Here is a 61,068-nt window from a genome sequence, read left to right as displayed (position 1 = left end):
CGATTTACAAAAATATCATTGTACAGGTTTAAATTCAAATTTTACGGCGTCAAAAGTTTTTAAAAATGAGTTAAAGTTTAATTTTGAGATAAACGCTTGTTTGGATAGCCTTTATGATTCACGAGAATGGTAATTCTTTTATTCAAGCATCTTTAATCATTTAAAAAATCTTCTTTTTTAATTAGTTTTGGACCTGTTAATGATTCAAATGCTCCCATAAGTGAGATATATGATTTAAGTCAGGACTTTGAAATGACCATTCAATAACAACTATATTTTAAGCTAATAAACTCTTTTACTAATGCTGTCTTTTTAGGGTCATTTTCCTGGAAGATCCATCATCTTGGGAATTTTTTCTCGAATGGGCATTTTTCATGATCTGTCATGATCACGAACCTAAGACCGTGATTGCGACAGATGTTGAAGAGTTACATCTAAATATAACTCTACACTGGTTCCTATTAAACAAAGTATAATTATTATCCATTTGCCATGGATTTACGATATTTTTGAAAGTGTTTTCATTAATCATCTGAGTATTCTGATTATCAAAAAGGATTAATTTCTATTTGTTTTGTTTTGAAAGGTTTTATTGGGAAAAAATTTTTTATACATTTATCTCTTGTTAAATATTTTCGTTTTCTAAGTGAGTAAACTACTTAGAGTATGAAAATCATAAAGGTTTATAAAAATTATGAGATCATAAGGTGGTTACACTTTGGTCACTCATAGTTGTTATGTAATGAGTTAAGAAACAGGTCTAACAATGAAACAGCTATAGCAGAATCTTAGAACTGACGTTTTTAGGTTACTGAGCTATATAATATGTCTCTTAAACTTTTGAAGGACATTTTGTTTTGCAAAAAAAGTGCATTGTGTAAATATTCTGTTAAGAAGTTTAATTTTCGGGGTTACGGGATAAATCATAGTTGAACTTGGGTTGTTATGTATTTTGACCGGTGTGTAACAACGTTCAAGGAATAATTTTGGATACCACACGAGAGCAGAAGTGAATCATACCTAACGAGAGCCAAAGTGAATCATACCTAACGAGCCATGCGGCTCTTTAGCTATGATTCCTTTTGTAAAAAAATCATTACCTACAAATATCTACTTAAGACATTAACAAACTGCGTAATTTTATAAAAATTTTGCTATTACTCAGCCAGCTTAACTATTCATTTATTTTTTAATGTGAAATATGGTTCATTGTTGTAAAAAGTCGTGAAATTTTGTAAATGTTTGTTGAGAATAATTTAAAAGAGTTGATTCACATAAAATATTGAAATATCACAACTCTTCATGATTCACTTTGATTATAAGATTGTAAATCAGTATCCTATGAAAGAACGTATTTCAAAAAGTAATGCAAGGCATACAATTAGTGTATCATATCCTGAGTCTGGCCCTTTGGACTTTCTGCCTGGTATCTTGAAAATTAAAAGCACAAGGGAATTAACAATGATTTTCTCATTTCCGCCGTTGTTATTTAGAGTATCCTAGAGTACTACAAGCTGTCTGATAAAATGATCAAGGTGTGTGCCAACACTACAGCTAGTACCACAGGGAAGAAAAAAGTAGGGAGGCCTGTTCTCTGGCTGATGCGTAGACACCACATATGTATAAGTGATATGTGGCTCATATCATGAAAGCCATTCTGGGATCAATAAAAAGTCCCAGTAAGCACCTGAACATCAAGCTTGGTTTTGGGCACAAATAAATCACAAAGTCAACAAACCTGAGAAAATAGTCAGCACTAAATTCTTCAGAGATATACTTTCCGGACAGGAGATTGTAAGTAACTCTGCTAGCTTCTGTCTTATATCTTGGATACAGAGCTTACTAGTTTCTCTTTTTTAAGCAGCGAAGAGCTCACCATAAGGTTAGATTTAAAAGTGATTGCCTGTAAATGCTAATCTTGCACATGAAACAGAAATATAACCCTGGCTATGCAGAGACAGTCTGCCAGACACTTCAAAGAACCTCAGCACTGACACCAACTTCATTGTACTTTTCCATGGGCTCCTTTTTCTCAAAATTCCAACGGCATCTCAGGCTCATCTCAAATGACCTGAGGGATAGTCTTTCATCTCCAGATAACTAATGACCAAAAAGTCTATGCAGAAATTGAAAGGGGCTCTTAACAAGAACTTCCTCTGCCACATATGGTGTTTGATTACTCAGCCAGTAGTTCTGGCTCTTGCTAACAGAGATCTGGAAACAACATGTTGTAATTTCAGTTTTTGTCAATAAATAGCTTTGTTAATTTTTTTATTATTATAACGTTTTGTATAATGATACTAATTGTCGACAGGAGTTGCAAGTTGTATTTTTTAAGAATATATATAGGGAACTATTTTCTTTTTTTTGTGTGTGTGTGATGATGACACTGATGAGAAAAAAGAATTAAAAACAAAAATGGCTTTTAAATGCGTTGAACAATAAGCAAACCGGGCGTGTTTACTATCTCCGCAATATGAAGATGGACAGCCAAAGTGATTTATTCGACAGATGACCTCTTTCTTCGTAATAAACAATAAAACCTTAGACCAACCCGAAGCGTATTTGTTTTTTACTCTGCTATTGAAGACTTACAAGACCATGGAAGAATTGATAGCACCAGAAGCTCCAGAGGACGTTTCGTACGAGAACTGGTGACGAAATAATTTCCAATTATTAGAAACGCTGGAAATGAGAAAATCATTGTTAATCTCACGGTATGAATTTGGTAAAACCTATCGTGGCAATGAAGAATCAAAACAGACTTTCGCGCTTCGAGTGATTCGAGCAGCTAAAGTTCTTTCCCTCAGAAAGAGACGGCCGATTTCGTGACCGTATATAAAAGCCTCTAAAAGGGATGCAGATATTATCAATGATGCAATGAGGTATTTGAGACTAATGAGTATAATTGTTGTTAGTAAAGTAAGGAAAAGAGTAGCCTGCGATGTTAATCATGTAGATTCGGGACAATATCTCATCTGTATTGACTGTGGCCCAAGCAGATACACGCTATGGACACCAGCGACGAAAGTGCAATAATGGTTGTTCAATCTTTAGAAATAATATGATCATCACTTGGACCTCCTTCTGGAGTTCTCCTAGATAATTCTAAGTCATTTAAATCTCAGACTATGCAAACTATGACGTCGAAGTAGGAAATAAGAAATCGAGCTGTTGAAAAACCATAGGGAAATGGAATTGTTGAAAAAAATTCACCGGATGGTAAAAAGAACAAATGTAAAAGTAAAATGTGGTATACCCATGTCTGTATTCTTAGTCAATACCATTCCATCAAAACAGAACACACATTTTGAAATCTTTTGCCAATATTAAAAACGCGTTCGAATTCCTGGAATCGATAAAGTCGAATCAACACAAAAGTCTGACAGAGTTTAGGGGATGGAAGGTTGGCGATAAAGTGTAGATAAAACCCAACCATTTGACGCTGTGTACACAACAGTGGTTGAAAGGAAGTATAGTGGCTCTGCATAATGGATTAACAACTGACGCTGAAGTCAACGGACATACGTTACCACGACATTTTTCTCATCTGCAGCATCGTCGGGTAAACAAAAAAGAAGAAAATATTATCACAGATGACGATTACAATTACGATTACGATTTCGATTACGATTTCATACTATTTAAACGTCCCGAAACAAATTTAAAACACGCCATCATTGAAGCTTCGAACTTTTAAATAAGTTCTCTGGATGATGGCAAAGCTGACAATAGTATGGGCAGCGCTAATCAAAACTATCCAACTGATTGTGAGACAGAGTTACAGCCTGTTCGATTCACTCGCTATGGAAGAAGAGTGCTTCCTAACCGGAAGTATCACGATTATGTATAAGCTCTTGTTGAGCTAGGGTAGATGTTGTGATTTCAATGTGCATCATTAATTAATTTTACTAATTATGGACAAAAGTTATACGTTGTATTTTTTTTATTATTATAACGTTTTGTATAATGATTATTAATTGTTGACAAGAGTCGAAAGTTGTATTTTTAAAGAATGTATATATCGAACGATTTTTTTTTTTTTTTTTTTTGGTTCAAGATTTTATAGGAAGTGCACACCATGAAGGCATATTTATAAACCATATTTATCTAAAACTTGATAAAAATTTTTCAAATAATCTGTGTAGCATATTATATATCTGAAATTCTTTTTTTTTTTTTTAGTATGCCACTAAAAATGATCAGATGAAGATTTATAAAGTATGTTCAGATATTTTACAATGTTTTGAAGTTCAAGAAAAATAGAGAAATCCGACAAAAGTTTAATTTTTGTTTTAACAAATTTGCAACAAATAACCTGATTCTTGCTCTATTCTATTATTAAACAGGTTAATATAGTTTTAAGTTGATTGAATTTACGAATATATACCATATTGCTAGCGCGTTGCCACCCTTACTTTAAAAGAGTGTTACGTGAGCCCTGTTTTATATTTAACTCTCTAAGAGCAAATTTCATTATACGCTGAACCTCAAAAATATACCTTATCTAATTTAGAGTTGAGTTAAAAAACTTAAAATTTTACTCTTTTTATACATTTTGATTTAATATATATACGTGTATTCATTTTTTTTTTGAGACTAAAAAATAATTGCCTAAACCTAAAAACCTCATGGAAAATTAGCTTTCAAGGTCATATATCAAAACAACGTAATGGTTTTTTGCTGAATCATTAAGCAAAATATCGCGTACAACTCACAAAATAAACTCTTCGACAAAAAAAATAAAAGAACCCTATCTGTAAAACTCTAACTTAAATGAAAAGTTGTCAAATAATTTTAAAAACATATAGCAGAGTACTTTTTTAATTTTAAAAATGGTGTTAGAATCTACTATTGTATGGTAAGAACTGTCTTAATAATTATGATGTATATAAAATTATGTGATCAATGTTCGCTGTACTAGACATATACATACATTGTAAGCACCGACAGTTTTATATAAATTAAGGTGCCTGTGTACAAATTTTTAATTTTTGAACAACTATTACAAATATCCTAGCATCAAATAATTGATGTAGAGGTAACTATCTACACTATTTATCAATATATACCTGGTGGAAGATTTCTTACTTCATGACCCACTAAATAAATGAGAGGTTTTTTCTGTTTCGTTATAATTGTGCATTTCTATCATCAGGTTAAAAAGATATTATGAAAATTAAATTGTGTAATTTGTTTTTAATTTGTTATAGTGTCGATAACAGTGAATACATGAGAAATGGTGATTTTATGCCTACACGTATTCAAGCTCAACAAGATGCTGTAAGTTTGTTGTGTCATGCAAAGACTAGACAAAATCCAGAAAACAATGTTGCACTCATGACATCAGCTAGGTATATAATTTATTCTGTAAATTTATACACAATTACATTCAGACAAGTTGTGCAAATGATGTTTTTAAAAAAAATTTACATGTTGTGGACATAAATTTAAATTTTTGGCTGTATTTTGTGACATTTGTTCTCAGCTTGGAAGTTCTTGTAACATTGACAACTGATGTCAACAGAGTTTTATCAAAGCTTCACCAAGTAAATCCATCTGGAAAAGCACAGTTTTCTACCGGCATCAAAATTGCACATGTATGATTAAACTTTTTATAATTTATTAAAGAATAAAGTGTAGTTTATTCAAACATTCTGTTGCAGCTGTTAGTTTTTTTCCTAATTGTTTTTTTTTTTTTTGTTATTTTTTTTTCTTTGAAATCTTAGCTTGCTTTAAAGCATCGGCAAGGCAAGAATCATCGAATGCGAATAATTGCATTTGTAGGAAGCCCTGTTGATAGCTCAGATAAAGATGTATGTTTCTTTTTTTTTTTTTTTTTTTTTTGTAATTTTTTAAGTTTTTCTCTTGTAATTTTTAAATTTATTTCTGTAATTGTAATTAGTTGTATGGTTATTAAATTTTTTATTTAGCTAGTGCGCCTTGCAAAGAAATTAAAGAAAGAAAAAGTGAATGTAGATGTGATTGCTCTTGGAGAGGATGTATATTGTTTATCACACTTTTTTAGTTTATTGCACCTGATTTTACTTTTTTTATATCAGCATTTGTGTTTGTGTTTTAAGAAAAAAAACAAAAAAACCTGTTTCTAATTCAATATAGCATTTTATCTCTCATCAAAAATTTACATTTACAAAACACAACAACATCTATTTTCATGGATTTCCGTTCAAGTGTCTATTAATGCAAATGGTCATAACAAATTTTAAAAACAATGTGAGGTTTACACCTCACATTGTTTGTAAAAACAAATATTTATTTTTATTACCAAGTTGTTAAACAAGAGTTTAACAACTTGGTAATTTTATTAAAATCAAGAAAGTTGATTTTTTCTGTCTTTAGGCTTTAGATAAGAGAACAGATTTGAAATTATTGATATATGCAATTCACATATAATTATAAGTATTTTCTTTTTCAAACATTTACAAAATTATCTTTTTCAGTCTGTATCAGTGGACAAACTTTCTCAATTTGTTGATGCATTGAATGGCAAAGAAGGAACATCGTATGTATTTATTTTAGCAAAATTGTATTGTAGAGTTATTTTGTGTTTATGTATTTTTCTAATATTAATTTTTTTTTTAGAAGCCACTTAGTTGTTATTCCTCCTGGGCCTAGTCTTTCTGATGCTTTGCGAACTTCAGCCATCTTGCAGGGTGAAGATGGTTACATGCCAGCTGGAGATTTCTCTTCTGGCGGGTTTGATGTTGATGCAAATCTTGACCCTGAGTTGGCTTTAGTAAGATGAGATAATTGCTTGATAATGTGCTTGTTTTTTAGTGACATACTATTAAAATAAGTTGATGTCAGAAAAAATTTTTTAGCTGTGTCTGTGTTTTCTCTTTTCTATTCTGATGCTTGAATTATTTCTTATTTACAAAAAATCAATTTTAAATTTTTCTTTAATTTTTGTTATTGATAGGCCCTTCGTGTTTCAATGGAAGAACAGAGAGCACGCCAAGAAGAAGAAAATAAATCATCTACCAATGAAGCAGCAACAGCTGTATCTTCTTCAAAGGAAGATTCACTCCTAATGAATGCTATCTATTCTATGGGGGTAGGTTAATTTTTACTCTTAACAGTTTATTAAAGCTACTGAAAATATATAATTTTTGTTTTACTTATTATCAGAGTGACCAACCTGTTGACTATAATGCTATGACTGAGGAAGAGCAGATAGCAATGGCTATACAAATGTCAATGAGTGATGTTACATCTACAGCTGAGCCATCAGACACACCAATATCAATGGATCTTGAGGTAATTTAGTTTTTGTTGTCATATAACTTCATATGTATTAGCAATCTCTTTTTTTTACATTTTTATAATTACTATGTTTTATAGTTGCCATAATCTTTTATAGTTACCATAATGTTGTTACTTTAATTTTCATCAAACTTCTTTTTAGCCTGATAACACGGATCCTATGGACCAAGATTATAGTGCAGTTATGAATGATCCTGCATTTCTTCAACATCTGGTTAGCAGCCTTCCTGGTGTCGATCCAAATAGTGAAGCTATTCAGAATGCACTCCATGCTCTCACAGGTGGTTCTGAAGGGGGAAAAGATGGTAGTTCAAAAGACGAAAAGAAGAATGAAAAATAAGTATCTAACTAAAAAATGTTGTACAAAAGTTAATTATAAGTATCTTAACATTGCACATGTCATAAAATGCTCGTGATGTTTTGGGTTGTTGCTCTTATTTTTTCTATTATCTTTGATGTAAATAAATTACTACTTATGGGATTAACTTCCTAGTTTTTCGTGGACATTATTTTTTTTGCCAAACATGGCCTTTATCAAAAACTCAAGTTAAATGGGAAATTAATGTCAATACAAGTTTGCAAAATTAAATTCAGTTGATGTATTGTTGGATGTCAACTATTTTTGTTTAAAAAGAGTAGTTTAACGCAAAAGTGTGCGACTCGCGCATTATAGTGTAATTCGAACAACGGAAATTTTGGGATGCCTAATACAGCAAGGTTTATAAAAAATATTCTTACAAATTTATTGTTTATAAATCTTGCTGTATTAGGCATCTAGGTTCTTCTAGTACTAGTTTCTTATAAACACGTTTTTTATTATAAAAAAACGTGTAATTTAACTAATTCTTTTTTCCTCTACTTAATTCAACCATTTTGTAATTAGTTTGGAAATATTTTGTATTTCGATATCACACTACAGAGTCAAAATATAAATAACATTAAAACATATTAATACAAGAAGGAATGTCTAAGTCGCTCTATACTGACAGAGTATGTATAAAACAACTTAGACATTCTCAACTTAGACTCAGGGTGCTAGGGCTGGAACTTGGTTCCAGCCATAAGCACCCTGAGCATGGATTCCGGGGTAGTCCAAACGTGATCTAAAGCCTTCCCTGGGAAAAATTAGATCTGTGTGCAAAATTTGGAGATGATCAGATCAATACTGGATTTGAACAAAGAACACACCCACATACACACATACAATCTTTGGGCTTTATATGTAAGATTAACTAATAAAAAAAAATATTAAATTAAAACATATCATTACATTTCAATACGAACGAAGGAACGTCTAAACTATTTTGCACTTACAGCGCTCAGTTAATCCATAAAATAGTTGTAAAATTTTAAGCCAAAAAAGGCCCAAAGTTGTCTACCATACAGTAATGTTATTAACCTAACTGCTAGATACAGAGTGCGGCAGCGATTCGCAAACTTTTTAGAACATTTTTCGAAATGAGTTTTGAAGGTACTTAAAAATTACATTCATGGAATACTAATGAAAGAATAGTTGAAAAAAAATGTTTTTCCTACATTAACATTTAACTAGGTCTCCTTTTTTTTTTCGATCACTACCTCAAGCCTAGGATGGAAGGACTGGTAGGTGCTAATTACATAGTCCCTTGATATTGAATTCTAAGCACAAATAATGAATGGCTTTAGTGACGTGACCTTTGAGTAGCCCTTTTTGCAAGCCTTGTTTTCAAATACACTCCATACTTTGTAGTCAGGGATGGATGGTGGCAAAGAGTATTTGGGCCAGAAACTAGCCATACTGTCTTAAAGATGTTGTTGGGTTTTTCTAGGCCCAGAAAAGGGTGAATTGTCCTGTTGAAAGATGTAATTGTCTTCTGGGAATGTCTTCTTTAGCTATGGCACCACAATGTTTTAGTAGGCTGATATACACATCAGAGCTAACTTTTTTTTCTCTTAGATGCAGGTTAGTGGACATTTCTCTCCAAAAGAAGCAATAATTCCTAGCACCATGATGGACTGAGGGTGTTTGGTGTTTTACACAGGTGGTACCCTGTTACACTTTTGCACTATGAATCTGTCATTTCGCCTTTTGGTAACAGCTAATACTAAAAAGTTTTTCATCTGAGCTAATCTTGACTGTTGACGAAGCATCGCTTTTTAGATCTTAACATTATTATATTGCTCTTTGAGCTAGACAGAGTGAGCAAGGAGGAGAGATGGGTACTCATTCTCGTTATGAGGCAGCACTGTTTTGAGGCTTCTGCATGAGCTGTAGATAAAGAGCCGCTACTCATTACGATTGAGAGCAATCTCAATTGCCTCAAACAGACAGATCACATTGTAGAAAACGTAAAGCTCATTTTGACAAGTAAAAATACTTAAAAAAACGCTGGTAACAACTTCTCTAACCTGATATGTATAGCTTTCTCGCAGAGAACACAACGTTGCATTTTTAGATCTTCTTTACTCATTAAAAAACTGTCTTTACAAAAATTTTGCATTCAGTTTATACTTTACAGATCACTTCGGTTTCCTAGACCTCTTCGCCAGTCTCCAGATGATTCACGTCCTAGCTTGCCGGCGTGGTTTCCATTTTTTCGCCACACCTTGCACTATTATTGTCCACCTCTATATCCACATCTGTCACATTGTTTATTCGAGTTTGCTGCGTTCCGCTTCTCGGTCTGATGTGCTTTACACGGCGCAGCATCCTGTCCACCTCGATACAGCCGAGTAATGGTACCTGGAAGCCCATTTGTTGCATACCGTGCCTCAGGTGGTTTCAGCCACACACTCTTGCCAACTCGTGAGTTTTCAGGTACGTTCATTAACAACTCAGGCTTTCCGTCCAATCTTTTGCCCCTTTTGGCATAGCTGTGCAATTTAGTCATCGGACTCGCTCCTTCTTTGTCAATTGAGACATTGTACCAATATATAGCCTCCGATATGGAGATATTTGATCGCTTCGCCACTCTCTTGACAGTTTGGTCGTTTCTTTCAATGATGCCATTCCCCGAAGGACAATAATCAGCCCTAAGCTTCAAACGCACCCCCCCACCCTAGCTTTTAAGAAGTTTCTAGTTTATTCACTTTTAAATGCAGTGTCATTGTACCTCAATATTTCTTCTGGTGCTCCTCTTTCGCAAAATATGGACTGCAAGTATCGAATTACTGCGATGCTTCCCTGCGACTGTGGCAGCTGTCACCACAGTCGATCAAGCTCAAATAACTTTTCCCTTAGTAATGAGTGATATCCATGCCTAATCTTTTCTAGTTTTTGTTGACTTCTAATTTCCCGTGCATCCATGCAACGGGTGTTGGACCTTTACCCACGCAACGGGTGCCGGATCTTTCAATTGGCATAGATCGCATTCCGGAATTATTTTTTGTACATATTCCTTTGTTGCAATTGGGAACTTTTTCCAACCAAAGTGCAAAGTTCTTTTGACTCCAAAGTGTCCAGTTCAATTTTGTATTTCCAAAAATGATTCTCTATCCATCAACGCAATTCTGGCACAACTCGCAATGTCGTTAATGAGTCGGCCAAGTTGTCCTTCGAAGATATCAGATTTACGTTGACCTCCAAGTTATAGTCGTCAACCAACTCCCGGAACAAGTTCACTCTTCGCCGTATAAGCCGTTCAGCTGACACTTTTAATCTCAGTCTGGACTTTCCGGTTACAGCATCAGAAATCCAGTGAAAAACCGTCACGGAGTCTGTGAAAAAATGGAGTATGTTGAGCTTCCATTCCAAAGCCATGTTAACACTGCGTAGTACGGCATCCAGATCTGCCGTGTTTAAGTGAACTTCAGATGTATCTTTACGCAGCCATGTTGCATCTTCAACGATGACTCCTCCAATTTGGAACAGAGCTCCTAATGCCGAAGAGTTAGCATCAACCTATACTTTACCCTCATCACTACGCTCTTCCCATTCTCCACGAGCAGGGTCATTTTCTCCCACCCTTCATCATCCCACCCATTCGTCAAAGAAACTACCTTCCGCTTTATAATGCTGCAAAAAAAACGCAACCAACTGCACACCGGCAAGTAACTCAAGAGTGATAAATGTTTTTTGTTTCATTTTTGTAGTTGAACAACATACTTAAGTTATGATTGATTACATGGGCAAGTATTCACAAAATATCTAATGTAAATTCGTAACTTTTTGTGTAAGTTTGCGGTTTGAATCTTCTATTTTATTCTTCAAATGTTAGTAATACTAGGTAAATACAATGTCCAAACAAATATCTTTCAACTGAATACTTTAAAAGCACTATAGATTAACAGAGCCCAAAGTTACGACAAGCTAACTTAGGGAATGTCTTAACCTACATAAAAACTTTTTCAGTTGGAATTGGTGCTAATGCCGAGCCGAAAGCATCTGAGAATCTATTGAAATAAGTTCGAATCTTTTAGAAAAAAAGAAAAAAAATTATAATAACGAGCAGCAAAACTTTTACAATCCACCGACATAAAAAAAATCCTAAGTGGCTTAGGTACGCACTCTGCCTTATTTTTTTAAATGCATTAGAAAATACAAATTTTGCAGTACATCTCAATTTATATGGTACTATGACAAAATCCACTCCCCATCAAAGTTCTATTACAAAACTAATATTGCAGATAATGGGTTAATTGGCTGCTTGAGCTTGGGGTTTTATAATATCATTTGCTTGGTAGTAGGAGATGGATTTAGAGCATTATCAAGACACATAAGCAACAACTTATAAGGTTGGATCAAGTTATTTGTCTTAGAAAATTAGAACGTAACTTGTCCAGCGCACGACATGTAATAGTTACTTTTTTTAAACATTAATCAAAGAACAGGAGAACAGGAGCAACCATTTTGATTTAAATTCAACGTTTTTGATAAGATATATCTCCATCCAAAATCAGCAAGGAAACACTTAGTAAGATTGTCACATCACTTGGTTAATTTTCAGATGCATCACAAATTATTTCAAAAAACTCAATGCAAATGAGGAATAATAATTACCAATATGATGTTTCTATTGTTAATGTAATTAGAAAAGTATTCCGCGTGCAACTTTTCATTCTAAACATTTACATTATACATTATGAATAGCAGTTGTTTATATGCATCTTTCCTAACAGTTTTTAGAAACTTGGGTAAAATCCGTAAATTTAGGCATTTAATTCTTATGTTTTCTTTCTCAAAAGTAGCTCATACTGAGTATACATGGTTTCCTTACAATTTTCTTTTAGTGAGGCATTATGTATCCAAGTAAAAAACCTGTTCATCTGTTGAAAATGTCTTAACTCCAAAGTGTGCAAGTGGCAACCAAACACATGTGCATACGCAAATAATAATGCCAGAGTAAGCTTAGATACTTCTAGTTCATTCATCACATTAGGCCGATATGAAAAAAAATATCAACATGAATTTCCGAAAAAACCGTCCGGAGGGATTATTATATCCACCTCCTAATTCAAAAAATGTAAAAGTTGAAATCAAAACTATTTTGTCCTAGAAAAAAAATTTCTTTGAAAATCTTCTTCAGTTGGCACAAAATTTTGAAATGCTAACATGCAAAATTTTTACATTTTTACAGCATAAGTAATGTTTTTCTACATTAAATCATCACCCTAAACTAAATCCAAGTTAAAATTTCCAATCTTTTTTTATTTCAAAGAATAAAATGTTTTGTTAGTTACAGCACAATGTTTAAAGCCTCGAATTCTTAAAAAAGCATTCAGAGACAAAGAAAATATAAATATAAAAGTTAAAAATAAGAAAAAATGTTCTGGTTGAAGGATAAATTGATGTCGTTTTCTTTCACAAAACCAAAAAGTAAAAACCAATTTTTCTTGTGTATTATAAAAATGTTTGCTACTGAAATCCACCAAGCATGATTCCAATTTCTCTCCGTATTCTGGGTGGTTGGTTGGCCTTTTTTTTCGTTGCTGAAGAAATAAAGTAAGGACTCAGTAGCTTGCTCACTGTATTAACCCAATGGCTCTTTTCGAGAAGCAACAAAATTCTAAATAAGATGAAACAAACCATGTGTTTTTAAAGTCACACTGACCCTTTGTAACTGAAGGAATGATCTCTGAAAGCCCAAAATCTTTTCAGCATAGACATCATCAAGGTGATTCACAAAAGGTTCAAACTTTCTCAGCGTGTCAATGATTGGAAACACTTCAAAAGCATAGTGGTTGTCAGCTGGCCTTTGCAAAACATTAATTTTTTTTAGGAGCTTATAATACTCATTGCTAGCAAACTGACCACCATGGAATGGATGGCACTTGATCTAAAGGGAGACTGGCCATTCATCAGCTTTTGTCCTCAGTTCTTTTAGAGCTTAGAAAAGGTGGTTCACAACACCAAGGAGAAGATGGAGCACCATTGGGGGAATCACATCCAAAACAAGTGTTGAGTCAGAAACTGTTAGCAGAGGCTCATGAACAACATTTTTGAACAGTTTGGCTTTTTTCAAATTTTCACCTTCATTCTAAATGCTGAAAAGCACTTCTGGAGGTCACCAAGTGTTTGAAAACTGCCTTTCTTGGACAGATTTTGAGAGTCAATGTCGTACCATGTCCAAGGATGGGTGCTTCCATGGGACTGCAGACCACTTAGGATGTTGGCAAGTTTCATGTTACAGGAGACAATGAAACCTACATTGTCCGTTTGAATCACTTTGAATAGTGTTTTGATATTTTCATAGTTTTCAGGAATATCTTCAGCAATAGAAACCAGAAGTTGACGCTTTACACTACTGTCTTTTGCTGATTGTGTTGTTAAGAGCTTTTCTTGGAGGACTTTTGCTTTTGGTCTTCCTGAATTTCAAGACTGTTCTTTAGGAAACGACCTCCACCATCGATGCGCAGCTTCACAATGTGATCGTTGTAAACTTGTCTTCTCAACAAGATTTGATTTTCAATTGCTTCAAGATCATCGCAATGAACTACAATCTGTTTCTTTTGCATTTGCTGTAAACCTTTTTAGTTGTTTGCGTAAAGTGATCCGAGAGTTGCTTTCCAAGTTGCAGTAACCTTTCACGGAAATTTATTCTTTATAATTTTGACATTTGAAACTTGATTCAGAGTGGTAGAAAGCTTCCTGAATACCTGTGTTGGATAGTCCTGTGTTGGATTGGACATGATATAAGTCTTGTGCAGTCAACTTAGGTTTTCCACTGGAAGCCTTCTTGGAACGAGCAGCACCTGTTTAAAAGAAGTGTTAAAAGAATTTAAGTTGTCTGAATTTTTTTTTTTTACAGTAAACAGCATAAAATTGTTAACTTACACAAAAATGCATTCAATTAGGAGAAAAAGATAAGTACTTAAAATTTTACCAGGAGTAATTGGAATTGGTCTTTCAGCAGGCTGTGTGACCCTAATAGTTCCATGAGGAGAAGCCTCTTTTGAACCAATCACAGAAGAAGCAATTTGTTCTCTGACCTCAGTAAAAACAAGTTTCCTCCTATTTTCTTGGAAGGTTGCTGCACATATGTAGTATTCCTTTTCCATTGATTGAAAAGCTAACAGTACATGTATTACAACGTTGGTTTGCTCATCAGCAGTAGATGGTTAATGTGCTGATATGATGTTGTTTGCAGTAGATAGTTGAGGTGCTGATAAGGGGTATGTTTTATTTAGCTTCAGATGGCTAAATTTGCAGAGAAGACAATCACACCCCTGACCTCTAGTTGGAGGGCGAATTTTGATGGAATCAAAGTTGAACAGTAAAGCAGAGATATAATTTCTTCATTGTGCTTTTTTTTGAAGGCGAACTCGGTGATGATAACACACTCCAACCGGTACTCTTTATAATTATTAGAAAAGCATTAGATTTGAAAAAAAAACTTCAATAAAGTACACTTAAAAAAAACTTCAATAAATTGCACGTAAAGCTAGCAAACAAAACAAAAAAAAAAAAGAAAAAAGGAAAATGAAGAAAAGTAAGTTTAAGGTAAAAGGTCCATAGGACATGTCTTAAAAAAAAAATTTTTTTTTAATAAAAAATTTTGTGTGATGTCATCAACTGGGAAATTGAACTACTACAAAATGAAAGCAGAATTAAGTAAAGCTGCCCCCGTTTCTGTTAGATTTGTGCCGCAAAAATTTTCGTTTGGGCCGCTATGGTTTTCAAAATACTAATAAGTTTTCTAGAGGACAAAAGGCTAATAATTCCTATAATTCATATAAAGAAGAGTGATAGAAACAAAAAGTTAAAAGACCATCTCATCTGCCCTATTCCACTATGAATGTAATGGCATTGAATGTTGCTTTGTTTTGGAATGTAAAAAGTAATTTTTAAAAATGTTTTTTTTTTCCTAATTTTGCAGCAATTTCTGAAGTTACGGAAAATAAATATCCATTTTTAAATAGATAGTGGTCTCAAGACAAGATAGTGGTGTGTAAATGTGTACATTGTGTGTACAATGTGTAAAACATTCAAGCTTAAATTAAGGTGTTCTTTGGTGTGACTAATCATTTTTGAATAAAATGCTGCTCATATTCAATAGGATAAAAAAAATGATTAATGAATTCTCTCATCAAACTGTTGTGAGAAAAGTGAAAAAAAGTTGTGCTCTCAGTTTAAAACACAAAAAAGAACATTTTCTAAGGCTCGTTCATGTAGTTTTTATAACACCGTGCTTAATTTTGCTTTTGTGTCCAGAATAATAGTATTTATAAAATTTACCTATTATCAAAGGAAAAAAGTGGCGAATTTAAAGTCTAACTCCATATCAAGAGTTCTGCCGAACTGCTTCATAATTTTTTTTTTTATCAAATTAGTGTAGTCTGTCTGGATTGTAGGATATAATAGGGTAATTTTGAAGCATCGCTGGCCAGTTTAAGAAAATCAGAGTTTAAAGAGAATAATCGTAATTTTTTTTAGTTTTCTAGATGAAAGAAAATAACATTCACTGACCGAAGTCAAAATTTTGTAACGCTGTTATCGGACCGGCGTACAATGGTCAATTTTGGTCGAAAATGTGAAAAAACCTTTAGAGGGTACTAAAACACTAAATGTTATAAATAGCAATAAAAATATTTATTTGCAGAAAAACCAATAAAACTTTGAAAATTTCTTTTTTTTTGCTTTTTTCAAACGTCTATAGCTTCAATATCACAACTCATCACTTTCTGTTTCAATCTCGGGTAGAAAAATCATTGGTTGCTTCAAGATCGAAAGTATTGCTGTAGACAGGGGTTTACGTTTTCTCAGTTTCAGCTGATTCTTTTTTTATGAAACTTCAAGGATGATTTGGTCACTGATGTCCGTAAGTCTATGAAAGAGATCAGACATCTCATTTAACCATGAAGATTTTCTTGAGTGAAATATTCTTACATGTCGCAAAATTTTGCTGTTTCCTTCTCCAGCCTCTTCTTTGGTAAGACCGATAGGTAGTACACAATTTGTAATGATTTCACGACGTTTTAAGATTTTGCCACCCTACACCTGGCATAGGATCAAAATAAATTTTTTCTGTTTCTTCACAAAGAGCTTCAAATTTTCCTTCATTAAGAAAAAAACAGATGCCAGAGCTCCCCAAATTGTTGCCAAGTTCTTGACTAGTTGACGAGGAACTCCACAGATTTCTGCGATTGTTTCTGTAATTATAAAAAAATTTTTTTTAGTATTTTTTACAAAATAAAGAAATTGATATGGACTGTTGCAAATATGTTGTATAATAACCACAATAAATACAAATCCTAAAATAATGTCATTTCCTCTCTAAAAATGGTCGAATTCGATAGATCAGTTCAAAAAAAATTGATAGGATCAAATTTGAGCTTCAGATTCAGACCCTTACTTATTTATCTGCATTTTCAAAAGCTTTCCTTACCACATTTCCTGTAGTGGTGTTGCCTGCTCCACCATCTCTACGCTGAACATCAATGAGGCCAAGCTATCTCTTAAACTTTATTTTAACTTGCTTTTCTCGCTCTTGCATTAATTTTGACTTCTCTGCAGTAAGCCTGACAAGTGATTTTTCTATGTCTTCTCTTGTCGATATCCAATTTGGCAGATAGTGTCAAATGATCTTAGATTGATCTTAGATTGATCTTAGATTGATCTTAGATTGATCTTAGATTGATCTTAGATTGATCTTAGATTGATCTTAGATTGATCTTAGATTGATCTTAGATTGATCTTAGATTGATCTTAGATTGATCTTAGATTGATCTTAGATTGATCTTAGATTGATCTTAGATTGATCTTAGATTGATCTTAGATTGATCTTAGATTGATCTTAGATTGATCTTAGATTGATCTTAGATTGATCTTAGATTGATCTTAGATTGATCTTAGATTGATCTTAGATTGATCTTAGATTGATCTTAGATTGATCTTAGATTGATCTTAGATTGATCTTAGATTGATCTTAGATTGATCTTAGATTGATCTTAGATTGATCTTAGATTGATCTTAGATTGATCTTAGATTGATCTTAGATTGATCTTAGATTGATCTTAGAAATGATCTTAGATTGATCTTATATTGATCTTATATTGATCTTAGATTGACTCCTTTTGACTTTCCAGAAAAGTACAAGTTTCTCATTCTAATTGAATTTTTTTTTTTAAGGACTTAAAAAATTCTTTATAACTTTTTAAATTTTACCATTAATCTTTCAGATTTTGTAAAAAAAAGTCCAAAAATTACTCTAAAAAAAAAATTCTTTTTAAGTTTGTCGTACGAACCGTTTTTGACCATTGCGCGACGGCTTAAGAAAGCTATCAGACTTTTGAATACCATACATCAACCGATTCCTGATTTTAAAAAGTTGTCTAGTTGCCCAGCATTATCCACATTTATTAACGAAATTAAATTGATATTTTGCAGGGAATCTAACTATAAAATTATATTATTTCACCAAATTTCTCCAGTTTTTTTAAGCAATCAAATTCGCTGAGTATACTTTATGACAGAAAAAAAGGCCACATTTTTGTTCTTTTAATTGCTTGTATATAGTCCATGTGGCTAAATACAATGCAGTCTTTAATTTTTGTTTCATTAGCCCAGATTTAAGTTCAAGGATTCTATCGATAGTTTCTAATAGGGCATTCAGTGTTCAACCTGATTGTAGAGCAAGGAAAAAATAGTTATAGTTAATCAACTTATCTAACCATCAATGTAACCATGAATATTACCACTAAATGATGGTTATCTTTAAATTATACATGAATAAAACTGAAATGCCAATACCTTGTTAAAGTTTTTTAAATCATGTAATTTTAAAACCATACTTAAAAGTTTATTTGTTAATATTAATTCTCGTCTCATTCTTTTCATATTGTATCCTCTTTTTATCTCTCAAATCTTTATCTTTTAATTTTCAATTTCCACTATTTTAAAGATTCTAAAATTAAGAATTAATGTGAGGGTAATATTATTTTTAAAGATGATTCTTGATTTTTTCAGGATGAAGGATGTGTTTTTTGTTTGAATAAAAAATGGACTATGCAGCCCAAAGCTACTTATCAGTTATACTTTTTAAATCTTCATATTGTATAAATGAGTCTTTTTTTTTTTTATCAAAAATTTGTATTAAACAGTATATTTTTATTTAAGGCTCCTATTTTAAATGTTTCCACCATTAACCATTATGAAGAAAAGTCTTCTTCATCATGCCTATGAGTGTTCTTTGAGATGTCTCACTCAAAGCATGAAATGGTATGGTTGATGCTCCTAATCTTACTTAGACTGAGAGTATTTTGTTTGTAGCTCTTAGTTATTGCAGAGCTGAACAAAAAAATGTTTTAATTTTTCAGGTCTTCTGAACTTGCTAGTGTTCTGCCTGTTGAAGAACAGTTGGAATGTTCTTTTATGTTTACGGAAGACCAAGCTTTGCTTGCTGAGTATGATAAGTATTTATATGGAAAAGCTTGTTTTGAATGCAAAGAGTTTTCTCGTGCTGCAAATCACTTAAAAACTTGCAAGAGTCAACCAGCTCGATTTTTACATTACTATTCTCGCTACTTGGTATGTTTAATCATCTTTATTTTTTTTTACTAAATTTGATAACACTTCTTTTAAAGTTAAACTGAGCCATTTAAGATGTTTCAACTTCATTGAATCAGGTATGTGGAGTAAGCAATTTATAAAAAAACTTTGAAGCAGGTGTTTGTAAATGTTATTTAATTTAAACCCTGAATTTGTAAATTTGAAAGAAATGTTATGTTTGAAATAGTATCAAGGTTTATTAGGATATGTAATGAACATGAGCTTCCTGTTTGTTGTATGTTTCATAAAATACTACTAATAAGTGAATAAATAAATCCTTGAATAGCACTTATGTTTTGTAAATTGTTTCTTCTTTAAATTATAGGAATCTGAAAAACAAAAAAGATATAAAATGGTTGATCTACTGGGTATATATGTACTGAAGTTTTCATATTAAGATTTTAAGTGATGTTTATCTATTCTTTAAAATTTAAGTTACATTTTTAATCATAAGATTTTTTTACCTAAATTCTGAGAAAAGGAAATATTAAAACAAAAGATCTCTTTTATTCCCTTAAAAATTTTTTTGTAAGATGAAAAATCTGTTGATAAAGATGACTTTGAAGATCTTGTGCTCCTTAAAAACGACTTAAAAGAACAAGAAGATAGTTTGGATGCCTATGGCTTCTATTTGTAATTATATAGTTATTTTTTCTATTCTATAGTTTTTTAAACCTAAGCCAAGTCATTCTTATTAAAAATTTAAATCTATTTCTAGAAATGGAGTTGTCTTAAAAAGAATATCTCTTCACAAAGAAGCATCAGAAAGTTTTGAATGTGCAGTGCAAATGCAGCCTATGCTATGGTGTGCTTGGCAAGAACTTGCTGATCTCTGTGAAGACAGGCAGGTTGTAAGTAATATTTCTATGTTTGTTATAATTTCTATGTTTGTTATAATTTCTATGTTTGTCTTTTTTACTCTAACTATTAATTTGAAATTCTTTTTTTTTCCCTTTTCTTTTTAAGTTTAAATAAGATTGAATAAGATCTTATTATTGCAGAGTTAAATGAACACAATATGTCTTTGTATATGGATTCAAAACTGCCTTGTTTTTTCTCAAGCTGAAAGACTTAAAGTTACCAAAACACTGGATGAGTGAGTTTTTTTATGCTTATGCAGAAATGGAGCTGCATATGAATGAAGAAGCACTTTCTCGATATCAAAAACTAAGCTGTGAAGGCTTTGAGAACAGTACTTATATCAAGTCTCAAATTGCCACTGCTCTATATAACTTAAGAGGTTGTTCTTGTTACCATTTAAATTTATATTGAAATATTTTTTATTTACATCTGATTTGTTTGAATTCTTAAGTAACTGTACAATTGCTTTATAATTAAATAACAGCATAAACTGTTTAGTTTTCCTTAACAGTGAGAAAAAAAATTAATTGCTATTCAGAGAGATACTTTCTTAAGTAGTTGGCTTATATAAAAATTATTAACATTAAAAATATTTTAGTGGTCTCTACAAAGAAGTTTAAATTTTATTATGCTTGTTAAAGCATTAAAATTGTTTATTGTTTTGTATGAATAAACTGAAGAACAATTTATTATCAACAATCATTTAAGCTGTATTAAATGTTAAGTAACAAATCATTGTTGCTCCTGTCAAAGTCTCAGCATCAATAAAGCCTATTAGTTAGTTAATTGTATGGACCTTCTTAGTTCAGTTGGGGTATCACTGGTGGTACTCCTTAACAACTAAAAGAAGGAATTGTTTTTGTTCTGTGTTATTTGTGTGGAGCTGTACATGTTGATCAAGGCTTCTCCTCATTCTGCTATGTCATTCCTCACTCTCATGCTGCTGACTGTAGCATTGACACATTGTTTTACAGATTGTCTGCTAGCCAGGGACTTCTTGGTTCTTTGGTATTTTTTAATCTTTTTGATTATTTAAGATCAATTTGAGAAGCTGATGGTGCTCTACACCATGCCTTGGTGTACAAATCAATGGTGAAGAGACAGGGCACAGATAAGGTAGTTAAACTCTTTGAAGATAGCAGCAAGTTTTGTTTAGTTGATAAAAGCTGCTAGACACTCAAACTCCATTGCACAAACTCAAGTCTATGCAGTCATTTTTAGAAACAACATTCCAGCTGTGGCCAACAATTGTACTGTTAACAACAGGGAGTTGTAATTGAAATATCTACAAATATCTGCAATGACTGGGAACCACCAAACTGTATACCTTTGATTGGGATGGAAAGCTAACACCAACTCATTAAAATGAGTCACTCAAAAACACATGAGTGTGTTGATGGTGATGTATTGCAAATAAAGCTCTAGGAGACCAAACCAGGAGATAAATCATGTGGAGAAATCATTGCTGAGCTAGCTATGAAGCTGATGGCCAAGTGGCATTGTGATGATTGAATTATCAATATGAAATTCGACACCACCAAGCCATTTAACAGCAACTTGCATTGGTTACAGGATAATCATGTGTTTAATGACTTACAGATAGCAGTATCAAAGTTGCCAGACATAATCTTATTTACAAGGCTGAGAAGTAATTGGAATATGCCACATGAATCCTCTCGTATTCTTCAATTTCCCTGCAAGCTGCTTGTTGTGATAAATGTTTATTCATTATTTTCTGAGAGGCAACTGCTTATAGATACCATGCTCGAGTTCAGACCACCATCAGCTAATGATCTACAGGTTCTAGTTTAGTGGTTCTGCAATGAATGGAGTAAGCACAAATTTTCATGTGTAATGATAGTTCAACACAGTTGTGTCACTCTTGGTTTGCATTTTTACTGCCATTAAATGGATTCCTATAGCTTTCTGTCGTTGTGTAGGGTGAGTTGATTTCTAACATGATTAGTGCTGAGAATGATGCAGCAGTAAATGTTAATTATGATTGCACTGAAAAAGGTGTAAACTAGCCTCAGATTTTGAAGAACACTTTTAGTCTTTGTTGCAAACATTGACAGAAGAAAATTAATAGTAGTATGCAGCATGTCCAAATGTTACTGACTCAAGTGACATGTAACTGTTGTAACATCAACCTAGATTTCAAAGATTTTTTAGCTAACAACAAATTACTGTAATACTGTGCATATATAAATTGTACAATATTAATTAGTTTGGAATACTGTTTTTTTTTTAAATTTTAAATTCAAGTTATTATTGTGTTGCTTTACCTAAAAATACCTGATGACAATAACATATTCCTCCTAAGTGTTTGGTGGTGTATTTGAATGAGCCTCAGACCTTGAGTATTCAACATGCACCAGTTTGTTATAGCAAACAATAAGACTGTTATTAATATTCCAATTCACTTTATTCATCTGGCCAACTTGTGTAATAAGCAAGACTACCATTAAGAATTTTAAAAAAAAAAAGGTTAGCAAAATCTATCAAATATTGGACAACTTTAGCGAGGGAGGGACCTCTAAATCAACTCTGATTTGGAAAATTATTTGCATGTTACTATAAATTACATTGGAACATATTAGAAACATAGACATGTCACTAATAAGCAATTAATTTTGTGCTCTACTGTGGTGATTTACTTTAAGCTACAACACAATATACAGTAATAAACTGTAAAGTTTGGTAGGCACTCTTAAGTGTTTTTAGATTCAAGTTTTATTTTTCGTGAATTTTTTTTCAACCTTGTAAAGATAGTTACAAGGTGTCCAATTAAGTAATCAAACTTAGAAAAATAATGGCATCCATACTGTGATTATATGATTGTAAATCTTACTGCAGCATTGCAATTAAATCTCTATTTTAAAAATTTTTGAGTGACACATTTAGGTACTTTCTTTTAAATATCATTTAGGCACCTTCTAAACATTTGGTTTGAGTTTGATGAAAGTAATAAAATGAACTTTTTAAGAAAATTTTATTGTTTATTTTATAATTACTTACAAATTTTCTTTTTCAGACTTTGAAGCATCAGTAGAACATTTTAAGTGTTTGCAAACTATGGATCCATACATGCTTGATCATGTTGACACATATTCCAACATTCTTTACATACATGTATTACTTTTTTTTTTTTTTGTATTATTAAACACTATAAGAGTTTAGAAATTATTCTGCAAATGATCTCTGTATTATTTATCTCTCTCACATTATGTTTTATTTTGTGTATAGTTTTTAATATACAGAAGTAATTTTTAAAAAATTAAAACCAAAAAACTATTTATTACAGTTTTATTCTGCAATAAAAAGCTTTTGTACTGAATTTTTTTTTTCACCTCTTTCATCTCCTTTCTTTAACTGTGAAATGATTTGGTAACAATTTTACTATTAGGTCAGGTAGTCACTTTTACTTTAAAGCCATTAAAGAAACCTTTGAAAAAAAGAAAATATTTGAAATTAATTTTGATAAAGTTTCATAACTATGTATTAAGACAACTGGAATTCATCTCATTGATGTTTAATGCAATTGCTAGCAATAGAAGTTCTGTGCTAAGTTTAATTTAGTGAATGTATAAGTTTTAAATGAAAAGTGAGGCAGTTTTATCGTATTAGTTTTAAATCTTTAGAATTGCTTCAGTTAATTGGATAGATATACAAATTGTCATTAAACTAATACAAAAAATTTTAACAAAATTATTTTACAATAAAAAACTTCCCACAAGAGTTTTTACCTTTAGCAGTTTTAAGTGGCATTTAAAAAAGTTTTACTTTGAGTTTAAATTAATTTTTCTTTTCCTAGTTTTTTGCAAAATTTACTAAGATGTAAATGTTTATAGATTATGCATTTCCTAATTAAATATGGCTATATGATATAATTGTACTTACATTTATTACTTGTATTGTCTCAATGATTTAAATATGTACTAGGATGATCGGCCAGAACTCAGTTATCTTGCTCATCGGGCTTGTGAAATTGATAAATACAGAGCAGAAACATGTGGAGTAATTGGTAAGTTATTCTTTTTTCAAAAAGTTATGTTCAATAAAAATGGTGTTACATCAATGTTGGTGACAAGATGTATTTTATTTTCCTATATTTTTTATCCATTTTCATCCTTTAAGTTTTCTATTTGTTATTTAACTGAAAGTTTATAAAATACTTACCTTGTAGGTAATTACTACAGTTTGCGGGGTGATCATGATAAAGCTGTTATCTATTTTAAACAATCATTGCGCTTAAATCCAGAATATGTTGCGGCATGGACGCTTCTTGGCCATGAATATATTGAGCTTAAAAATACATCAGCCGCAATAGAAGCCTACAGACGAGCAACTGGTATTGTGAATTACTGTTTGAAAATCTTAAATATTTAGTATTTTAATAACATTTTTTCACAATAAGTTTGAAGTTGTTTTAGTTCCTTCTGCTGGGATGTCACTCTAAAGATATAATAGGTTGTTTATTTAACTGAAGTATGGGTTCTAGTAGTTTTCCCATGTTTTTTTATTCAAATTTTTTTTATTAATTTAGCTTTTTGCTGAATAATTATTATATATACTTACATTATTTTTACTTGCATTATATATACATGGGTTATATGTTCTTACATTAGGTTTAATTATTCAATAAAAGTCTAATAATATGCAGCCTTAATCTCAATTTCTTTATTATGGTTTTTACATTTTAATTGAATAAATGATCTTTTGATATTCATAATTGGAAAATGCAGAAGTTCAAGAAGATATAAAAAGTTTCTTGGGATGTAAAGTTATTACAATATTCCAAGATGTCATTTACTGGTGACCTAAACTAATGAAACATGGTACTTTCAAATGAAGGGCCAAAATTAACAACAAAAATAAGGACTCTTTGGTTTTAACAGTAATTAACCTCCTAAACTAAAGACAGAAATTGTATTGGTTCTCATAAAGTTTGGGTTCAACATATTAAGACCACACCTCTCAGTTACCAATATTTTAAAAGTGGAAATTTGGGGAATAAAATTCTGCTCGACAATAAAAGGTATGAAACACACATTTAATTACTATCAGAAGTTGATATTGACTAAATCAACCCTGTTGTAATATCTTCAAGACAAGCACAAAAAATAAAAAGCTCATTAATTACAAATTAAAACATACTTGAACATGACATGGGATGAATGCTTCATCATAACAATAGAGGACACAAGTTTTACCTCAGAATAGATCAGTTACTCTAATACCATATATCTCTTCATCAATTTAGACCCATTACCCTGGTTCAATATTACTTTATTAAAAATAGCTATTAATGTCTTGGATACTAACAATTTCAAATCAGCATGTTGCTAAGTGAAAATTCCGTAAGAAGACTATTAAATCACATTGTGCAAACTTTACTAATTCAAATGAGTGCCAGTTGATTGTACAAAAAAAAATTTGGCATCCAACTTAACAATAGATCATCTCGACTCCTTTTTTACAATTACAACAGATTACTTTGCTTAAATATTTTTATGTATATATATATGTTTTTTTTTTGTTTGTTTTGTTTTTTTTTTCTCTTAATTTATGTAAAAATGGCTCTAAATAAATATGTAAAATATTTTAAATTAGTTTGTTAATTTTTTTTTTTACCTCCGTAAATTAAGTAAGTGAGATTGGTCTTATATTTCTTTTGGCAGAAGTAAATTGTCGTGACTATCGCGCTTGGTATGGTTTGGGGCAGGCATATGAATTGCTCAAACTTCCTAAACATTCTCTGTACTACTTTCGCGAAGCTCAGAGACTTAGGTGAACAAATATCTTATACAAGTTTTAAATTTATTTTAACGTTGTTTTGCTGCTTTTGTTAATGTTTTTGCTTTTTCGTTAAAATTAAATTACGTTGAAATTTAGACCGAATGATACTCGTATGCTAATAGCATTGGGTGATACTTATCAAAATATTGAAAAACAAAGTAATGCAAGAAAGGTATTTCAATGAATTCATTATTTTATAAATATTAAAATAGAAACACTTCTTTTTTGAATTTGTTTGTGCTTTGTAACTTTACTGAAATTAATGGAGTTTTTATGGTAAGTAATTGTTAGTAGTGCTTGTTGATTTTCATCTCATTCCCTAATTTTATTGAGGTATTTCACAACTTTAAAAACATTTAATGAAAATTGTGCAAATCTTTATTTATTTGAATATTTTGTTTGAATACGTATTTAGAATAGTTTAACGTTTTTAAACCAATTTTTAAACTATAAGTTGTCAAATTTCAGATTGAAACAGGAGAAACAGGAACTTATTACTCAAAAAGTAATTTTCGAATTTACTATGTGAAAAATAATTTAAAAATGGGTTGTTGTGTCTTTTTGACCTGCACTGCAGTTTCGTTATTTCAATCAGTTTACAAATCTGCACATGCTCTACATGCTGCAGAAGGAAATGAAAGATTATGTATATGAAAGTTCAAAACGAAAATAAATTCGAAATTACAGTTTGAAATCAATTTGACTTTGTTTCTTTTTAGTAATTATTTTCAATCACTTAACGTAGCAACGTGATTGAAGTTGCACAATTTCTCCATCAGTCAGGTGACATAAAAAGTGGCCAACAATATTATAAATTTTTAAGCAAGTAAATTGAGATGAGGAAATATTTTTAAAAAAAGAATTTCGTTCAGTTATTTTTAATTATCTGGAGTTAATTTTCATTTTTTGTGACATAAACAAGAAATCTTTAAACCTTATGCAAGGTTTTTTTTTATTTAAGTGTTATTTGAAAGCTGTTCGACTTGGTGACTCAGAAGGTCAAGCTACTATTAAACTTGCGAAGTAGGTGTTGATGCTTTCTCGCTTTCTTCAATAGTGGTAATCCCAATTGATCATAACGGTTTCTTATTCGCCAAAGTTTTTTGATTTGCTATTGATCTTCAAAGAAGTAGGTAGTTTTCTATTCTGTGAGTAGTTTCACCAGGATCCTGATGTCCTTTTTAAAAACTTAAATTTTTATATTCCAGGTTGCACGAAAACTGTGGGCAAAGTGCTGAAGCAGCTAAACTCTACACTCTCTATGTTGACAAAATTGATTATCATGCGGTGAGTAGTATCTAACGTTTAAGTCCAACACTCTGCGTAAACAATCAGAATCTGATGGCTTTTCTCGTTTTAATTTAGAACGCCACTACTGTTGATGCTTCGCATGCATGTATATTTGTTGCTCGATATCATCTTCGTGCTGGAAGATACGAGGATGCCAGCACGTATGCTAGAAGAGCGGTAGATTATCCTGAAGTAAGAATCTTTACTTCTTTGAAGTTTCAAAAAAAAAAAAAAAAAAAACTTGTCATGTAACAGTTTTTCTTTTCTTTATAGAGTCGTGAAGTTGCTAAAACATTGCTATTCGAAATCTCAAAGATGTCTCGCGCCCATGAAATGTAACTATTTTTTCGGTTATATATATATATATATATATATATATATATATATATATATATATATATATATATATATATATATATATATATATATATATATATATATATATATATATACACATACATACACCCACAATATAAATAGAAAAAACTACAGAGACATCAGATATCACTTTCTCTTTTTATTTGGTATCAGTTAGGTATTGATGAAATATGTCATTAATGAATTAAATAATCATGTCATTAATGCGTGTTGTTGAATAAATTATGTCAACAAGTTACAGAATTACGTTTAACGGCATCGATCTCTATACGTTAGTAAAACTAAAAACTTAATTTAAAATCGGAGAGAATTGGAAAAAAGTAAGATTTTTCATTTCTTTTGAAACCTTTCATCTCAACTGTGGGGCTCCAATAATTGAACTCAAGCTCTCCAATTGATTTTGGCATTGTAACTCTTTAGGCCTGCAAAATAATTACGTTTTGTTAGTTTAAGGATAAGCACTCTAGTCGTGATTTTTAGGAATCATTTTTCAGACGACATAGGTTAAGCGACAGTGGTAATGCGCCGGAATTTAAAACGTTCCGGAGCAAGTGCATCACCAGATACTGAAAACAGTCACTTCAATGAATTGTCAAAAGGAATAGAGAATGTACCTGTGTCTAATATAATAAATTATGATGAGATCAAGCTTCCCGGATGATCCGGAAAAACGAAATGTCCTGAAAGAGTCAGAATCTCCTTAAAGGCATTAACCTCTGTGATCTTCGTAGTTACCGCAGACGACCCTATATTACTAAGCTGGACAGCAGGCGACCTAAAATTAGCAAAATAAAATCAGACGAAATCTGACTGGTTCGAATTGTTCTTCGATTTTAGTGCACCTGTTTTAATCACTGTAAAAATATACGTTCAACTATGTTTATTAAAAGTTTGATGGGATCAACAAATAGCAAACCTGGATCAAATCAACAAGTTATAAAAGAACTAATTCAATTCCATAGAGTCTGGAAGTCATGTCTGGAAAAACTATTACTCAACCGTCAATAAATCCAGGGTCATCAGAAGTGGGGAGTTTAAGAGTGAGAGAGCAGAGGAAAAAGGGATTGTGCTTCCTTAGGATTTTCAGCAACTTTGATGTGCCCGTTTTATTTTAAATCAACTATTTTTGATTAAATAAATTTTAACGCCTGAATTTAGAAGCCACTGATCTAATATTGATTTCTTGTTAAACTTATTAACAAAAGTTTTTAATCATTTCTAAATATTATAAGCGTATTCCTGCATATATAATATTAAGGTTTTAGAATTTGTTAGAAAAGTTTTAAATAGCTGGTATTTTGAAAAATTGTGTCATAACTTTAAAATTCTTAATTTGATTTGCTTAAAAAATCTCATAACAACTTATAGTTACTGTTCTGAGAGTTGCTCCCCTTGCTTCCTATTAAGCAATCGATGAAGACCATTATGCATTTTGGTGGTCTTTGCGCAGGTACTTTGCTCTGTACATCTGGCACAAGCGTGCTGAATTGATCGTTGCTCAAAAACTCTTTTACAGAATCCATTAATGAATGCTTACAAATAACTAATTTGGTTCCCATCGATTTACTGATCATTCTTGTGTACGGGGTTGTAAAAGATTTCAAACTTCTAAACGATGTAAGGATATCATGCTACCCCAATGAAAGCACCATCAGTTTTACCCAAGGAGTAAGAAAACAAAGCTGCCTCCTTCAAAAAATTTTTAAAAAAATTGAATTGAATTGCGAAAAACAAACTTAAAAAATGATATTAATCGTTTCTTTTAAAAATGGAGTCTCTTCCAATTGGTTCAAAATTAAAGTTTGCTTTAAAACAATTTTAAAAGTTACAGATAAAAAACTGCTGCTTATTGGATTAAATCATAAGCGTCATCAGGTTTTTTTTTAAGTAAAATTAAGTTGAAACTTCAAAAAGAACTTTCATCGAACTTTAGTGCATTTTGCTGAAGTAAGAGTACCTATCACAATGCTTTATATGATAGTAAGGAGGAGCAACCCAGAAAGAAAGACTCTTTTGCTAGAGTCCTCCTCCGTTCATTAAGTTACAGAGGAGTTTCCGACCACCAATTCCGTAACGCACCGTTTTACTGGAGTATGCTTAAAAAGTGGGGATTTGGGAAAGAATCAACATTTTAAATAACAGTAAAAATGAAAACATCTTTAAATTTTAAACAGAACACAGAAGAGAAAACATGTTAATTTACAAAATAATGGTTACAATTACAAAGCATCAAGTTTATAATATCAGACAATCCACTCATTAGGTCTCTTGAACTTTTAGTAAATTGAAAACACGTTTGTGATTAAAAAAGGATTACGTGAAAAAACTGACAAAACTGCATGCAATTCGAGAAAAAGATTGAAAATATATAAACAAGATTATGAGTAAGATAAAAGATTGTTAGCGTAAGGTAAGATCAATATTTAAGAATTGTTTCTATTGTTTCATGTCTAAAATAAATAGACTGCAATTAATAAATTTATTTAGCATCTTTTTTTTTCGTCCTCAAAATCGTCTTTTAAAATATTTTTCAAATTCTAAAAATAAAACATAAAAAAAATCAAATGTTTCAAACGTGTTATTGTTCATGAAAATAGTTATGACAAAAAAATTACGTGCTAACTTTATCGAGATGCATATATATATATATGCATCTCGATGACATCTCGATAATATATATGCATCGTGCTAACTTTATCGAGATTCATAGAGCAATTAATACGAATAAATAACTTAGGGCAATATAGCCCTTCAGATAGCATGATCAGTGGTTCGACGGTTTTCTTCTCGTCTCTGCAACTAGTTTCAGTTTATTATTTATGTCATTGATGTTTTACTAAAAATTCTAAGTTTAAGAATTCAGACTAAGTTTGTGAATAAGAGTGATTGTAGTAGTTAAGCACAATTTTTAAGCCTATTTTCTGAAATGTGCTTTTAAATTGTGTAAGTCTATGTGTGGTTTTTGCACTTTGAAAATAATTATACAAATTGAAAGCAACAACTCTGCTTGGTAATTATAATCACGAATGTATCTGAACACACTACAGACATCAGTACCAGTTTAAAAACTATAAATAAATGTTAAATAATATGGTTTCTTTTTCTGTTCTAAATAATGTTGAAATGCGCAAAGCATTTTTAATTTATGGAACATCAAACTTATTTTCCTTCAGTGGAACCAAAACTTTTTTTAACGGGAAGCAGACACCTGGGTTCCTTTTCAGCAATTGCTGCAGGTAAGAACATTGTAGGCCATCAATTTTACACGTAGGTTTACTACTTACAAGTTTTATAACTTGAAGACAGATAGGATATCGCTTGTGATAATACAAAAGTTGACTCCTTTTGATTATTTGTCAAGCTTTTTACAGTGAGATCTTTCTTGGTTATTAACTTTTTTTCTATCTAAATGTTGGTTTATGGTTTCTCGGTTTTTTATAGTTGAGAAAAAGTCAGTTTTCAAAACTGCTTGACCCTTTGCGTTATCCTTTTTGCATAAAACAAATGCTTTTTTTAAATGTTGATTTTTCCATTGGTTGACTTTCTTACAATAACCGCATTTGTGGAGGAATTACTCCTTATTATCCGTGTATTAACTTTCTATAAAAGTTTTAATTTCATATTATTTATATTATATCTAAGTTAAAAAAAGAACAACAAATCTTTTAAACTTATTGTCCATCGCACAGACAGCAATTTTTTTAGTATTTTTTTATAGACAAAAAGCAGAAACTTAGAGCACTACTCTATAAACATTTTATCCGCTTTTTTAGGTTTTTTTCTATATCTTCAATTGTATTGTTATATAGGCCAATTTAGTCCATTTGGTATTTGGGGTGCATGAAAAATATGGTCAACTTCAACATTCCAGCAGAATAACACATGCAAGACTGGAGAAACCATACCCAACAAGAAGAGCGTCATTGGAGGGTTTTTCGTTATATATGTGGCCAACAAAAATCGCTAATTTACTTGTGTTCATCTTTATTGCCAGTTATGATCAAATAAAGTGCATTGCTGGATTCATCATTTTTGATAATAGGTTTACTTTTGACAAAATCATCATTTTAAAATTCGATTTTCATTTTTTGTTAAATGTTCTCATTACTTATGGTTTTCTTTTTGTATAAAAGGACAAACTTATGATGTTATACCTCTTTTTCGATACAATCTTTTTGACATTCTTTAAGCTGCAGGTATTTTTATTTGATTTATTAGTTACCTTATATGGTCCTATCTATGGCTTGACTTTTTTTTAAAAGTTTTCAAAATGCTTCTTTTTTTTTAGACTCACTGTCCTTCAGAATAGCATTACTATTATATTCAATCAAGTTCCAATATCCAACAATTAGCAGAGTAGCTTCTCTTTAACTTTTAATGCAAACGAGGAAAGTCAACTTACAATAGTATAATTGGATCATAGAGTCATCTCTGCGCTCTCTTTGTTTAAAAAAGAACTATTAATTAAACAAACACAATTATCAGATTGAACACACTTTACTTATTTTGTCTAGTTAACTTTAAAATAAACAATCCCAAAGTGTGATAATTTACAAAACGTTAGAGAGTTTAAACAAAGAAATAGTGTAGTTCACTTGAAGAATTGTTACATTCAGATAAATTTTTGTTAAAGATAAAAGCCCCTGATCTCAAAATTGTAACTGAATAGTGTGTTCTATTGATTTTTTCAAAAAAAGTTGAAGCCGAAATTGGCCTCTCAAGATGGCAGCGATCAGAGCTCTTAGTGGTGACTGATGTACATTTTATAAGGCTTTACACAAATAAGAAAGAAAATAATTAAATGGTTACTAATGTAATAATTAATCATTATCTACTGATTGGAAGAGAGTTATTTATGAAAGAAAAACTAGATTATGAAATAAATTTTTTAAAATTTAAAGAAATAAAATGATTTAAGAAAAAAGTTAGACAATGAAAGAAGTTATTTATTTGTTAAAGTTCAAAATATTCAATATACTTATAAAGTGCAATTTACGGTTAAAAAAATGTTTATTCATAATTTATGTACTTTTTAGTTCTTAGTTACCCAATGCAGTGGGCTAGAAGGTTGATAACATAACTGCATAGTAAGTTGCACTGGTTTCTACCAAAAATTTTTATAAACGTTATATTTTCTATTTTTGTAGCAAGATACCAGATATGTACATGCTGCATGAACAATAAACTGAGTGCAGTGAGTACATACAACTCAGGGGTTCGTTCTAGGATTATCTAAAACATGAATGTAATTAATGGATATATCATTTAACAAGAATATCAAAATTTTTTAATATTATATATCATTTTATTTATATATTATTCTTGGTAATATTCCAGCTCTTAATAATTGAGTCAATTGTTTTTGACTTGTTTGCTAACGACTTAAAAACTATGACATGAATTTTTTAATAACATACATTATGTATGTTATCAAAAAATGTATGATACATAAAAATTTGAATCTTTAAATAGTAACAATTATCTCTAAAAGTTTAGGGATAACAGTCCTAGTTTATGATATCAACACCTTAGAAAAAATTCCATAACTTGTTATTTGATAAATTTTTGATTATATAGAAATATTTAAATCTAATCTATTATACTTTTTTACCTATATTATATACCATGCTGTAATACTTGCTGCTAAATATTATGGCAACAATTATACAGAAATTAAATAATTTTATCTTGATGCCAAGTTGCCAAAATATTTCATTTTAAAAAGAAACTCAGCTGCCTACCATGCAGTTGTGTTATTACCTTTTTTGGTTGTTAAGAACTAAAAAGTGCATATTTTGTATAACAAATGCTAATTATTTGAAGTTTGAGATTTCTGCACAAGCTAATTAATAAATTACTGTCGGCAGATGCCAAAAGTTGCAAGTTGATTAGCAATTATCATTTTAGACCTAATGACAATTTCTTTTTTCTAAAATGACAATTGCTAACTAACATGACAACATAGTCAAGTTGGTTAGCATTCGCCAACTTATACAAACACTTTTTCTTCACCACTGTTAAAAAAAACTAAATTTAAACTAAAATTAAAAGTTATACTTAGTTTTACTGAGAATTTGCATTTTATTTTATTTTATCACATTTTCATATCACATTTCTTCTGTGAAACGAGAAACAGAAAAATTAATATACAACAAGTTATTGTAAGAACATGTTTTATTAAACAAAAAAAAAAGTTTATATATGAAATTTATGTAAATATGTAATATTCCGTTATTTTTTAAAAAAATTAAATTTAAATAAAAAAAAAAAAAAGAATTTTTTTTTTGAAATTCATTTATTTATCAATTTAAGATATAAGACTTCATTATCAGTTTCTAAATTTTCATATGGTCTTTCGTTATTTTCGCCGCTATCTTTAGTGGCCAAAACTACCTTCAAAAAATTTGCCCTACACGCTATCCAGATATATATTAAGATAAGTGATAAAAGCTTATATTCATCTGGTAGATTGTAGTAGGCCATCATGTTGGCTTACGAAAACGTCTTATCAATCCTGCGAGGCATAATGTCACACGCTTTTAAACGAAAATAACGCGGAAGAAAAACGAAATCTTTCTAAGCAAGTCGACTATGCACATTGGTTTTGTCTCGGTATCGGTATTTTAAGAGTATCTGCATTTCTTGTCGTCTTTCTCGTATAAAAACTATATTTTCATTATAACCCCAACTCCCAGCCTGTTTTTTTTCTCGGAAAAAAATATCTTTAGTACATTTTCCTTCACGTCTTGTATGATTAACTAAAAAACCGCAAATGTGTCCCCACTTAGATTTTGGTTTCGACGGTCATGATTAATACCAATTACTCTAAAAGTAAACCTTAACCGAAACATTGACACGTTGGTCCTGGTGGTTATGAACAATCAATTATAACATTTGTGTACAGTAATGGCAGCAGTCGATTTGAGTGGAGTTGCAGTTTTTGGTGAGGAAATAAAACAATTTATAACAGATACCAAAAGTTTTGTTTAAATCTAAGTTGAAAACTTTTTCGATATCAGAAAAGGAGTTAAAAATAATGATGCTGATCTGCACTATCTGGAAAAATTCGTATGAATTAAAAGCTATTAAGCCTTTTAAGGGTTTAAACTTTCTCAAAGTAGAGTATTCTAAAAGTTCAGGATATTCTACATAGATTTTGAAATATTTTATAAAGTTTAAGATAAATCATGTCTAAAATAGTTATAACTAGGTTGTAAAGCTTAGATATAAATATTTAAAAAATATATCATATTGTTGTTTCAAATAAGCATTTTAATATTACTCAAAAAAATCTTGAAATGAATTTTGTTTTTTATTGGTGAAAAGATGTTGGCATGACAAGTATATTGTTAGTTAAAAATTAAAAATGTGGAAAGTGGGCACATTCTTTATTTTTCCACAGATATACATTCCCTTCCCCAAAAACAGATAAACATAAAATAACAACAAACAATAATGTCTTGCCTCTAGCCTGGGAGTTTATCCAATAGAATATTTGCAGTAAATTACTGTAAAACAATATCATTTGTTATATAATTAAGGCACCATCATTAAAAATTTTTTTATACATACATGCATGCTTGCTTGCTTGCTTGCTTACTTACAAGTATATTTTTTGTTACAGGAATTGTGAAATGTCTGACTGTTATTTGGGGTTTTGTTTTTATGAATGTATTATAATCACAATTGATTGTTTTTTAGTAATCATAAGAAAATACGTTTTGTTAATTTATTTATTTTAATTTAGAAAAAGATTTTGATGAAGAGCTTATTTGTTCATGGATCTATCCAAGTATTAGTACAGATCTAAAAAAACATTTTTTGGGGAAATGCAACTCCCTATTCTCTGAACATGATGAGATAAAATTTTATTATGGACATACTCAGACTTGTTGGTACTACATCAGTATCTCCAAAGAAGATGGTATTACAAAGAGAAAGGTTAACATATTTTCTTTTAGGTTATATGAATTAGTTTATATCAAATATTTAAGTTACTATTAAATTTTTTATTTTTATATCTTGTTTTCTGTTGTTGCTGTTGTTGTTGTTTTTGTTGTTTTTTTAAATAATTTTAAGCAAATAATGCAATTTTGATTTGGTTTTTGTAGGATTTTTTTTTTTTTTTGATTAATCAACTACATAATCTGATTGCATTATATTTGTAGATCAAAGATGTCTACATATTTATTTTAAGTCAGGTAAATAAGTTTTTTTAATACTAATTATAAATTTTTCTTTTTTTTTTTAAGAAGTTTTACAATAAATTTAATGTTAGTTTTATTTATGATGTATTTAGTGCACTTTATAGTCTTAACTTGGTTTATTATTTCAAAATATTTCAATTTTTTCTTGTTTAGACTTTTAATCCTGAACTTTATGAATCATTAGGAAAAGAGTTTTTGAAAAGTTATGCATTGGGGATGTCTGCAATACTCAATCAATATTTATCAATCTATACAAAAGGGTTTTGTATATGCAGTGATTCATCCAAGTTAACAGCAAGCAAGTTTGATCAAATGAGAGCCTATTCACAAACTTGTATAAAAGGTTAATTTTTTTTTTTTTTTTCTAACCCCCATGTATTAGTTTAAATTGTTAAACTTATACCAATAATAATTTTTATTGGTTCAATAAAATAAGAGGATTTATGTTGGCTTTTATTCTTCTTTTTATTATTCCTAATATTCATCAGCTATTTTATATTACTAGTATTCTTCAGGCAAACCTTTCAAAATAATAAAAAAATTTTGAATGAAAAAAAAACTTGTAAATGTAATTTAGGCTTTAGCGAATACAAAAGCAAAATTAATCTGTTTGTTGTTTTTTTCTGCTCATTTATGTAATCATTGTTTTCTTGTAATACCAATTTCAGCTTCTTTTACCTTTTACCTAAGAATTGATCACCTTATTTGGTATGGAAACAATATTGTTGTATATTGGTGTACTTTTGAAAAAGCGTATAGTTGTGTATACTCCAAAACTTCAGATGCTTCTTGATATCTGCAGGTATGCCTATGGTAGTAAGTTGTAATAAGAAAAATACATGTTTTTTATTTATTTTCAATCATACTTTTGAATAGAACAATGCCATCTTTTGCTTTTCACCGAACTAACTGGAATATTGTCTATCCACATATGAGCTCTGCTGATACTAATGATATAAATGCATTGAAAAAACAGAGAACATATGTAGTGGGTTTCACTGAAGCTGGCTTGGAAAGTAGATCAGATCTCTATGATTTATTCATTAATGGTACTTTTTTTTTATATCTTTTAAATACCTATTTTATTTTTAGATCTTCACAAAATCTACTTTTTTTATCTCATGTTTTAATTTTAAATATGCAGTATATTATTTAAAATGGCATGAATATGTGTGGGTTGTAGGGACAAAAGTAAAGAAGTATCAAACATTTTAACTAGGCTTATGATTTATTATCAATGTCATTTTTTTCTATGTATAACTTGTTTTCTTGAATTTTTTAAAATTTTGTTGTTTCTCTTTACGATGCCAAAGATCAATTACACTGTAAGAGAAAAAGATCTTTCTCTCTCTTTTTGTTTTTCATCATAAGCAGTTTGCATCATTTGATGATTTTTTAAAAACTTACCTTAAATGGAGTAAAATTTACTTCGTTAATGACAATTTCAATAAAAATACTTTCTTTTTTTTTTTTTTTTTTTTTTGTAATAAAGTTAATTTTAATTTAAATACTTTTTTCAAAATTTTAGTGCCTGATGCTGAAATAATTATCAATCCGGACTCGAAAGGTTTGTACAATTATATTGTTAAGAAGGTTCCATTTTATTCATCTACAACTTTTTCTATGTAATATGATATGGCCTTTTCTATATAACATGACCATATAATAAATGGAAAAAACCATATCTGGTACATCCCTAACAAGTAGGCTAAAATAGCAATCTTGAATTTTAGAATGCTTTCAAATGAGTAAGGTGCATAAAGATATTGCTACATACCTCTTTCAAGCATCTGAAAATGAAGATGTTGGCGATGAGGATATCATCAAGGTAGAGGAGTGTTTTTATTCTGAAACAAATTTTAATAGATGCCTCATTCTGAGTGTTTTTATAAATAGTTTCACTGAATGCGATATTAATGTTACATTATCCTGTGTTTGAAGGCCTTTTTTTAATTTTACATTGTTGCTTTTTCATATATCATAACAATAGTCATGTTGAAAAGAATCTATGCTGCTATGAGATGTAAATTTATTTTTATGTAGGACCTAACCAGGAAAACAAGAGAAATAATTGATAGTTTAAAAGTTTTGGACACTGAGAATCAAGCTAATCCTAGTATATCCATAGACTTATTAAAGTCAACTAAGTTTAGCATCATTATGCAAACATTCTTGTTTAATCTTGCGTCTGCAGAAGGTTTAGTAAAATTGATTTAAGATAAAGTCAACCTCTGCATAGTTGGTTTTTATGTTGTTTTTTTTTTTTTTTTTGTTTGTTTTTTTCCTTTCAAAGCAAAATTGTTATATTATATCTTTTTATATAGTCATATTTTGTAAAGTGATTATTTATTTAACATTCTATTGTCCATTTTTTATGTTAAGAGAGGTCTGTTGTAACCCATATTTTGATTTGTGTATTTACATAAGAACTTAAATCTGTTGATATAATGAGCCAAATTATTTAGTTATGACTATTTTTCATCGACATACATTCAACTAAATATTTTTTTAGAACTAACCCACAGCAGAATCCACACTTTTTTTTCGTTTAAGTTAAAAATTACCATAAACCGACAAAGACATTTAATTTATTTGTATTAGAACAATGCTATATATATATATATTTTGATTCTTACTTATAAATTGAAATCCTTTTGATAGTTCTTTTTCATTCAAAGTTGTTTCTAACAAGTTTTGACATTTACGAGGACTGAGGAAAGTTTTACAGAAGTTTATGGAGGAAATAGAAATCTTTATGAATTTTAGAATATAAAACTAAGTTTTTATCTATTTTACACATAAACTGCGCCCCTTCACTCCCTTTTTTTCTTTTCTTAATCTTACACTATGTTAAGTGTAAAGTTATTTTCCACTTATGGCAATCTTTTTTACTTTCTGCTGGATAGAGTTTTTAAAATTAAAAAGTAAATAAATTTTAACATATTAATAAAAATAGAATAGAGAGGGAAGATAAAGATAAAGCAGTTTTTGTATATGAAATTTACTCTCCGGTCTTGAAGCAAACAAGTTTTTTAGTTTATTTAGAAAATATCTCAACAAATATGCATTAAAACTATTGATTCTCTTAGGTACAATTGTAGGGGACATCTGGTAATGAATAGACTGCATTTTGCACATTTTTTCCTATAAAATGTCAATCACCTTTACTTTCACAAGATGTAAAAAAAAGTATACTTATATGTGTGATTTGAGTCCTCAGAGTAACAAAAAAAAAAAATCTTTAGTAATAATAACTATATCAGAGGAAATGAGATGATTAAAATTTTATACCGACCTCTTAATTTTTCAATTGTCCATACAGTAAAATATGGTCGTATGAGCAGACTACCCCGTGTAATTAAAAGACAAGGGTCGCAAATGTAATTTATATGTACACAGCTGTGAATAAAAATTCTTTCCAACATCTAACGTGTACATTTTTTTTGTATACATGAGATATGCGTCAATTTATAGCCAAAAATGTCGCGGCAATACCTGATGACAACAAACGTCATAAAATATACTGGACTGGTACAAATATCTGTATTATCAAACAATGAACGACTAACTATGAACTGAATCATTGACTAACAGTCTCTTACTTTTTCAAAAGCAAGTAAGTACTCTGTCAACGCAACCACTAAATCCGAGTATGAATATTGAAGAAATATTACTGAATTAAGGAATACTAAAGAAATATTACTGAGAATGAAATTTTACTGAAAATAAATTATACTAAAAAACATTCAAAACCAAGAATTTAAAATCATAAAGCGCTGAGTTGATAAAATCTTGCAAATTTTCATGACTAAATTTATCAGCTGTAAGAGAAGATAAAGAACGTTCACATTAATCACAAACAGTCAATAGCGTTAATTATGCGCCCACAATCCACTGATTTCGCATCGGTACCATAGCTTCCTTACGTCCAAATTCATCACAACGATGCAGTTGTTCTTGGAATTATTTGCATCAGCACTTTTTGTACAGTGTAAGCAATACCGGTTGGACCGGTTTGAAATGGTGCAATTAATACTAAGTTGATCACCTTCTTTCTACATTCGATTCAGCAAGCACTATTCAAAAGGCACTTTTATTAACAAACAACGGTAAAGAATTTTTTTCCCTATGTAAAAATGGCAATAATTTGCAGTTTAGACATAAGAATACAACTTGGTACCGAAGTAGCAGTAGTTTAGTTCACGGTAATAAAAACCGTCTTATTACGATAACACTTCAATTATCACCGAATTAACAGGAACAGGAATTATAAACGAAGTGCTTTCCAAACGTAACTTCAAGTAACAAGTTAATTAATTACCAGATGGTGATGCTGATTGAGGCAAAATTACTTTGTGTATAGTTTTTTGTCTAGTGACTGAAAAGGTCTTTCCAACGGAAAAAAGGTTCAAGTAAGGTTCCAAGAATGTAAAAGCAAGTTATTACTACCAAAGCACTGTCACAAAGCATCAATAAAATCAACTTCACTAAGAGGTGTTCAATAAGTTGAATGGATAAATTTGAATATTCAGAAGTAGAGCAACAGGCTAGAAAATAGGTTCAGTTTTTACATCATCCCAGACCTCGACAATATCAAGAGAGCAAACTCAAAGAGCAGCAAACATAGATTTGCAAAGTACTTCATATAAATCTAGTTCACAAGGTGAGAAGCCCTTAAACTTTCTAATCAAATATATTTGTTCCTGATTAAATAAAAATGGTGATTCATCAACAGTTAAAGAAATTGATTTTCTTAAATAACAAAAATCAAAATATTGTTGCCACATCTTCAATTGCAACTTATTAATTTTTTGCACAGGTGAGATAATGCTTCAGAACGTTCTCTCCATCTCTAACCTTGTAGTCTATATGCTCATCGAAATTGCCAACTCAACCATTTTAAGAATACTTTACAATAGCAGGATAATATTGAGAAGCATCATAACGTCTTTTAAAATGAAAGTTAAGCCAGCCTAAGAACGTCATTTTAACAACTTTTTAACGAAAACGAAATTTTGATGAAATTTTAACAACTATTGGAAAGAATTTTACGATTCAAAGCAACCTTCCTTTGAAATTATAAATGGATGTCTAAACTAACTTAAAACCACAAAAATCTTCAACGTTACCCACAAAAATACAGATTATTTTTTAATATTTGTATGATAGCAATCACGAAGAGTCTTTAAATGCTTAAGATCCTCTTTTTAAGATATTAAATTTTGACTTTTAGATCTGTTTTTTAATAATAAATATAAAAAAAAAACTTTACTTGACAAACTTTATTGAAATTTTTGAGGCAAAAGAAAATTTAGCTGCAGCTAGATTTGGATCAGCATAAAGGATAGTAAATCCTTATTTTAAACAATGTTATATTATTAAGCAACATACATTTTCCAGTAATGTTTATACGGTCTCCGTTATTGCTACGTTTGCTCGCACTGATTTGATTATCCTCCAGCCTATGTGTGATAAAATCAGGCTCTAAATTTCTTTATTTTTCAGCACCCTTTTAGGATTTGTTCGTCTCTTCATATATAGAATTCCATTTCCCGTTGATTTTTAAACAGTTCGATTACCAAAGTGAATATTTTGTTTTGAGACCACACTGTGCTCTAAAGTTTGTGATCTAAATAACTTTAAGTTTCTGAGTAGAATTTCTAATGGTGTTCTGATGAAGATCATAATGACTGAAAAACTGTTTTTGCAACTATATCACTGATAAGGCTAATAAGATTCTGCATCAGTTGAATCATAATTCAAAAAAGTTAGAATAATCTTAATTCCTGCCAATAATTTGAAATCATGAGTTCAGTTCTTTTTTTTTTTGAACTAAAGGAATATTGCTGCAATGTCTGTGATTTATACAAAGATACTTAAGTAAATAGATTTAGCCGAAAAGAGTTTAAATTATTGAGACAATCGCTATATTACAACTAACGCTTCTTTAAGTTGAATCATAATCTTAGCACTTTCTATCTTAGACTTAGTGCAGCGACAGATGGTCGCTATGTCAAAGTAATAGTTGTTTTCATACGAAAACATTTGACACTTTGAAATTAGAATAAGTGTTCGAAAAAATAAATTTCATACAAAAACAACTAATATTTTGAAATTAGTCAGCATCTGCCGAATTATTTTTTGTAACTCTATATTGCAACTCACTCTTGTTACCTGTACTGTAATGAATATTAGAGTTTTTCATTTTTTAGATTGGAATTATAAAGTTAGCCTATGAATCTGCTCTGAAAAATATTCAACTTTTACTTAATGACATAACTTAATCCTGCTTTTTTTTTTTCGAACAACAATGTTCTAATGCTTTAGCTGAAATTGGCTTTTTGTTTGTTTTACTTGTTTCTTAAGGTGAGAAAGGTTAAGAAACTTAAATTTAAACATGGATGTACTGGCAGCATACAAATCTGACGAAGAGGAGCATAACAATGACGACAGTAATGCTGCAGAAGAAAAGCATCTTGATCAAATTTCTATGGAAAATTTAAAAAATAAATATCAGTTAAATATTATACCAGCTGTAACAGATCATAAGGTATGAATGTTGTCTTCATTCTGTTTTTACTTGCTTTGATTAATTAAAAGTAATGCTTTTTTATATTTCTTTTCAAAAGTGAACTTTTAAAGTGCAACTGTAATAAGATAGTCCTTTAACAAAAGCAAAGAATTCATATTATTAACAACTTCTTTTTCTATAAGTTTCTTAGTTTTTATGTTTGAGAAAAGCATGACGTGCTTGTTTTGTATAATTTATCAAACAGCTAGATTATGAAAAACTGGCTTTGGCATAGCAATAAGGGGACATTACTACCTAATCACAATTTAAGCTGAGCAATATTCTTTTAGAGTAGTATCCTAAAAGATTTTGAATTTTAATGTTCTATGATAAGTAAATTTTCAAAAAAAGCATATATAGCAATATCTAACATTAGGCAGGTCTTTTCTGACTTAAATAAAGATTAAAATTCACAAGCTTAATAAATAAAAAATTTTAGTTTTGAAGTTTTAACTGCCAACTAGTTTCCAAATACTAGTTTAAAGGCTAATAAGTTGGAAGTGGAAATTTCTTTCTTTTTTTTTTTTTCCTGAAAGTTTATAAATTACATGTAAAAATTCAAATATAGCAAACTTAAATGGTAGTGTAGATAAAACAAATCAATAAAGTTAATTCAAATTGGTTAAAAAATAGTTTTAAAATAAATACTGCTTGTTTAAAACAGCATACTAGCGTAAATGTTTATACTGCATACTTTATTTTGCAAGTAATAGAAAATATCTCATTTTTAGTAGTGATTCCTCATATTAAATTGAGTTCTGTTGTTTTATTTTTGCTCTGTTGTTCATTCATTTGCTTCTTACAATGGCAGAGCTAACACCAGTGTAGGAAATATTTACTGTTTTGTTTACTGTTTTTTTTTCAGTTGATATATGTTTTAGCTGATATTTAGCTAGATATTTAGAAATTACGCTGATTTATATTGAAAATATTGAGCTATTTCAAATTATAATTAATCAAAATATATATTGATGTTATCAATTAGTGGACAATAAAACATTTTTAAAAACATTCCTAAGTAGGCTTGCTGTCAAAAACATTTAAATGTAACACAAAAAAAAGAAAAGAAAAAAACAAATATCACAAATAAAATATGTAGAAATAGTATTAGTCAGTATCAAAACCTTAACATATATATATATATATATATATATATATATATATATATATATATATATATATATATATATATATATATATATATATATATATATATATATATATATATGTATGTATGTATATATGTATGTATGTATGTATGTATGTATGTATGTATGTATGTATGTATGTATGTATGTATGTATATATGTATATATATATAAAATATATGTAATAAAGAATACAAATGATATATAAATGATATACTATAATCCTTAAACTTTACAATAACATGTAATAATGCTATCTAAATCATCATGTATGAAAAGTTTTGAAGCAAATATTTGTAGATAACATTAAACTTATAAATAATAGAAAATAAAAGCTAGGAAGCTGTAAAAAAGCTTTGCCTTTATAATAGCATCACTAATTTTAATTTACTGACAACATTATGAATTCGCATAACTCATAAAGTTCCAGGTAAAATTAAATTCACATTACTCATAAAGTTGCAGGCTATTTTAAAATAATTCTTTACTATATTAGTTTAGACAGACAAGAAAAAATTATGTCTTTAGCTAAGTTCACAGTCTTTTTATGTGCCATTTATCTGAACTTCAAACTTATTTCAAATCATATGAATTCAGCTATTAGTCATCAATAAATTTGTAAATATTTTAATAGTAAAAAGGTTTTTTATATTTTAGTTTGAACACGATGAAAAAAGATATTTAGTTGACTCTTCAACAAAAGAAGTCATGGTCAACGTTAAGTATGAAGACTTATTCACGCCAGAGGTATTTTATAGTGTTTTTATGAACATGTAATAGTGTTTTTTGAATTTTTAAGTATAAATAAAAATTTAATACAATTTTCTCACTTTTTAGCCTGAGCATTTTTTATTTTGTTTGTTTTCAATATGATTTTTGAAAAAAGTTCTAGCTCAATGATTTGTGGCATATATTTATTTATATTTAGTTATTTTGATATTTTGGGACTGATATTCCAAAGGTGATTATTTAAGAAGTTCAAAAAAAGTCCATTGTCACTGGATGCATTGTCACTGGATGCATATCCAAATATTTCCAGTTTCTTTAAGCATTTTAAAAGCATTTAGAAACATTTTAAATTTGTTCTTCAGATTGGTCCTGCTCATCCATACAAAACGCAGCAACAATTAGCAAAGAGAAACACTCTGGCTGGTAAAATTTCTCTTATCTCCTTTTGTATAAACCTTCCATTATCATATAAATTCACTGCCTTAAGGAGTTTGTTTTTCAAAATCAATGAGAGTCATCTTTAAAAATGTTAATTGTGCTTGCTAAATGCAATAGTTAAAACTCAGTGAGTTTTAACCTTCAGGTCAATAACCATATTTTTACCATTGTGTCAATAACTGGATACTCGGGTACCCACCTACCTTGTAGTGAAAAAACAAAATTATAATGTACAAAACTTATTGTGAAAGTGAGAAAACTTTTTTTCTTTTCTTATAACAAGTTAAAATATTCTACCTTAGAAAGTGAAATGGATACCCGGGTACCTGGTTACTGACCAGACGGTTAATGCCAGCTTTTAGTGTGGCAAATATTAGAGGGGAAGTTTTAAAATTGTGATGATTACCCAGTGTGTAAGAAAAAACAAAGTTAGATGAAAAAAGTGTTTTAAAGTATGAATAATAAAAAGAGAAATCAGAGTTTATTTTGAAAATTTTATGTTTTCCATTTTATTAACAAATTTATATTTAATTAAGAATTATTTTTTCAGGATTTTTTTTTTTTATTAATCACACTAAGAGCTTTATTCTTTAAAACATTTTCTTTGCACCTCCAACTTTAACCCTATTCCTCTACCTCTAAAAATTCTGAACAATTTTGAGGTCTTAAAATAAAGTTGGGGAATTTTATTATCCTTAAAAGTAATTTTCAATACAATGTTTTTTATGCCTTTACTAAAACAAATTCATTACAAAATTCTTGAAATGTGTATTTTACAGAACACATTTAAAAAATCTATTTTAGTCAAAAAAAACATTGTCGCCTCGATTTTTTAGACCCATGGTAGAGAACCCTGTAAAGAATTTATATTAAACATAATTTTCTTTTGTGAAAGGAATTTATGTTTAATATAAGTTCTGATTTTTTTTCTGACTTTAAAAAAAAAATTTAAAAAAACCTAAATTTATTAAAAAGCTTTTGTGACCATTTTTTAAACCAATACGGTTTTAATGTTTGTATTTGCTCTATACCAATCATAATCTTTTTGATGGTGATGTCATAGAGTTGTCCTTTTCATATCATTTATTTTGTTCTTTTAGATTATTTTTTATTCTTAAATTTTGATCTTAAAATCTGATTTGTACAATGTAAAACTTGCTGATAAATATCAAAGCTAATGAAATTTCAAGCTTTCAAAGAGAAATTTCAATAGCTTTGATATTTATCAGAGAAATCAAAATCTTATATTCTCTTTTGTAGGTTTTATAGAAAAAGCCAATGTGAGTGACTTTCAATTTGACAACCAACATAAGACATTCATTAGTTATGGTAGGTTTCTTTTATGCCTTTATTTCTTAATTCTTTTTCTTGATAAACTAACAAAGTTTTTATTCAATGTTCATGTCAAGTTCAGAGACTTTATCGTCAAATTTAAGATTTTATTGAATAGATTATACTCTGTGTGTATGAAGCTGTTAGAATTACAACAACCTTGCATTTTGTTTTTTTTATCTTTGAATGAACAGGATGACAGTTAAACACAGTTTCTTAATTAAAGAACATGTAGACTTGACTTCGATGTTTTTGTTTCAGCTCAAACGATATTAGATAATGAGAGCAATTGTGATTTTAGAGGAGAAAAATTTACAGAATGTACAATTCACGCGTCTCTGAGTGGATAGTACATTTTACATCACTATCATTTCAAATCATTTTTCATCATTTCACATCTTGTGATGTTACTGAAACCATTTTATCATACTTGCACATGTCATATGTTTGAGAGAAAGCATTTGCAAGTAAAAATGATGTTCAAAATAAAAATAACAGTGCAAAAATGACAATTGGTAAACATATATATAAGTAATCTTTTCGTTATCTGTTGATTGCTTATTGCAGTATAACTATTGTATAACATTGATTTTATAATTACTTATCTTAACATTCCATTTTTAGGTTATGCATTGGATCCAAGCACTGAAGGGGAAACGTATGTGATTAAGAAAGATGTATAAAATGAAATGTCTTGTGATTGTTATTACTAGTATTATTACAACTATTATTATTACTAGTATATTTATAATTATCACTATTATTATTTTTTTAATACTCTAAGTTTTTAAGGCAAAAAATTGTTAAAGTTTCTTATTCTTTATATTCAATTTTTATATAATTTAGATACATTGGGGCAGTTGAAAAAATGGCTGAAAATGGAGGTGCTGTTCTTTATTTTTTTAATGGTCTTTTTATAGTAAGCAGTTATTTGTTTATAATTTCAAATTTAAAAATAACATTTAGGAAAGAGTGTTTTTGAATCGACTAAGAAGCGTCTTGGTGATAAAAGAAAAAGATTGAGTCCAGGAAATCCTGAAGATATTGATGGCTATAAAGGTCTGCAAAATTATAAATGTCAAATTGTATGATTATAAAGGCCTGCAAAAGGTCTTTAAAGCAAGAAATTACAAAACTGAACAAATTGACGTAATAAGGTTTATGTTATACTTTTAGTATAAGTTTATGGATTTTATTGTTTGCGTCATACTGAAAGTTAATTTTATTACACTGATTTTTTTTTTTTTTTTTTTTTTTTTGGTTAGTTAAATTACCTGTCTATTAAGATTTCTAAAAATCTCTTCCCACTCCAGCAATGTGGTCTACCTGATGATCACTTCATGACCCAGTTTTTCTTTAAGTGGCAAAACATGACCTTCATTGCTCACAACTCCTAAAACCATAACAGTAGCTGTAAATTTTGTATGCATAACACAGGGAACCTCAGTAGGTACTGAACATAGCCACTTATCAATTTTTTCTTCAGAAAAAATTAACATGTTGGAAGTTTCTGAGTGCTTAAGCTAATTCAAAAGATGTTTTCATCTGATATTTCTCTGCTCATGAGTTACTGCCAACATAAATTATTCTCTACACATAATGTTGGAAATGTAGCAGACCTAGTTGATCTGAGGGCCTAGTTCATCAAGTCATTCCATAAGAGACTTGTATTTTCATATGGAATTATTTGATAAACTAGCCCCTTAGAGACTTTAAAATCTTTTGGATGGTCTCTTATTGACTTGTAATGATTTTTCATCAAGAATTGGTTGTATTTGTTAAATAAAATGTGTAGTTCTAAAGTGCTCAAATATTCCTCGTCTTTTTTGTGTTTTTCAATAGATTGCAAGTTATGTCATTTTTACATAGAGCTTAAAGTTAAAAGATTATTAAGAGAACTAAGATAATTAACAATTAAGAGGTGGAATAGTGAAATTGAGTTTAAATTAAAACTGTCTTTAAAAATTAAACTTGTAGAAGCAATCAGTCAAATAAAGAAAACCAAACAGCCATTTCAAATGCTGTTATCAGCAGTTGGAAAAAAAAAAATCTGGTGCAAATAGAAATAAAGTAAAAAAAATGCCAAGTTGCAAAACTCAATTTAAAAATGAAACCAAATATAGTGGCATATATTACATAATTATTATGTTTTAGAAAATTTAATTTTTAAATTGATTTTAAATTAAAAGTGATTAAAAAGGATTTTTTAAATTGATAATTTAAGATTTATTTTGTACAAAAAATCACAATATTTGAGCAACTAATCATCTTTCTAAAAGTTCCATTCTTTTATTTTATTTTATCTTATATTTAGTTTGTATTATAATTCCTTTTTTTTTTAATCTTATAACAAAATTGCATTTAAATAATCATATAAGATCTTTATAGGTCCATGGGCACCGTTTGTTGATCAAAAGGTTTCATCTAAACCTAATGAGGTATTTAAACTTTGGCTCTTGTTAGAAGCACAACAAATTTATGTGTGCTTGATTCTTTTTATAAAATTGCTGATAATTAACAACAAAATAGGTATTTTTATTTAGGAGCAACAAGCAATTCTTAATGAATACGAAGAAAAGAAAGAAAAAAAGAGCAAAAAAGATGAAGAAAAAATTGATGAAAAATCACGAGCACATAGTAAGAGCTTAAATATTTGGGGAAAAAAATCTTCATCACCAATGTATTTTATATAATTTTTTTTTTTTTTTTGTTGCAGTTGAAGACTTGTATGACTATCAAGGTCGATCTTTCTTACACATACCAGCTGATGTGGATGTTGATTTAAAGAAAGATGAACCACCAGAAAAGTGTTTTCTTCCAAAGAAGCTTATGCATACTTGGTATGACTCTATTTCTTTATTTTTTTTCTCCCTCACACTTGTAAATCATCTTTTGCAAATTTCATTTGGGAAAGTTTTTTGGCAGGTTGACTACCAAACAAATTATGCTTACACAGCTGATATTTTATAGTATCTTCGCTGCACTCAATACCGAAAATTTCTTGCTTAAAATGCCACTTAATTCAACAGCACTTTGGCAGGGATCTTGTTTTGATTGTTTTATCAAAGTTCTGTCTTGATGTTCTGTTGTTATCTACGGCTTGCCTGAATGATGCTTGTCTTCAAGTATCTTTCAGTCTCTATATCTCTTAACTCTAAATTTTCTCAACAGCAAGTATTACTAAAAATTTTTTTCTCATGACAACTCCTTACACTTTCTTGTTTTGTTTTGTTGTTTTTTTTAAATCAATTTAAGTTAGAAATTATCTCCAGAAGATTAAGTTTAAATAGGCTTTTCTTAATGAAATTTTAATTTTTTTATGGGTCATGTAACTGTTAATAAATTTTTGCACAATCATACTTTCAATAAAATTTGCATTTCTCCTTTCTGTCACAAGTTGTTATTTTTTGGGATAATTATACTATGTAATCACATTAGAGGAATGATTGTTAAAAATTTCAATCATTTTCAGTGAAAAGGCAAAAAGTTATGACAAAAAATTTTTTTAAAAATTAGTTGTTTACAAACTTTTGCATGCTTCTGTATTTAATATTTTGACAATATAATTTTAGGTCAGGTCACTCAAAAGGGGTTACTGCAATTCGTCTTTTTCCAAAGTCTGGACACTTGTTGTTATCTTCTAGTATGGACTGTAAAATTAAGGTGACTTATAAGTTTTTAAATATCTTTAATCTGCTATAATAATTGCATCTTTAGTTAGTTAGGAAACTGTTTTTACTATTTCACATATACTAGAAATATATAGTAACTGTAAAGAAACAAACTGGTATGTAATTTTACAAACTTTAGTGTCAGAAATTTTGCAGATTTTGCAAAATTCCTGTGAAAAATGTCTTCTTTCAGTGATGTTTTGAGGTAGCTCCATTCCGTGAGATTTTCTGACAATAAAGAAATATACTATATGACCTCCATATTTTTAGATTTGGGAAGTGTATAATAAAAGAAGAAATATTCGCACTTATATAGGTATGTTTGTAGTTAATCACTGTATAAAAGGAATGCTGTTTTTTTTTTGGTTTTTTTTTTTAAATGGCTCTTGCAGTACTCATATTTAAAATATTTGTTTGTAATATAACATAAAACCCTACTATCATATATAAATATATTCAAAATATATAAATATATTTGAATAAAGAAACACTAGTTATAAAAAAAAGTCTAAGCCGTTATTAGATATATTCAATGACAGAATTTGATGTTTTAATGAATCTTATCTTTAGTCTTGACCACTTTTGAAGTCTGTCAAGGAAAAATTTTTAAAAAAAGTTAAAACAATAATTTTTTATCAAACAAAAAAATGGCAGTATAAAAAGTCAAAATTATTATTTAATTTGCTATTCCACTGAAAGATGATTTTATAAACCTCATTTTATAAATTCCTAATGAGGCTATGGTGCTTAAAATGATGATGTTCCTATATTTCTTTTTGTCACTTAACTAAAATGTTGTTTTGAAAGAATGCTTTTTAATGTAAAAGGAATGACATCCTCAATAAAAGTTTCTCACCTGAATAAAAGGAAGCTCTTCAAAATAATTTAATGTGATAAGTTAATTTAGTCAAAATCTCAAAAAACTTTTTTTACTTACAAATTTTTTTTTTGTAAGTTTTATCTCTGATACAAGAAAGCCTCTCTCATCCAAACTTAGCTATCAGAATTTTGTTCAAAGAAGCACTAAAAAAATTGTATTAAATTTAGGTCATTCAAAATCAGTGCGTGATATTTGCTTCAATAATGATGGTACAAAGTTCATAAGTTGTGGTTATGATAGATGGATTAAGTTATGGGACACCGAGACAGGTATGAGTTATACAGTATTATTAATCTTAAATATAAAACATAGATATTTAATTTTCTGTTTCAAAGTTTAAAATTTTCAAAGTCCTAATTATCCCATGAACTAATACTAAAAAAATTTCTTGTGAAAGTCAAGCGCCTTCAATTTACAATAATAATATCTAACATAAGAATTGATTTTGATGAAATTTACCATTCTAAAGTTTCATATGGATTTAAGTTAGTAATTTTATGGTTCATGGGAAATTTGCTTAAGGTCTTTATAAAAAATTTTAATTAAGAATTTTCTAAGAGCCTTTTTCTGAAGAATAAAATTTTGTAATGATATTAAGTTGATTAAAAAGTTCAACTTAAGACCTGACTAGTCATGATCAAAAATTAAGATTTCTCCTTTTATAAATAATAAAGAATATTTTGGTTGTGTGCTCTTATGCCAGATAAAAATTTTAATCATCCTTAACAAGGATTTGAATAAGAAAAAAGGGCTGAGTGCATTCAGCAGCCACTACAGAAATATTTCCCACAATCAACTACTAAACTTTGTGCAACAGACTGGAATAATTTTGAAATGTGAACTACTAAGATTAATAGACATAATTTGTTTCTGAAGTATTCTTAAAAGTCAACTTATAAAACTTTGAAAAGGTATTCCAGCAGTTCACTTTTCATATATTTTACTATAGGTTTTGCTGGTTATAAAAAAAAAAAAAACCTTGTAAAAGCCTTCTCCTCCATTTACTCCTATCCTAAAATCTTTAGAGTAATACTGACCTTCTACCATTTGATCAAATCCTAGATTAATTTGACCGTAATAATGTTCGTTACTTTACAATTACTACCATTATTAGTAATACTGTTATTAAATATATGCATAAAAATTTGTTCAAATATTTTTTGTTAACATACATTGATTTGAAACAATATTTTGAGCATCAATGAAGATAATATTTTTTGTTTGCATTCCAGGTGACTGCTTAGGTCGTTATTCAAACAAGAAAATACCTTACTGCATAAAGTTTAATCCAGATGAGGTTAGCTACAGTTTCTGTGAATTTTTTTTTTTTTTTTTAATCAATACTTACTCAATCCTTTCTTTACAGTTCTTACTTGATTATATATTTTTTTTTTTTTTTTTTTTTTTTTTTTTTTTTACAGGACAAGCAACATTTGTTCATTGCTGGTATGTCAGACAACAAAATGATTACTGTAGGTGTATTTACACATTAAAAGGTTTTGAAATTTTTTTTGACTTTTTTGTTGTTTGTACCTTTGAGTGTTTTTTTTAGTGGGACACAAGAGAAAATGAAATTGTTCAAGAATATGATAGGTTCCTTTTGTTTGCTTTTATTATTTTTTAAATTTCTTTTCCATTTTATTCCTTTCTAGTTACTTTAAACTTTTCTTTTGTCATAGTGCAGTTTATCTATGTAATTCATATATGTCATTTTTATTTATCATTAGCTACATCTTTACACCAGTCATCAGATATTTGACAACAATCAGTAAATAGAAAAAATCAATTATTTTCAGATTGTTTGCAGATAAGAACAATTAGTGAATAATCGTATATCCTCACATATGGCTGTTTCTAGTGACCATTTAATCGATTAAAATCAGTTATGAGCATATACCATTAACATCATTACTCTTTCCATTAACCTTCACCAAAAAGTTGATAGTGATATGCTAACAAAATAGTTACCATGGTATTTGTAAATGTAAAAAATGTGCTAATTAATTGCAGTTTTACCAAAATAGCTCTGCAATAATTCTGTGTTGCTGATGATTAACTCGAATCAAGCACCTAATAAATTATGATATATGCCTATAACCAAAAACGGTAGGTCGTAAAAACAAGTAAACAAGAAAAAACTTTTGGTAAAATAATTTATTTCATATCATTTTTCCATGAATTTCAGATAAATTACTAAATATGTGGACTATTGGCCTTGATCACTGCCTCAGTTCTGGGTCTAAACCTCTTACATGTCTTCAGGACATACTCCTTTGACATGGCATTCCACTGTTTGATGAAAGAGGCCTTCAGAGCTACAATACTGTTGTGGAGAGAGGTTAGAGATGATCCATGGCTGGACATGGTCTTCCAAGATTTTAATGTGTATATATCTGCATCAAATTTAAACCCCTGAATTAATAAGAACAAGAGGCATCTTCAGGCCATTTCATACCACAACTCCAAACATCATCACAGAAGCAGGATGTTTCATCCTGCACTTGAACTTAATGGACTCTGGAAAATCTTCTGGCTTTGAGGGGTTAATCTTGTGATCAGTCTTGCTATCTGAAACAGAGTCTAGTTTAAAAAGTTTTTCATCTGAGAACAGAATTATTGGTTGACCTTTTTTAAGGATGGGCAAAAGTTTCTTACTTCTCTCAACTCGTTTGCCCTTGATTTCTACAGTAAGAGGTGCTTTTTGGGGATGAACCCAAGAGGTGAAGGTCAATGACGAACTTGTATTTGACAGTCATTGTATATATAATATAAATAGTTACTATTATATATAAATTATTTCTCTCAGTCTTTACTTGTAAAGCCTATGTACAAAATGAATGAAATTGAGTTATTCCAGACTGTGAACTTAATTCGCTGATCTTGAATTTTTTTAAAATTGAACTCTCAACTATTGAGAATTCTCTTTCTGTGCTGTTTTGTCTCGCAAGTATAGCTACTGCAGTCAATGCCATAGCTTCATACTTAGGCAAAATACTACGTTTTTGCGTCAAGAGTCTTTCACTGCTCCAGCAATGTTACTTTTATGAGGCATTGATTGGCGTCATTATGAATATTACTTTTTGTCCTTTCACTTTTCTGCATTTGTTTGTTATTTGTGTTGTGTTTTTCATTTATTAGTTTAATTATATTGTATTTCTCTATTTCTACTACGTGCTGAAGTGAGAATTTTCATATAAAAGTTCTCACTTTAGCACGTAGTAGAAATTTCATATAAGAATTTTCATATATAAAACAAATTATTCGCAATTATTTTAATGAGTGTTTTTTTTTTTTTTTTTTTTTTTTTTTTTCGTTTTGAATTCCTATGGGTAATATCTTAATGATTACTGCGGTTTATCTTTAGTGTTTCCACATTGCTGCGGTTTATCTCTAGTGTTTTCACATTACTGCGGTAGCGGTAACAGTGTCACTCTCTACTGGAAATTATATTAACGTCTTAAAAAGACCACTAAATTGCTATTCGTATACTGTTACGGTAAATACATGGGTCAGAGGGGTTACCATAACTATTAGTCATAGTTCATTATCATCATTGTTTTAATATTTTTTCCTGAATCACAATACTGTTGTTTAATTTAAATATTTTCTCGCACCATCTCGTCTATTCTTTTCGTATATCTTCGTTAATACCTTTTTGTATATTACTTTAAGTATGTTATTATGATTTATACGTTTTCTTTGGTTTTAATTCTCTTTCTTGAAACTTCTCAATCATGTTTTTTTTGTTAAAAAAAAGACATTTAGGGTCGGTCAATACCATAACTTTTGTGGATAAGAATCAAAGAATCGTGACAACCTCCGACGATAAAAGTTTGCGCATTTGGGAGTGGTACGCAGTATATTTCTTAAGCATTAAATATTTAATTGTTTAACGAGCGGCACCATTATAAGATTGATTATAAATATCGGTTTATTTTAGGATGTATATTGATTTGCTTTATGATTTACAGGGATATACCTGTTGATGCAAAACTAATTCAAGAGCCCTCGATGCATTCGATGCCAGCTGCTACTTTATCACCAAATGGTAATTAAAGTATAGAAGTATATTTCTTTTAATCTTGCTTTTCGATGGGCGTTAATGTTGATTTTCGATGGGCGTTAATCTTGCTTATCGATGGGCGTTAAATGTAACGTTTAAAGCTTCTAAAAGTGTTTTATAATTTACAGGAAAATGGCTTGCAACTCAGTCAATGGACAATCAGATTTTAATTTATAGTGTACTTGGTCGCTTTCGTCAAAATCGTAAAAAGGTCTTTAAAGGTCACATGGTTAGAATTTTTCTTATGATGAATTCTTCTTACGATCATTTAAAAATCTATTGGTGCTATGCATTTTATGAATTTCAAAGTACTTGCTTGTTGTTATGTGTTATGATATTCTGATGATTAAAAAAAAGCATTAAATGAAATCTTAAAAGTATGTAAATAATTTTTTTTAAATTTAAGAATGCTGGATATGCATGTCAAGTGAACTTCTCTCCAGACATGAGGTAAAAACCCCCTTGATCGTGTTTTATGGTAGATTTTTATAAACATTTACTAAACTATCATAAGTTTCTTGCTTTTGATATTTAGTTACCTTGTTTCTGGTGATGCAGACGGTAAGCTAAACATTTGGGATTGGAAGACCACAAAACTATATTGGTATGTTGAGTTATTGTAATTATTATGTATATCATTCGTTACATACATCACTTATCATTGGGCACAAAGTTCACTAGTTGAAGTGTTACGTAATGTTTAAGTGCTTTCTCTTTTCTCAGCAAATTCAAAGCGCACGATCAAGTTTGCATCGGTTGCGAATGGCTTCCTCATGAAACATCAAAGATAGTTACTTGCGGTTGGGATGGCCTAATAAAGTTATGGGACTAAGAAAAATATGGCGAAGATAACATGGCTGTTTGAAGAAACTGTATTTAAATGGTTCCATATGGTAATTGTAAAAAGCCTTATTAAATCGAGGTATGACGATAAAAAGACTGCATCTTCTCAACTGTTTGAATCAGTTGAGGAAGTTCACTTCCTGGCATGTAATTTATTTATTCAAATAAATATACCAAATAAATTAGTATCGCCCTTTAATTACACAACGGAATGTTACTCGGAAATTAAAGATAAAGATATTTTGTATTCGCTAAATATACATCCTTGCCCATTTCAAAGTCTCAAGACACTGATCAGTTTTAGACGTGTTAGATATACTAGTTTAGCAACTTAAAGTTTTAGGGGGCGTCCGACCACTTTCAGTTTGCTAAGCATTTATGTTCAGTATTGATTTAAACACTTGAAACCTAAAGTATTATTTAAAAACTTGAAATTATAATTGGCTTAATAAAAACTGAGGTGGAAGATAGTAAGTTGTTCAAAAATGCAGGAAAGTTTCTTCAAAAATTCTGCTAAAAGTACGAAATATAAACCAAAAACCAATTAGGTTTTAGCAGTTTTACTTAAATGGTTAGATGCTGTGGTGTGACGTAAGAAAGTTTTAGTTTTCGGTATCTCAATTTATTAGAACGAATTTGTACTAAAAAATAATGAATTCAAATTCTTGTTTTGGATAATATTGTAGAATAATCAACAAATTTTCAGTTTTACCCATCTTTAGGCGTGAATTCATTCCAAAAAGTCTTAATTCAAGCTCCCTTTTTCTCCTTTAAACTAGCAATTCATCGGATGTAATGAGTGATGAAACTTTTGCTGCTTGTTTTGGTTTTTTTTTACTCTGAAGCTTTTGCTGGAGTGACAAATACTGACTCGAAAACACTGTTAATCGTTCGCAAAGGTTCTTGAACTGGTGTTAAAATTGTCTGATTATTTTCAATTGTGGATTTTGGCTGCGTAAAATTCCCATTACTTACTGGAATTTCATCTAATGACATTTCTAGAACCATCTTCTATTCCCGAGTTGGGGGATCAACACTCTCTAATTTGTCCACATTCTTCTGCCGGTAATAAAGTAAGGCTTCATGTTCTATTTGACCTGTCCAGTACATAAGATTACAATCGGACTTACTTATCAATTGGACTTACTAGTTCTGCTATAACCGGAATTTCGGCGGATTCTTTGGGATTCATTTGAATTTCATTTTCTTGTAAACTTTACGGAACTTTTGCTAGATACAAATTTTCTAGTAAAAAAAGAGCACAAGCAGTAGCATTTAAATCCATTTGCTTTTAAAGTTAGATTTTCCTGTGTTTTAGTAATTGCAATACGGAGCAGGGGGGGGGCACAAATTTCCTTTTTGGTAGAACAATTCCAAGGTTTTACATTCTCCATTCTGTGACTATGTCGGTCCAAATGTCTTTTGCTAAATGAATAAAAACTCGGTCCAATGTCGGTACAAAATGGGTACAATTAGGTGGTAATCAAATGATGACAATAGCATTTTCGCGGCAAATGTGATTTGTGGCCATCTACAAAAAGAATTATTGGCAATATGACATTATTTTTTCTTAAAAATTCAACGAAAGTTCTAGATATATAATTGTAAGATGTTTGGGATATCTTGTAAACTTTAGCTGATTTACCTAATCTTTTGGAAAGTCAGCTGCAATTTCTGGTGAAATTCGTCGTTTAGTTCAACCTTGTGTTCATTGAATAAGGATTGCTCGACCTTGTGTTCGCTGAACAAGAGTTGTTTTCGGTATTTTATAAAATTTAGGTGCTGCTAAATTGTCATGGTCTTCTGTTTTATTTTATCCAATGCTTTATCCATATCTTGTTGTGAATATAGCTTGTAAGATCTTTTTGGACCTAAACAAAAAACTAAATTATTTTTGTAAGGCTTTGACTTTCTTTTGTATACGGTAAAAAAAAAAAAAAGGAAAAGAGGTTACATCTTTCGTAAAAATATTCGTTTTCACGTGTAAATCAATTGTTTTAACATGAAAATTCCAAACTTCCCACGATCATGTGCCATTATTAATCAGGATAGTTTTTTAACGATATGATTTTCAGAATAAAGAACCTAATTCTTGACCATACAATTTTTGATGCAATGTTCAATATGGCATCAGCTTATATTGACTATTCACATCTCAGTTGAACTAAGACCCTGATTGTTTGAGTTCTCCACCAATCCAGTTAATTTTTTGTGGATATATAATATCTAGTGAACATAAAAAAAATTATTTTCTCTTAATATTTATTTTGCATTATACAAAATTTATAATTTGTTACATTAGGACTTTCTTACAGCATATGACTTTGTTAGGTCACACCATGGTACAATTAAAATGTCTGTATAAAAGTTCATACTGATATCATAATCTTTTTCTTTCCTTTGTGCCTTTCAAGACTGATTCAAAGAGCGGCTGAAGACCTTTCTGGTATATTCCATTCAATAACGTCATGGAAGTGAGAGATTCTTTTGGACCAAAAAGATTGGATCGGCTTCGTGCGCCCCTGTCGACCTGGCGCCCCGGACAAAACAACCCAGTAGACCCCCCCTCACGGCGGCCCTGAGTACATCAACATGTTGTAAAAAGGTTTAAATCTAATCTCTCTACTGCACCTAGATCTACCTTATATGGTCCAAAGTAATATTTTAATATTTTTTAATAATTGAACGATCTTTACAATTTGGGAATAATATGCGGAACATGGGGTGAATTTAAAAACATTGTTACACAAAATCATGCTAATGTTCCTCCAGGTTTAACCGAGTTAAAAGAATACGAAAAGTTGGTATATCCAGAACAGGTAGAATATTTAGGAATTGAAGTTAAATGTAGTCTCTTCAATATGATTAAACATTCAGTTTCTAGAGTGTTTGAGTATCTTTTGGAGAATGAAGATAACTCTATCAAAGGTTTATCACAAGAGGAACATACATATTGTTAGCAAGGTGGGAGTTGATGGTCAATGTGACCAATCTAAGTTTTAAAGTGCAGAAATTAGAGGTATCGGTGATTAAACTGTGGATAGTATAGCATTTGTACTGTAGGAGATTTGAAGTGGAAAAAATTTAATATAGAAAACTTGTAATCCAAATAGTCAAGATACAAACTATTGTCTTATCTTTTGTTTTTTTAAAAAAGTCTGCTGGTTTTATTCAGGAGAAATTTGAACATTTATAAAATGAAATTTTGTTTTTAGAGAATATTAAGTTTACACTTCATGACAACACATTTTGTTGTAAATTAATTTTTGTCAACTATTTGTACCACAATTAATGATGATAAAACACTTAATGCTGTGGTATCAAAAATCCTTAAAAAAATGTATTGCATGACAGTGCTGTCATGTATATCTCGCAGGTTCTAAGGAATTTAATTTAAAAACCATATAGCAGACAGATAAAAATGTAAACAAGAATACAGAGGAAACTGGAGTTTTCATTTAAAGATGCATAGCATGGAATGGATCTTCAATACAAGCTCCCAGCAGTGAAACAAAGAAGAAAAATTCCACCGAAGAACAGCCAAGACTTTATTCAAAACAAAAAAAATTTCCAGCTTAAAATAAAGTTAAAAATAAGGGTCTTGTAAGGAAGAGAAGTGGTATATCCAATACTGGAAATGTTGCCCCAAAATTTTTTAATAATCCAGCAATCACTAGAGAAATTTTAAATCTGGATACCAGTATGTTAAAGCTATTAAGGGGCTTACTTATTGATATGAACAGTATGAACCTTGATAAGAAGGTTTATAAGTTATTATAAGAGTTCTTATTCTAATTCTTATATAATTCTTATTACTATATAATAAGAATATAGACCTACTTAATGTAAATGATAACTGGCAAAACCAATAAACTGTTAACCTAAGTGGCAGGGTACAAAGGATAACTCCATTCTTTTAATTTTATTTTCAAAGTGAGTTTTAATTTCTGACATTTGTTTCAGAAATAAATTAAAAACTATATGATGTTCATAAGTTCTTATTGATAAGAACTTATGAACCACAAGACAGGATATAAAAATTTTCAAGCAAAAATCTAAACATTTCTTTGGTTTCCTTTCTAACAAACAGCTTTTGAAAGTCATTTCAATGTCACAGTCTGTGCATACCATAAAATGGCGTTATATAACATAACATGGCATAACACAGCATGGCGTTCATGGTTCTTCTTTTACTAAATATTTTAAGAATCCAACAGGTTCTTCGTCTGAGATGTTTTTGTTGGCCTCAAATATGTCTAAAATCTTATTTCTGCTTAGTGATGCATAGTGCAATGTGTTGAAGGCTTATTGTAAATAAAAAATATTGCTCCACATAAGGATAACTGAGATATGTTTAGAATGTTAACTTTAGTTCAATTTCAATTACATCAACTTATTATAGTGAATACGCTTTTTTCTTGAATGTACAATTAATGAAAATGAGAATTTGATATAAGATTTATTCTCAAATAAATAGATTTATGTTTTAGGCTATACTATTTATCATAATATTTTAAAAAAAAATTAATTCTAATGTTTGTTGTTAAATATTTTTAGAAGTCAAAGAGCTATGGTTCATAATAAGAAAAGAAATGAAGAAAGTATCATTAAACCATGCTAAGCAAATCCAATTGATGCGCAACTTTAAAAAAATTCAATTGATGCGCAAATTTAAAAAAATGATTATTTTCATAGTCACATACTGTTAAATACTTGTGTTAGTATCAGAACTTTTATTCTGCATTTAAAGAGAGTAGAAATCCTGGAACTTTTAATCCATTTTTAGAAAATATCGTTTTTTTTTTTGTTTTTTTTTTTTTCTTTTAAATATATTTATATAAACGAACGATATCACATAATTGATGTCTTGTGAAAAAATTACTTCAAAATGTTGAACAGTTCTCTGATTATCAGGCTGTTCCTTTTTTATCTTCAGAGCTACGCATAGTACGTGGTTGTGGTCGATTGATGAGATTAGACATTGTGCGACATTGAGTCCCGGATATGGTTGGTTTCATATGCGGCTGAAAAATCAGATTCATCAATAATATGGACGAATGTTCATCATGTTTCATTATGTAGCAACGGTACAATAGAAAATGGTGTTTCAAGATAGAATGACTTCATGCCGTTTACTTTCTTATAACACAAACATCCTCCTTTCAAAAGTAAAAGTCATACATTTGTTTTGCTGACAAACTACACATGTTGTTTTTCTAGCGCCGCCATCTTTCTAATATTTCCAATAGCCCTAAATAATTTGAAGATTTGTCTTGGTCACCAAAAAGCATTCAAAAATACTTCGCATAAGATTTTTGTCCTTCGAAATCGCGCATTTTACCTGAACATGTTTAATATTACATCCACAAACGTAGCAAAAATAATTCGCTAGTAATTTATGTCTTCAGTTTTTTTCTCTTTCAAATTTATGAAAGTGTAAGAGTAACAATATTTCAATTATGTTTTTTTATTGATGTATACCTTTTTTAGTCTACAGAGTTGAAACCTCTCTAATGGGGAAGTGAAGGGCTTCTATCTTTATTCCCCAGAAAATCTGTAAGTTGCTTTTTCCAAAGATTGTATTCTAACCAAGGAGCTCTTTTTTTGGT

General features: G+C 29.9%; 5 protein-coding genes across 9 annotated transcripts; 4 read left to right on the top strand and 1 right to left on the bottom strand.

Annotated features, from left to right (window-relative positions):
- Positions 1–4,672: 4,672 nt before the first annotated feature.
- LOC145186781 (26S proteasome non-ATPase regulatory subunit 4-like) lies at positions 4,673–7,769 on the top strand. The gene is made up of 10 exons (XM_080063032.2): positions 4,673–4,861; positions 5,214–5,354; positions 5,489–5,600; positions 5,730–5,816; positions 5,934–6,002; positions 6,462–6,523; positions 6,604–6,757; positions 6,941–7,075; positions 7,150–7,278; positions 7,427–7,769. Exons 1-10 carry the CDS (start codon positions 4,836–4,838, stop codon positions 7,622–7,624), a joined length of 1,113 nt encoding a protein of 370 aa, XP_079919158.2. The 5' UTR covers positions 4,673–4,835; the 3' UTR covers positions 7,625–7,769.
- Positions 7,770–12,755: 4,986 nt separating this feature from the next.
- Positions 12,756–15,055, bottom strand: LOC149884552 (uncharacterized). The gene is made up of 2 exons (XM_090096118.1): positions 14,586–15,055; positions 12,756–14,454 (listed from the first exon to the last, which is right to left on the bottom strand). The coding sequence occupies exons 1-2, from the start codon at positions 14,758–14,760 to the stop codon at positions 14,297–14,299; spliced, it is 333 nt and encodes a 110-aa protein (XP_089952244.1). The 5' UTR covers positions 14,761–15,055; the 3' UTR covers positions 12,756–14,296.
- Positions 15,056–17,938: 2,883 nt separating this feature from the next.
- On the top strand, positions 17,939–32,184 carry LOC145187129 (uncharacterized). Of its 3 annotated transcripts, XR_016455034.1 has the most exons (18): positions 17,939–18,919; positions 19,018–19,228; positions 19,575–19,617; positions 19,783–19,882; positions 19,968–20,100; positions 20,312–20,489; positions 23,145–23,242; positions 24,053–24,134; positions 24,297–24,461; positions 25,792–25,900; positions 26,006–26,081; positions 26,871–27,038; positions 27,118–27,196; positions 27,275–27,391; positions 27,473–27,534; positions 31,387–31,619; positions 31,711–31,773; positions 31,866–32,184. XR_016455034.1 is itself a non-coding variant. In XM_090096116.1 (15 exons), the coding sequence occupies exons 1-15, from the start codon at positions 18,831–18,833 to the stop codon at positions 27,536–27,538; spliced, it is 1,608 nt and encodes a 535-aa protein (XP_089952242.1). In that variant the 5' UTR covers positions 17,939–18,830; the 3' UTR covers positions 27,539–27,585. The 3 variants fall into 3 exon arrangements, 2 of the variants coding, with proteins under 2 accessions (XP_089952242.1, XP_089952243.1); XM_090096116.1 differs by lacking the exons at positions 31,387–31,619; positions 31,711–31,773; positions 31,866–32,184 and having other exon boundaries at positions 26,871–26,932; positions 27,473–27,585; XM_090096117.1 differs by lacking the exons at positions 17,939–18,919; positions 19,018–19,228; positions 19,575–19,617; ... (3 more) ...; positions 31,711–31,773; positions 31,866–32,184 and having other exon boundaries at positions 26,871–26,932; positions 27,473–27,585.
- A 1,961-nt stretch (positions 32,185–34,145) lies between these two features.
- On the top strand, positions 34,146–38,229 carry LOC145186597 (DENN domain-containing protein 10-like). 3 transcript variants are annotated; one of them, XM_090096612.1, is made up of 10 exons: positions 34,146–34,189; positions 34,366–34,520; positions 35,325–35,518; positions 35,746–35,778; positions 35,938–36,127; positions 36,475–36,586; positions 36,661–36,833; positions 37,313–37,351; positions 37,518–37,612; positions 37,828–38,229. In XM_090096612.1, exons 2-10 carry the CDS (start codon positions 34,484–34,486, stop codon positions 37,999–38,001), a joined length of 1,047 nt encoding a protein of 348 aa, XP_089952738.1. In that variant the 5' UTR covers positions 34,146–34,189; positions 34,366–34,483; the 3' UTR covers positions 38,002–38,229. The 3 variants fall into 3 exon arrangements, with proteins under 3 accessions (XP_089952738.1, XP_089952737.1, XP_089952739.1); XM_090096611.1 differs by lacking the exon at positions 34,146–34,189 and having other exon boundaries at positions 34,216–34,520; XM_090096613.1 differs by lacking the exon at positions 34,146–34,189 and having other exon boundaries at positions 34,403–34,520; positions 35,969–36,127.
- Positions 38,230–42,113: 3,884 nt separating this feature from the next.
- Positions 42,114–55,641, top strand: LOC145186304 (pre-mRNA-processing factor 17-like). Its single transcript, XM_090095602.1, has 22 exons — positions 42,114–42,334; positions 44,161–44,250; positions 44,595–44,655; positions 45,931–45,999; positions 46,627–46,660; positions 46,849–46,886; positions 46,969–47,061; positions 48,391–48,440; positions 48,546–48,639; positions 48,719–48,842; positions 49,575–49,665; positions 49,944–49,989; positions 50,721–50,822; positions 51,786–51,850; positions 51,975–52,025; positions 52,106–52,146; positions 54,311–54,403; positions 54,525–54,601; positions 54,745–54,845; positions 55,023–55,066; positions 55,152–55,220; positions 55,340–55,641. Exons 1-22 carry the CDS (start codon positions 42,182–42,184, stop codon positions 55,446–55,448), a joined length of 1,695 nt encoding a protein of 564 aa, XP_089951728.1. The 5' UTR covers positions 42,114–42,181; the 3' UTR covers positions 55,449–55,641.
- The last annotated feature ends 5,427 nt before the right edge of the window (positions 55,642–61,068 follow it).

The sequence above is a fragment of the Hydra viridissima genome, unplaced genomic scaffold, assembly GCF_058129835.1.
Source record: "Hydra viridissima isolate aposymbiotic clone 2 unplaced genomic scaffold, HvirCarnegie_v1 scaffold_8, whole genome shotgun sequence".
NCBI lineage: Eukaryota > Metazoa > Cnidaria > Hydrozoa > Anthoathecata > Hydridae > Hydra > Hydra viridissima.
The sequence above is the reverse complement of the archived record's forward strand: the minus strand, read 5'-3'. Positions and strand labels throughout refer to the sequence as shown.

Excerpts from the sequence above, each read along its gene's own strand:
- LOC145186781 (XM_080063032.2), top strand. The coding sequence starts at position 4,836 with ATGGTGTTAGAATCTACTATTGTATG. Across the intron at positions 5,817-5,933 it reads TTGATAGCTCAGATAAAGAT|CTAGTGCGCCTTGCAAAGAA; the intron begins GTATGTTTCTTT and ends TTTTTTATTTAG. Across the intron at positions 7,076-7,149 it reads ATGCTATCTATTCTATGGGG|AGTGACCAACCTGTTGACTA; the intron begins GTAGGTTAATTT and ends ACTTATTATCAG.
- LOC149884552 (XM_090096118.1), bottom strand. The coding sequence starts at position 14,760 with ATGGAAAAGGAATACTACATATGTGCAGCAACCTTCCAAGAAAATAGG. Across the intron at positions 14,455-14,585 it reads ACCAATTCCAATTACTCCTG|GTGCTGCTCGTTCCAAGAAG; the intron begins GTAAAATTTTAA and ends TCTTTTAAACAG.
- LOC145187129 (XM_090096116.1), top strand. The coding sequence starts at position 18,831 with ATGTTTCCACCATTAACCATTATGAAGAAAAGTCTTCTTCATCATGCC. Across the intron at positions 19,229-19,574 it reads ATTACTATTCTCGCTACTTG|GAATCTGAAAAACAAAAAAG; the intron begins GTATGTTTAATC and ends TTTAAATTATAG. Across the intron at positions 20,101-20,311 it reads TCTGTGAAGACAGGCAGGTT|CTGAAAGACTTAAAGTTACC; the intron begins GTAAGTAATATT and ends TTTTTTCTCAAG.
- LOC145186597 (XM_090096612.1), top strand. The coding sequence starts at position 34,484 with ATGGCAGCAGTCGATTTGAGTGGAGTTGCAGTTTTTG. Across the intron at positions 36,834-37,312 it reads CTATGATTTATTCATTAATG|TGCCTGATGCTGAAATAATT; the intron begins GTACTTTTTTTT and ends TCAAAATTTTAG. Across the intron at positions 37,613-37,827 it reads GCGATGAGGATATCATCAAG|GACCTAACCAGGAAAACAAG; the intron begins GTAGAGGAGTGT and ends ATTTTTATGTAG.
- LOC145186304 (XM_090095602.1), top strand. The coding sequence starts at position 42,182 with ATGGATGTACTGGCAGCATACAAATCTGACGAAGAGGAGCATAACAAT. Across the intron at positions 52,026-52,105 it reads CAGACAACAAAATGATTACT|TGGGACACAAGAGAAAATGA; the intron begins GTAGGTGTATTT and ends TGTTTTTTTTAG. Across the intron at positions 55,221-55,339 it reads AAGACCACAAAACTATATTG|CAAATTCAAAGCGCACGATC; the intron begins GTATGTTGAGTT and ends CTCTTTTCTCAG.